At 26.1% G+C, this 67727-nt stretch overlaps 5 protein-coding genes across 5 annotated transcripts; 1 reads left to right on the forward strand and 4 right to left on the reverse strand.

Annotated features, from left to right (window-relative positions):
- Positions 1-20178: 20178 nt before the first annotated feature.
- LOC145836916 (inactive serine protease PAMR1-like) lies at positions 20179-26040 on the forward strand. The gene is made up of 9 exons (XM_082944688.1): positions 20179-20292; positions 21590-21747; positions 22383-22495; positions 23827-23927; positions 24190-24292; positions 24693-24832; positions 25027-25149; positions 25560-25733; positions 25901-26040. The coding sequence occupies exons 1-9, from the start codon at positions 20232-20234 to the stop codon at positions 26038-26040; spliced, it is 1113 nt and encodes a 370-aa protein (XP_082800814.1). The 5' UTR covers positions 20179-20231.
- Positions 26041-27626: 1586 nt separating this feature from the next.
- On the reverse strand, positions 27627-32281 carry LOC145836917 (amine sulfotransferase-like). Its single transcript, XM_082944689.1, has 8 exons — positions 32188-32281; positions 31496-31621; positions 30883-30993; positions 30450-30559; positions 29843-29984; positions 29288-29403; positions 28715-28880; positions 27627-27739 (listed from the first exon to the last, which is right to left on the reverse strand). Exons 1-8 carry the CDS (start codon positions 32279-32281, stop codon positions 27627-27629), a joined length of 978 nt encoding a protein of 325 aa, XP_082800815.1.
- Positions 32282-35025: 2744 nt separating this feature from the next.
- LOC145835973 (amine sulfotransferase-like) lies at positions 35026-38999 on the reverse strand. Its single transcript, XM_082943745.1, has 7 exons — positions 38759-38999; positions 38007-38117; positions 37416-37525; positions 36915-37056; positions 36286-36401; positions 35932-36097; positions 35026-35406 (listed from the first exon to the last, which is right to left on the reverse strand). Exons 1-7 carry the CDS (start codon positions 38973-38975, stop codon positions 35294-35296), a joined length of 975 nt encoding a protein of 324 aa, XP_082799871.1. The 5' UTR covers positions 38976-38999; the 3' UTR covers positions 35026-35293.
- Positions 39000-50479: 11480 nt separating this feature from the next.
- Positions 50480-54808, reverse strand: LOC145836918 (fatty acyl-CoA reductase 1-like). Its single transcript, XM_082944691.1, has 11 exons — positions 54800-54808; positions 54402-54599; positions 53952-54121; positions 53189-53428; positions 52787-52991; positions 52402-52558; positions 52094-52183; positions 51647-51815; positions 51196-51325; positions 50798-50922; positions 50480-50588 (listed from the first exon to the last, which is right to left on the reverse strand). The coding sequence occupies exons 1-11, from the start codon at positions 54806-54808 to the stop codon at positions 50480-50482; spliced, it is 1602 nt and encodes a 533-aa protein (XP_082800817.1).
- Positions 54809-57730: 2922 nt separating this feature from the next.
- On the reverse strand, positions 57731-63203 carry LOC145836037 (cytochrome P450 2U1-like). The gene is made up of 10 exons (XM_082943825.1): positions 62974-63203; positions 62420-62581; positions 61479-61595; positions 61093-61213; positions 60241-60478; positions 59770-59940; positions 59416-59602; positions 58944-59081; positions 58584-58676; positions 57731-58152 (listed from the first exon to the last, which is right to left on the reverse strand). The coding sequence occupies exons 1-10, from the start codon at positions 63179-63181 to the stop codon at positions 58052-58054; spliced, it is 1536 nt and encodes a 511-aa protein (XP_082799951.1). The 5' UTR covers positions 63182-63203; the 3' UTR covers positions 57731-58051.
- Positions 63204-67727: the final 4524 nt, after the last annotated feature.

Consider the following 67727-nt stretch of genomic DNA (forward strand, 5'->3'; position numbering starts at 1 on the left):
GTATAATCTAAAAAATATTTTTGTTTATATATATAAAGAAAAATAAAAGCTTATAAAAGTATGTACTACGTACTAACGAAAATTAGTTTACAAAAATATAAATTATTTCATAAGTAAAAATTTAGTAACTGTTGAATAATTGTTTAAAAGTTCTAACGACAGGAATTGAAAGTCTTGAATTTTAAAATAAGTTTTCACAAGTTTTCACAAGAAAGACTTATTAGTAACCATAAAACTGTCGTAAAATGTGTAAAATTACGTCAATAAAAGACGCATAAAATAAACTGCTAAATTCGCACGCATAAAAATATAAATGCGTTTCATTAAAGTATTTCAAAAAACCTAAACAAGTTTAATCGTTCATGTTACAACAAAATATCAAGTTAATGAAATTTAATAATTCAAAGGTGTTTTAAACTTTAGTGTTCTTAAATATTTTTTAGTGTATAAAAGAGTATAATAAAAAAGTTTTTTATATCAAACCATACAGATAACCACTGACTTTTAACAAATTTGTTAAGTGTTAATTTTTTCCTTTGAATTTTAAATATACATTTGTAAGTTACACTTAGAATTTAAAATCACATAATTGAAAGTTGTTAGTAAGTGATACATCAAAATTTTCATTAATAGCTAATTTTGAATTTTGAGTTATTTTTAGTGTAAATTATATGATACTTTTTTAATTTTAATTCTTTTGTATGTTTTAGAAAAAAACTTAAGTGTAAACAACAAAAGAAGCTTAAATAAATCTCCGGATTAAATACAACTGAAAGCCATTAGTTAAATTTATGAGCTTTTACTTATACTATTTATTTTGCAATAAAACTAATTGTTAAACAAATACAGTTGTTGGTTAAACGATTTTTTCTTGTTTCAACTCCTATAAAAGAGTAAATAAAGATGATTTTGGTTTTTTAAGTAAAAAACCGTAAAACTTGATTAATGTTGTTTTACGTACTTATCAATTACTGCTTACTTTTATATTAGTTATTAGTCACTGTGAAAATTAGCAAAATAATTTAGCTAAAAATTTTATTTTTATTTTTTCAAATATATTTGTAGCTTGTAAAAAAAATTGATAAAATGTCTCACTCACTGAAAGAATTCGCTGACAAGTGTCTTGAAGTTCACAACGACTTCAGAAGAACACACGGAGTTCCCGATCTCAAAATAAATTACCAACTGACTGCTGAAGCTAAAAAGTTTTTATTAAGTTTTTGTTTAGTTGATATTTAAGCTCTTAAGAGTCTTTTTAGCATCAAGCTTTTTAAATTAACATTGTTGAACTTGGTTTTAGTATTTCTTTCAAGTACAAAACTCATTAAATGTATTAAAACCGCGAAAAACCTTAAAATTAATTTGAGTTTATAATAGTTTCTTTGTTTAGTAATACTTTTAAATTAAAAGTCTTTTTACAAATTGATCAAATTATTTTACTTACTTTTTGTAATCATAAACAAAGAACTTTAGTTAAATAAAACTTTAATTAATAAAAAATGATTAAGATATATTTTTATTAAACCTTGTATATTTTAGATATGAACAGAACTAAATTATAAACTTTCACTTCAAAGTAGTTAACAAGAAAGTATTATTTAAAGCTCGACTTTTAAAAATTAGATTTTAATATAAAAGATGGAAGTCAAAATGAAACACGAACAAGTTTATTTTTGCAAAAATAGGCAGGTCATCTCGTTAAATTGTTTAACAAAGATTTTACTCAAATTTATAAACGTTTTTTAATTAGTTTATCCAAAATATTATCTCACAAAGTTGACCAAAGTTTGTTTTACAAAGTATTTTAATGAAAAACATTTTTTGCTAGTTTTTTGGCTTGTTTTGCCAAAATCTTTTGTGTTTTTTTCATGAGTTTTGTAATTAAAATTTTTATTAAACAAAAAAATTGGCGATTTAGATCTAGTTTATGCGCCAATTCATTATCATTATGTAACAAAATATTTTTTAACTCGTATAACCAATTGTAAACATCTATATGCAATTACTACGAAAACTAAGCTATACTCAATTATGCATTTATGTTATCTATTAAACTATCATTTAACAGATGGGCGGACCACCTTGCAAAGTCGGGTTTAATGCAGCACGCGTCAAGGGAGGTGAGAAACGGGGCGGGAGAAAATCTCTTCTGGACATCAAGCCAAATCACTGACCCCAGGCAACCTGTGCAGTCCTGGTAATTTACACTAAAATATAATAAATAAGAGTATATATGTATATATATAATTTTTATCTAAAAACATTTAGTTTGTAAGACATATGACAATCTGTGCAGTCCTGCTACGGTTAGTTAAACTGATATTTGTTTTATATAAAAATCTTTATATTTAACATTTAATATATTTATAGGTACGATATATCACAGATGTTCTTGTGCTAAAACTTTATTTCAACTAACGGCGTTTCACTGCTCTCAAATAAATTTAAGAACAGATCTACGGAGTCTATAAAATGTTAACATTTTATAGACTCCGTAGATCTGTTCTTAAATTTATTTGAGAGCAGTGAAACGCCGTTAGTTGAAATAAAGTTTTAGCACAAGAACATCTGTGATATACATTCCGATAAGCTTAGCTTATCAGGATCTCCAGGATTTAGCGCCTTATAACGTTACATCTTATAGGTACGATATATATATGTATACATATAAAATTTAAATGCACAAAATAAACTTTTGCTTGGGACAGCTGTTTCTGCGTTTAATACGCGTCTTCAGCCAAGTTTTATTCAATGAAAAGCAAACTTGTAAATACAGCAATAAAATTATACAAAATTAGGTATTACGTAATAATAGACAGTTGATTTTAGACAAATATATATATCGTATCTATAAATATATTAGTATTTAACCCGTGCAGTATTAGTTAAATATGTATATATAGGAAATATAGTGTAATTAGTTGAATTGATATTATTTTTTATAAAAAATATTTAAACTATAATAAATTTATAGGTACGATGAAATTGACGATTACGATTTTGGAGATCCCGGGCCGAGTAGGGGCGGTAAAGGTAAACTTATTTTTTGGTTTTCTTAAAATATGCGCAGGTGATTTTTTGAACTGTATTTTTCTTAACTATACGTTTTTGCAGTTATAGGTTATGTAGGTCACACATTTTAGTGTTGTTTTTATTCTAAAAGTTATATTTAGAAAAGACAAACATTGTCGTATTTGTAATTTCTATGTTTTTTAAAAGCTTATTGAACGGTATACCTTCTAAAGCTGCATTTATTATTATTTTACTTTAATTTTAAAAGTAGGTAAAAAATAAAGAAGCTCAAGAAAAAGATTCAAAACTTCTTTTTAAACATTTTGCTTTTTTGCGATAGTTGAACATTCGTTTAGCTTTTTTACGGTTATAAAGTTTTATTGGTATAAATGTTTAAAGAACATGTAAAAAAGGTTATGTTTGTTTTTCAAACTGTTACTAAAACATAAATTTTTATTATCTTAGTAATCTTTATATAAGTTTTAGCAAACTAAAGAAATATTTGAAATTTTTGTTTTACAATTTTTAGATATTTTTGTAAGCAACTTAAAACAATCGCTTTATTCCAGTCGTGGGCAGCTTCACGCAAAATGTGTGAAAATGAAAGTTTACACGAAAGATTAAAAAAATACCTTTTTTGTTGAGTTGACAAGCTTTATGGTTTTTTTAACAATTCGATTTTATTTAAACAATTTATTCGAGTCATAAATAACTTCACTCCAATTGAACAAAAATTAAAATAGATATTAACGAAAAAGCTGTAAACATATAAAGAAACATTTTTGCTAACTATTTGACTTAAGCAACTAAGCAGTGTGTTGTAAAATTATTACAATTAAAAACAAAGTACTAATTAAAGTCTAACAGTTTATTTTGGTGGTATAAATTTAATAAACACTTTAATAAACTTTTAAAACATTTTTCCATATTTGTTTCAGTTGTGGGCCATTTCACTCAAGTTGTGTGGAAATCGACTAAAGAGCTGGGCATCGCAGCATCACGTGACAAAAATGGGGCCACGTTTGTCGTTGCTAGGTAAGTTAATAATAAACAAAAAAATAAAATACGTATGTAAAACTAACATATAAATGTTTATATACAAACATTGTCTTTAGTACTTTTGTGAGATCTATGTTAGTTTATTTTTGTTGATGCTGAGTAAAAATTGATAGTAACATAAGATGAATTCCACGAAACATGCATGTTAAGTTTCATATTTGTTCAAAAAAATTTCAGATTTGTTTGCAACAACTGAGGATCTCCAATATGCAAGTATAGGAGTGAAACATTGTTTTGTTATTGTTAAACTGTTAAAATAAATATTGGATAAAAATATCCTTAAAGACATTTAAGTCGAGAATTTTAAATTGTTTAATATAAAACAAGTTACAATATTGTACAATAAGATTTATAAATGTGTCACTTTTGTGGTTACCAGGTAAGTTCATAATAGATCAAAAAAAAAATATGTGTACAACAAAAAAATATAAAATGTTTATATGATAAAAATATTCACTTTTTTGGTTGCTAGGTACATGCCCGCGGGCAACATAACCAACGAGGGCTACTTCAAGAAGAACGTGAAGAGACCAAGGAGAGATTCGAGCAGCTCGTCATCGTCTTCTGGCTCCTCGTCTTCTTCTGATGAAGGTTTGATAAATTAATAGAGCTTTACTCCAACCCTTAGTTAGAAGCCTTTTGAAAGTAATGGGCCAGTTTTTATAAGTAATGTTACAGGTCGCAGTTATTTGAAATAGCATCAGTAATTATTTTAAAAATACCATTGGTTATGTGTTCAAAAAATAGCGCTAAAAGTTAGTAACTACTAAATTCTTCTGGTAAAGGTTTAAAACATAAAGCGTTAAAATAAATTAATTAAAATACCTACTATGAAATATATATAGTTACACTTATAGAAAACAGATATTAAATTTTATAAAGGTTTACAAAACTCCTTAAATGTTTTTTTTTGTGAAGGAACCTTAGAAATGAGTAATCTAAACAAACTTAAAACTACTTCAGATAGAAATTTTTAGCAAATAACAACTAAAATTTTACCTTGGTAATATCATAAACAAACATAAATAAACTTGAAAACTTTTCAAAAGTGATAAAGAAATTGTTTTTAAAACTTACCTACGTAAAATGCTTTAAGAAATACTTTACAAATAAAATAAAACTTGAAATTTATTTTTTTTGCGATGTTCGTTCTTTCTTATAAACCTACACAACCTAACACTTTATAGAAAATGCTGTAATTTTTTTTTTGAAACCGTTTATTAGAATAAAGTAAATGTTTTAATCAAAATTCTTAGACCTTGACAGTAATGACATGTCTGCTGAAGAATTTTCAAAAGTATGTCTGGAAGCTCACAACAAGCATAGAAGAAAGCATGGTGTTCAAAGTCTTAAAATCAGTAAAAAACTATCAAGCGATGCTAAAAAGTTTGTTTATTTACAAAAATTATTAATTAAATAGTTTTAAATGTTTTGAAATGTTTTAAGTCAACAAAAAAATTACAAACTATGCAAAAAAGTTGTTTTTTACATCTATGTAAAAACAAAATTTTAGTTGTGTCCATAAGCCGTATAATAGAAATATATAGAAATAAATTATTTTACCAGCTTTCTTTTATTGTTGTTAAGACTTGCAAACTTATTTGTCTTTCATGACAGTTATGGTTTGAATTTGTAATCTAAAAAAAGTTTATGTAATCTACAAACAGGCAAAAAAGTCTTGTCTTAAGATGACAGTAGTAAATCTGACTTGAACTACTTTTCTATTTTTCTAATATATACATACATACATATTAGTCCTGGACAAGACGTTAAAAGGTATCCGTAGTGTGCGACTCGATAACCGGAAGGTTCTTCGTGCACCATGTCCTAAGACTAAACATTTTGAGCACCTTCTTTTTGTCGTTCAATAAGTTACGTACTACATCAACAGGTGGGCAGACTACCTGGCAAGCACGAAGAAGCTCGAATGCGCAAAGGGAGTGGGCGAGAACATTTACTGGAGCTCAGCAGGGGTCGACCCCAACAAGGCTGTCGACAAGTGGTACAACGAAGGAGCTGGGAAGTACAACTTTGATAAACCCGGATACAAGAATGAGATTGGTAGGATTTTTAAGTGATTTAATTGTTGTAAAATGTTCTAAAATAGACTGTCAATTTTTTAACGTTTGTCAATATTTTAATGGTTTTTTCTTTAATAAAATATTAAGCGCTATGAACACTACACAAGAACATAATAAATTAGTTTTCTAAAGCGTTTAATTAGTCCTTATTAAACTTAGCCTTTTTAACATGTGCACAGTAGTTTGTGAGCACTGAAAAAGTTACACTCTGATTGTAAACTTTTTTATTTTATTAGTTGGTATTTATGACCTTGACAAGTACTAAAATTTAAAAATTTATACAGACTTCATAACAGTAATAACAACAAATCTTGCATTAAAAAAGTACTAAATTAAAAATGATCTTAGTGTTATTTATTTATTTCAGGATACTTCAGCAAAATAAAAACCAAAAATTGAAAAATAATATTTTGACTTTAAAAAAGTATTCAAACCTATTTAGTGTGCATCATGCTTTTCTTTTATTTATTACCCACTTTTAAAACCCCATATCTAAGCTGTAATTTTGATATTGTAAACAACAATTTCGACATTTAATTAATGCCAGGTCACTTCAGTCAAATTGTGTGGAAGTCCACGGAAGAGATGGGAGTTGCAGTGTCGCGCGACAATAATGGAGCCTCTTACATGGTGATAAGGTAAATGTTTTCCATTGTTTATTACAGATACTTTATTAATTCAAACAGTAATTGAATTTATACAATTATCAATTTGTTAAATAACATATTTAAGTAAACATTAAACACTGACGTTAGTTGACAAAAAATATTTTGTTTTACGTCCCACATAGTTATCTGGTAAACAATTAATTAACAAAATGAAAGTAATCTTGTTCTTGAGTACACGCATCGAACTTGATAACTGCGTACAGAGCCGAAAATAGGAAGTGTGTACTTATAAGTACCAGTCAAAATTTTAAAAACAAAGTTTTCGGCTCAAAAGCGCGTACCTAAAAAAATCTAACTTAGCAGGAGTATTACTGCTGTTGGTGATTTTATTAGAGTAATTTGTGACAACGTTTTAAGCATTGAAAAGCGTGGGCAAAGACTCTTCTGTTTGTGTTATGAAACTCTTTATACTTTTTATTTAAAACAATATTTTAAAACACCTCATTTCTTAAGGTACCACCCGATGGGAAACGTGGTGAATCTTTTCGAGGAGAACGTGCTCAGACCTGTGGGGGGAGAAAGTGGTCGCAAAAAATCCCCAAAACAAAGAATGAAAATTGTCAGGTCGGAGAAAGCTGAGGACGTTGCCAAGCCCAAGCAGAGGTTTTCGTTTTTCAAATCTAAAAAAGAAGACAAACCCAAAGAGGTCAACGTTAAAAGTGACGTCAGAACAGTGAAGACAAAGGGAGGTGACAGAACAAGTGTGACGTCATACAAAAGCGACCCGAACAGCGGGAGAACTGTCACGACGAAGAAGACGGTCGTTACAGTGGACAAAGACGGGAACAGAACGGAAACAACCACTACTGTGGTCAGCTCAGGTGGCAGCCAAGGAAGTGGTATGGATGAGATGATTAACAAGTTCAACAGATTTAAGTGAAAATTTTTACGTTGATTTTTTAGAAATTTTTTTTACTGTATTGTATTTATATTATTATTATTATTGTGAGACTCAAAACTTTTGTAGCTTGTTAATGTGTTGAACACATTGAATAGTCAAGTAACTTCGGTTGTTGTTTGACAAACGATAAAATAAAACAAGATTTCTGAAAGTTTAAATCAACGAGATGTTTTTTTCTTGTTTGTTTTAAATCTAGTTTTTTTACGCAAATGGTTTTTTCTAGAAATTGAAATTTACGTTGATTGTTTATCTATATAACATATTAACTAGTCAAGTAAGCTTGTTCGATGTTAAAAATAAACAAAAGTTTAAAAAATTAAAGTTGGAAAAGCGAAAGCAAAAATGTAATAAACGTTTTTATCAGGTTTAAATAAAAGTTTTGTAACGTATTTTTCTGTTATTTTGAAACTAAACAACCCTGAAACCGATCTCTGTATTTTCGATTGTTATAAATAACGATATTACTGCAGTAGAACGCAAACAAATAAGTTTAGACTTTTTATTTTGAAACTGTGGGTTTTTTTTATTAAACCTCCTATTTTTTTTCTTTTCAAATAACATACCGGTTAGGCGAACAGCCTCGATGCACGTAAAATATAAAAAGAGACATTAAAACAAAAGATGAGAAAATTTTAGTAAAACGCCAAAAAGTATGACTCATCAAATTCTTTACGGCTTTGTATGAGAATTACGTAAGTAAGCAAATAAACGTATTTTGCGTAAAATATTTTCAAGTTTACATTGAAAATAATTAAATTGAAGTTGTTAGGGCGTTTTTGTTTTACTGTGCCTATAAAGTTGTAAAACTAAGATTTTTATCTTAAACATACATTACTATTATCCATATTTTAATCTATTTCATTTCTTTTAGCTTTTTGCGCGCAATATTAGCTTTTAGAAATTTTATAATACTTTGGTCACTTTTTGTATGCAAGTATATATGTGAAAGTTCAACATTCAAAATTCTTATTTCATTATTAATCATAAACATGTAAATTTTAGTAAGTACAATGTTCAAAAGCATTTTTTTTTACAAAATGTTTATATTTTGATTTTTTGTTTAAAGTAGTAAACTAAACGGCTTGTTCTGATTTTTTTTTTGCTTTGGTACCTTATATAATGAGCCACATTTGCATAACTTTTTTTTATGTTGTTATATTACTCGTCAGTTAAAATTTTTAATTAGTAAGTTGCTTTCAATTGTATATAAAAATTTTCTAACACACTTGCTTTCAACAAATTTTGTTTTGTTAGTCACTGAGCTTTAATTTAAAGTTTTTGTATGGTATTTATTTGAATAGTTTAGACGTAGAACAAAAATATACTTAAAACTTACTGTATGCTTGAGTTATACTTTTCACTTTTAACATCAAATGTTTTTACTTTTGATATTTAAGTTACAAGTTAACAAAAAGGTGGACATTTAATAGAATAAGCGTTCTTACAATAATAGAAAGTATTTTCTAAAGTGTCTACTAAAATTTAACAAACAACCTATTTATACGTAAACCTAACTAATAATTTCAATATTGATTATCTTTTGAAAAAAATTAATATTTTTATGTTAGATGATTTTATAAAGTATCTCTTTAAAAGAATTTAGTAAACAATGTGGGTTTAAAAAAAACTTACTAAACTTTGAAATATCGTTTAGTTATTGTATAAATATGATGAATACATCTTTAAAAGTTTTTTTCTTGACTAAATTACTAATGTCTCAATACTAGACAATATACTATGATAAATAAAATATATTTTAGGTAGAACTTATCTAAAGGTTGTTAAAATAATAGATATTTAATTAGTTTATACATAAATCACTAAGCTCAATTTTCATACTCTTAATAGCAAGTAATTAAGAAATCTATTAGAAACTTTTTTATAGTTCAAACTATTTTTTAAACCACTTTTTTTTACTAAAAAAACATAAAAACAAAAACATTGTATTAAAATAAAATCATATAAGCAAAAATTTTTGTAACGTACCAATACGTCTAAACATGCAGAAGGAGATATTTATTGAAAATATAACGAAATATATAAATTTAGTTAAATCTAGTAAAAACAGTTCTATAAACTTAGTTTTGTTTGAAAGAAAAAACTTAACTTTTGTTTATGAACAATATTTTTTTCTTTTTTAAAAAGAAGTTTTATGTTGTTAGGTGAAACATTTAACAAAAATAACTTTAAAGCAAAAGATATATACTACATGTATAATCTAAAGAAATACTGTTATATGTTCGAATACATGTTGTAATTTATTGGTTCTATAAGCCTAAAATTTACTTGTGTTTGCCTAAATGCTACCTTTTGTTTGTAAAATGTTGTTAAACTTTTTAGTGTCTCCAAAAATAAAAATTTAGCTTAACTAAGTTAAAACGCATTTACGCTTTAATTCTGCAAACACAATAAAAATTGGAATAGTAATGTATTAACTTTCACTATGAAATAGTTTCTTTTTTGCTTGATTGACTACATATTAAGGGTGGGTAACGTTTTTAGTCGGCGGGCCAGAAGTGGAGAAAATTTAATTATTGGCGGGCCGGAGCATTTCAACTTCTAAAATTACTCAACTTTTTCAAATCATTTCAACAAAGCAATAGTTCTTCTTGACATTTTTTTATTATTTCTCGCGTAAGTTCTGAATCTCCCGTAATTCGTACCTTTATTTTTGCGTTTTCCAGAAAATAAAGTGTAAGTTTCAAAGTTTGGTTTAGCAGGCCAGATTTAAATGCTCGTGAGCTGTAGTTTTACCTTTCGGTAGTCATTCCACTTAAGTTTTAAAATAATAGTGGTAGGAAGCAGTGGCGTAGCGTGGTGTTTTGGTCAGGGGGTGCGCAATTTTTTTTCTCAAAAAATCCCCTAAGTTGCAACGTTTGTAATTAGCTATAAAAAGATCTTTTTATAAGTAATATAATTGAAATAAACTCATTAAGTAAAATAAGTTCAAATAAGTTTATATGAAAGCTTCAATTACAAACTATAAGCCAGTTTTTATAGAATGAATGAATATCATTTAACATTTGAGATTTTTATTTTTAGTAAAAAGTTACCAATACAATTGTATGGACCGCAATTTATTCGGGGTCAATTTTCTGGGAAATTTACAAGATTATTAAAAATCTATCTTCTTCTTCATTTTTCAAGCAATCTTTTTAAATTTCAGAAAATGATCCTTACTTTACAAAAAAAAACGTAATTTATGAATTTTGATATATATAACAAATAAAAATTTTATAAAAAAACTTTAAAATTTATTTCAATTTTTCATAAACAATACATTGTTACTACAATTTTTTTTAATTCACAAGAAATGTTATTTTATTATTGTATAAAGATTAAACAGTTAAAGTTTGAAGAAGATTGCTTGAAAAATGTAGGAGGAGATAGATTTTAAACAAAATAGTCTTTCCCTTCCCATAGGGAACCTATAATGCGGCCCAACTTTGACTAGTCATATCTCAAAAAATAATTCGAATTTTTAATAACAATAAAAAGCACCTTACTGCTTAGAAAAAAATTTATAAAATAGATCAACTTCTAAAAAACATGGCTTACCCCTCCCCCCCCTTAATGCCTCTAAACATTTTCTCTGTGCATTTTCTAGATAATTTTCAATATTTGTTTTATATCAACAAATAGAATTGTATTAAACTCAAAATAACTCATACTTTTAGTTTGTTGCAGCTTTTAATATACTATCTCTATCTTTTATATAAAAATGTTAAATCTTCAGTATTAAATTTTTAATTTTTTTGTAGAAAAAATCTAAAGAGCTAGTTTTTTTTTTCACGAGCATAAAGTTAATTTTATAGACAAATTTATAAATTTTTCAAAAAACATAAAACTTTAATATAATTATTTTCCTTATCTTAAAAGCTATCTAAAATTTTTTTTTTTATCTTAGAGAACGCACCTTTGTCTTTAATTTAAGAAAAAAAAAATTGGTTTAGGATTTGAATTATTTCATGGGGTCCCTCCAAAATTAAAGGGTTTTTTTTTTCTTTTTTTCATTCAAATTGCATTATAACCAAAAATAAATTTTTTTTTAAATATTTTTTTTTGATTTCTCTTAGTTTGCATGTTATTTAAACTCTTAAATAGTTATTTTATAAATAATGTTAATATCTTTTACGATTTGGCCCCAAAACAAAATGATGTATATTACACTATCATTTGCCTTGGCCGTTTCCTAGATAAAAAATTGATAAAAGGAAAAAAACGACTAATAAGAATGTAAATTACAACAAATTTAAATAAACTATAATAATTTAATTAAAAAAATTTCATTTTAAAAAAATTTAAAAACAAATGAAGAAAATCTGAAATATAAACAAAAATTTCATACCACTTGAACTGCAGTACCACTTGAACAAAGTCTTGAGTAATAGCAATATCTGGTGTTGGTCTGCTATTTTTCAATTCAAGTTTTTGAACTTCAGATAATTTTCCTATATGACATATTTTTAGACTTGCAACATTCCATACAATACTACTTTGCATATTTTTTTTAAATAATAATCTAAAAATTAAGGAAAACAGATTTTTACTTTTTATCTAGTATTATAAAACAAATTTTTAAAAAACAACCAGCTTTGAAGATATCAGGATTGCCTTGCCACTCTTTGAGTCAAAAATACTGTCCTGAGTTAGTTTAAAAATATCATGTGTCATCCTAGGCATTTCAAATTATTTTAAAGATATTTTTTATTGTTTTTAAATTAATAGAAAATAGGCTCTTAAAAAAAAGCTTTTAAAACCATTAAATCTACCCTGAGTTAACAAAAAAACAAACATATCCTTAGTCAGCCTGAGCTTAAAAATACTTAATTTTTTAAAAAATTAAAAAAGTTATCCTGGTTTTAACTGAGTCATACTAAAGTTTTCCAAACTTCATAGAATCTTGAGTTATCCTGAGTGTGTGGAAAGATTTTACTAAATATTTCTGATACAAAACAAAAAGTTTAAAAGATAAATTATTGAAGGTCAACCTTTTCCATGCTTTTAAAAATTCACAAGAAATATAGCTTTTCATTTATCTTGAAATCAGTTTTTCTACGACCTTTAGGGAATAGCATTTTTTAAATACTACAAACAGTGGGTAGAAAGAATTTTATTTTAAATACTATTTAAACTTGATTTAAAATTAAATAAATTTAAAATTAATCAATTAAGTCTTTAAGACTTAATATTGATTGTAAAAAATCTGTTTTACAAGTTGCTATAATATTATTCATGAGGTGACTGAAGAAATTTTAAAATAACTAGCTACAAAAATTGTTAATTTTAAAACTTTATGGCTGATAGAATAGCAAAGTTTGATTTGTTTGTTATCTTAATAAAAATGAAACTACTTTTAATAAAAAATTTAAATTTAGGGTAATTTAAAGAATACTTTTTGTACAGTGAGATTAAAACTGCAATCACAGTATAAACTGTTTATTTATTATTTGTTTAATTTTTTTTTTTTTTTTTTATCTTTTAAATTATGTTGTTAATATTTTTTGTTCTTATTATCAATTTATTTTTATTTTATTCGCAGTTATTTATTGCTATTTTTACTACTATTTGTTTATTCTTGAATCATTATCACTATAAAACAGGTATAGCTTTATGGTTTGCTAACAAAATGTTAGCATTTGTCCTTGTAGAAAATTCTCTCATAAGGTTATATTACTGCGGTGCACTAACTGGTTGCGTACTGTTTGAGTGTAAATTCTTATGAAGTTAATGAAGTTATAAAATGTTTCCTTATGGAGTTTTGCATGAACATTGGTGCACATTTGAAATTACGCACCGAATCAGTATACTGGGTAATTTCCCTAACTTGTCACTAATTGGTATTTGAAATTTCGTTTTACTTTTCAAATACTAGAAAAACTTAGTTGAAAAACGGCAAATTAATCAGAAAAAATAAGCAATAAAGAATAAAGATATTACTTTTTTTTTTACTTCTTTTTTTTTTTATTTTTTTGGGTGGCACGCATGCGCCAGCGTCCCTCCCCACGCTACGCCCCTGGTAGGAAGGTCATTTTCACTCCGTGGGCCATACGTTGCTCAAACATAACATCATTACTTTTAAAGCTGAACGAAAAATCAGTACCTTTGTAAACTTTGAAAATGTTTGCAATACTTTCAAGAGAAGTTTTTTTTATACGAGCTAATTTATTTCCTTTAAGGACACACTGTTTTTTATTTATGTTTATAAGTTATAATTTGAACTCACATATTGTGTTGCAACATAAAGAATTTATGCATTTTTAAGAGCAAGTAGTACAATTCAGAGATTGGTATTATAAATATTAAAATTTTACTTCAAAGTAAAAAAAATCAATTTTTTATTTATTAAGACCTTTTTAAATTTTTAATAAAACTGATAACTATCTTTTTAAGTCGGACTTATGGTAAAAACTTTTAGCATGCGTAAAACTTATTTTTATTTAAAACCTTCACTTTTTAGTTTATTAAAAAGTTTATCTTTACTCCCAGTTTAGTTTTTATTTTTAATTTCTACATTTTTTTTTGCCAGACTATTTACATTACGATTTAAAATTTAACTAGTATGTAAAAAATCCATTGTAGCATTAGTTGAATTTCTTTCTGCCTGACTTGCAAAATAAATACTCATTAATTGTTTCACTACATATCGCTTATATTAAGAATTTTGTCTTACTATAGAATAGAAAATAGTTCAGTTTAATTTATATTTTTATGTGCTATTAAACTGTGTTAAAACGTTTTCTAACATTAAAATATTATCTAGCTGAATACTTTGTTTTGATATTTGTCTTAACAACAGAAATACCAGTTACTTGCTTATTACGTAGTTTTGAAAAAAATAATTTAATAACTTGTAGCATATGTTTTATCAAACTGTATGTTGAATTTGTTGACTTCCTATACCACAAGGTTAGTAATTTGTTTAATATATTAATTTGTATACTTAAAGCTTATCTAAAGAGCAGCAATTAAAGTTCTAAACAAAATCCAAGGAGATAAATACAAATGTATTAGTTAAAAGGTAGAGTTATTTTTAAATTTAATTGTAACTAAGATTTTATTAATCTCATTGTTTAAAAAGTGAGTAAAGCATTGTTTTATGAAAATTTCTCAAATTAATAAACTAATATTCTAATTTATTCAAAACATAATTTATTCTTTAACATTACTGTAACAGTTTTGGACTAAAAGCATAATATTACAGCAACAATTATAACTGATTAAACTAATGAGCTTTGTTTTACGATACTTTGCTTGAATAAGTTCAAAAACTAAACTTACGCATGTTATAAAAGTCTTAATTATACATAAAGTATTGTTGCTTATGGATAGCTTGCTTTGTGTTTTTATATCGAATAAAAATTTTAAACTAAAATATTTTTCACACCAATTCTTAAAGATTTTAAGCATTATATATTATTACCTAAGCTTGGGGTTAAAAAAATTCAGATGTGATTTTTTGGAACAAAATAAACTGTGTTGATACTTAAGGTTGTTATAGTATGAAAGCTTATAGTTCAAAGTTACAAGAATTTGTTTTTAGTTTGTAGCATTTAAGGAGGCTAGTTTTTAACTTGAATTAATTATCTATAAGTCTGAACTTCAAACCAGATACTTACTTTATTTTTACAGAAACTATAAAAAGATGTTTTTTCAATAAGTAAAACGATTTAATTATATACTTTTTAATAAGACTGGCTAAGTCTAATTTTAACAGAGATTGAAACTAGGTTTGTATTTTTAATTTCAAGCTAAAACGAACTGGCCTAAGTTTTAAAATATCCTGAATAATTCAATAAAATTTATGAAATTTATAGCAATCACTTATACATGTTTAATTTTACTGCTAAAGTTTTTGTTAACTTTAGTCTTTTATGACTTTTAATGTAAAATAGTATACATAGAATATTAAAGCTTAATTGTTTGTTTTCAAACTGCTTCAATTTTTATGGATATTAATGTAAAACAATATTACAGATGATTGGAAACTTCCACAACTGCATTCCCACAATAAATAAGTACGCGGCCTGGACTTACTGCATAGTCAATGTTCTTTTACCGGGAATTGGTATGAGTTATTTAGAATATACTTTTTAAACCTTGATAAAATTTTTAAAAAAAAATTTAGATCCGTGTTTTTTTTACACTTAATTGCAAAAATGTTTATAACAAATTTAAAAAAAAACTTGCTAATGATTATTAATTCAGAGCTTTTAAGAAGTTGAATAAAAAGTGGTTCTCTTAAAAATTAAAAGAATATTTAAGTTTTCTTTTTGTTTATATTGATGCCGAACTGCGTTTTTCATGTGACTATTTTTGTTTTGGTAGAACAACTTTATGACTAAAGAACAAATGTATACCTTTAAAGTATTTTTGCGTGGATCGCTACATTTTTTATTTAAAAGTTTACTTTTTATGCTTTTTGAATTAACTAAAAATGTTTATAAAACTATTCATTTTAGAACAAATTTTGAGTCCAAATTATATAAAAATCCTCAGGAAGCATTTAAATAAAACAGGTCTCTTTTTAAAATATATTTACAAAGTGTAACATTTAAACACAAATTTAAACACCAAGGTAAGGTACATTTAAACAAAATAAATAGTTATGTAAAATAAATTATCAAATACAAGTTTAAACCAAATAACTACACTACTTTTATTTTTAAGTACAACTTTTAATACAAACCTTAAGGAACATGGCTCACCGCGCTGTCTTGCTTCTGCCTGGCAAAAGAAATAAACAAAAGGTTTATGAGGTTCGTCATGAACGCTTTGATCGGATTCGCTCAAATTCTACTGACTCCCTTTATCATTGGCTGGGTGTGGAGCATCTATTACGGCATTCTATTGGTCGAGAAATCAAGTTAGTTAAAAGTTTTAAAAACACTTATCTTGTAAAATTTTGTTTTGTTGTACATTTTAATTTTATCCTTTATATTATTGGCCAGAAAATAAATCAGATTGGTCTTTGTTAAATGTTTTTATGCACTTTTATCAAATAAATAAATGAATAATTTTTAAAGTCTAACAAATGTGCTCTAAAATTTATACATAGTCTAGCATTTTAGTATCGACTGTTGATAAAAATGGCTTTTGGTAAAAAAAATAAGCTAGTCTGGTTAAAGTATTACAGAGATTGACAATAAATATAACCCTTAAACTTCGTATAAAGTTACTTATGCTTTTCATTGAGCTTTAAAAACACTATGGTTATACTTTATAAAAAAGAAACTTTAATTGAGAAATTTCAAACTTTTTTTTAAGTAATTTCACTTTTTCAAATCAAGCTAGCCTAGCTAACTACTTTTATATAACACTGTTATAATTTACACGAAGTAATAAATGTTTTAGTTTTAGCTCGATATAAAATTAAAGCTCACCGTTTTTATTTTGTGGTAAATAGCAGCAGTTTTAAAATTTACATACATTTTGCATATTTTTGTATAAGTTTAACTTGAAACTAAATTAAAACCTACATTTAAAAAAAGTTGGAGTCTTTAAAGTGTAAAAGTTATGCTTTTTGGTAGAAAAAATTGTAACAATTGTTTTTTAGTTGTATATAAAATATTTATATTGTACAAAATATTTTTTTAAATTTTGTATGAAGTCTTTTTATTGTATACTTTTTATAGTATATTCTAATTGTATACTAAATAAGTTATTAGATATAAAAATAGTAAACAATAAACAAAACAATAAAGTTAATTATATTTACTGTTTAATTTACAGGAGTTCCAGTAGTTGCAGTGGTTGTAAGTTTTGTTATTTTTTTAGTTATAAAGTTTCGTACAATTAAAAATTAATATTTTCAAATTATTTAGTTGAAGTTAGTTCTGCCTAATTGGTAGCTGTACATTGTATAAAAACGTATATCAGATATGACTTTTTTTTAGGTAGTTTAGTGCTTTACTTTATACTTTTATAGAGATAAGCAAAGATGTAGTCTGAATTAAGCTGAGCTTTTTTAAATGCAAAATTAGCCTAAACTTTTAGCTTACTTATTACAATTTTGTTGAAAAATAAACACAAATTTAAGACTTTTCAGATAGAAGTATTTTTGTGAAATTTTAATAAGCATTAGGTATTAGAACTTTTCTATCCCTTTTTTATGGAAGCTATTTAACTTGAAAATATTAAACAATCTACACTTTATCAATAAACTCAATGTTTCAATGTTCGATCTGATATAAAAACTTGTTGGGTATAAAAAATAGTCACTATTCAATACAGAACTTAAGATAGACTAGTAAAACAATTTAACATATTAAAAATTTGTTTTAGATTTACGTGTTACAACTTATTTATTTTCCAGGTTTTTTTATAAAATATTTCAAAACAAAACAAGAACATTTTTAAACTGATTCTCAAAAGTTCTAAATGTCGATAAAATAATAGTCACAGTTAAAGGTTGTTTTAAACAAGCATTTACAATAACTACATTTTGTTTTTGTATAGCTTCAAATTTTTAGATAAATGTACTTAAATGTATTATCTACATTACACCAAAACTTGAATCTTTTTAATATTTTCAGCACGAAAAATTTGTTGGAATACCGAAAAATGAAAACTTCGAGGCCGTATTGGAAGGCGGAAAGTCGATTAGAAAAACAATAACAGTAGTTGATGAAAGTAACGACAATAATGAGAATAATGAAGTTGAACAAGATAAATAAATACAATAAAGTACCTAAAAAATAACTGATGATGTGCTATTGTGTTGATTTTAATATAGTTTAAAAAATAAGATGCCCTTGTTTATATCAAAACTAGGTTTTCAAACTAAAATAAAAGTTAAACTGAATTTGAATACTTTATACCTCTAATACTTCGTTTTTGTTTTAAAACTTTGAACAAAAGTATTTATTTTTAAAAAATTAAATCTAGAGTATGATGCTTTAATATTTTGAACTTAGATTTTGTTAAATGAAATTCTCGTATAAACTTTATTTAGAAAGTTTTATACAGACGTAAAATTTTCCCACACTAAAACTGTTGTATAAAAATTACAACAACTATTTTGAAAAAACATATATAAGTTCAAATTCATTTTTCATAACAAATTGAAAAATAAAAAAAAATTTAATAAGTTTTAGCAGGATTTAAGTAGTCTATTTATTTTTGGAAAAGTTATTTAATATTTCTTTTGTTACACTTTTATCATTTAACAATAAGTTTTTTTATGAAAATTAAACTACCTTAATCACCTTGCTTAACATAAAGTCTTAAAAACTTTTTCTATTCACTAACTGTTGAAACTATTTGTTAAAATAAAAAAATAGCTACCTATTGATAACAACCATTAACAAAAGTGTTTGTTAACAAGTTTAATATCAATGTGTAGGTATTATATCTTATCTAAGTATATGTCTTTTTATATCCTTAACGAAATAGTCAAGTATAAGTATACGGATCACATGTTTTTAAAACACATGTCTAAAAATATTTTTATATTGCGATTGTTCATAGCAAAAAACATAATTGCTAAGTACTTAAAGCTACCCTATAACAAAACAGTTTGACGTGAAAATATTAAAAAACTGAATTGTTAGTTCATGGTCTAAACCTGCGTGTAATATAAGAAAAAGTGAAAAAAACAGTATAAGAGCACTAAATATTTTTTCAACTTGTTATTGTAAACTACAGGGCAAAATTTTCAAACAGACCCTTCAGCAAAACAAGTTACCGTGAGAAAATTTAAAACCATTTTTTGTTGATTTGTGGTCTAACGGGCGGGCTGAATTTTTAAAAGGTGAAAACAAGTTTAACTACACCACAAAACTCATGTGAATTACAACATGCCACCATTCATTGTTGTGCAATTTGCTCGAGTACCCTTGTGAAAGTGCTTGAATTTACAACTTTTCTTTTTCTTTTCTTCTAGTTGAGAGTTGAGTTAAAGTGTCATAGTGTTTTGCAATGTATTGAGGTTGTTAACATTAGTAAATAAAACAATTTAAAGTTAATTTATTGATAGCGGTTAAACAAAACGTATCGTATATTTTATGACAATATGTTTCAAATAATTTTAAGGCAAATTTATACTTAGTTAAACAATAGAAAAAGGCCTATTTATATTTGCTTACTTTGAAGTTATTTGTAAAATGTTAAGAATTTCATTGATTAAAATTTCGGATATTTTTAATAATAGACAATAGAAGTTAATAGAAGCAAAGAAACACTTATTTTATTTATCTAACAACTTGATGTGATATAATTTTTATACAATTTTTAACTTTTTTATTCAGACATAAAAAATTTAGTAGAAAATGTTTTCTTTCTTATATTTTTGTTGAATTAGTTTAAAGAAGAAAAAGACTCAACATTCGTATGAGTTATAACTTAGTCTTGCTAGTTTTTGTATATGTTAATATAATTGTAAAAGTATGATGTTTAATGATGTTTAAGTTATTTTTTGTATTTTTTGCAAAATAATTATATTATTTAGATATTTTAGGTAGTTATAAAAGTCATTTAACAAAATTGAAGTTTGTACGTAAAAACAAAAGCATGATGATGAGTTTTGGATTTAGTTACTTACACATCCAGTTTCTGCTGTTACTATACCAAGGTAAGTTTTAGAATTTTATTCTTGCGAAAAAATTATAACATCAATTTTTTCGGTTTCAGTATAGTCTTTTTTTTTTATTAAAAACGTTTGTCAGTTGAAGATTGTTTTAACATTAAAAGTTTATTAAGCTGTATGTTTTTATAACTTTGTACTTAATTCATAAACAAATTCAAACTTAAAAAACCACGATTTGTTTTTTGTTATAAAGTTTAGTAAATTATTTTAACCGGACAATTTTTTATCAAGTAATGTATACTACCGCTCTTGTAAGATTTAAGTCTTTAATTTTAGTAACGTTAAATTTAGAAACAAAACTATCTATAAAAAGATATACTTCTTACAAAATTACTTGTTAAAAACATTTGTTCCGACTAAATTTTTTGTCAAGTTTTAAAAGTTTATTCAAGTTAAGCTTCCAAAAATAAAGTTGATAACTAAGAAGAACAAATTAAACCTACACATCATAAACTATTTCTATTTTAATTTTTTAAACTGCTTCATATTTACTTAAACTCTTTTTGCTAATTTAGATTATTAAAAAACGAACTGAAAAGTGTTCAAAAGTTAAATACAGTAAAACACTACTTTACACTAAATGTTTTTAAAAAGATTTAGTCTTTCTATTTAAATTGTTAATATTTCTGTGCAAACTTTAACAAAAGTTACATTATGATTATACTGTTAACAAAATTTAATGCTTCATCCAATTTACTTTAAACAACCGTGATAAAGTCATTTTTAATAAATACACGTACAGTTCAATATTAGCAAGGTTAGCTTGTAAGCGATTCATTAATTTTTCAATCAGTAAACTTACAAAATTACAACTAAACATATTTGTAGTGGATATAAGTTATTATAAAGTAAGTTTAAAACAATTTATATTCTTAATTATTATGAAAATTTTAAAAACTATTTTTTATAACTACTGAAAAGTTAAAAAACAATGAAACTAAACCGCCCAGGATAAAAAAATGTTTTATAATTTAATATTGAATGATTTTGATCATAGTTTTATTTGGTACTAAACCTATTCTAACATTTTTCTAATTTTTAAGTAAATGCATATTGTTATTGTAATCTTATATTTAGATAAGGATAAAACAAAAAATTTTAGAAACGTCTTACTTTATAACTTAAGTATATTTTATAATATACTTTATATGTTTTTATTTAAAAAAAGCAAAACTAACTGAACTTTACAGTCACAGGAAAAGAACTTAATTGCTAACATAAAAACAAAAGTGTTTTCTAACTTTATATTAAAAAATTTAATTAATTTTTTTGTATCTCATAGGAGTTCACAGTCAGAGCTGTGGTGGGGAGCTGACAGAAAACTCGGCCCCCGTAACATCACCTGGTTACCCCACAAGCCAGCAGGACACAGATGCCAAGTACCCTGACAACGAAGAGTGCTACTGGTATGTCCCTGGCAACGAAAAAACATTCTTCAGGGTACTTTATTTTTATTTTTTCATAATTTTTTTACAATTGCAATTTTTATACATCAAATTATGTCTTAATTTTTATATACCAAATGCTTTATTTAGATTTTTTGTTAAAGATAATTTCTACAAGTTGATTTCTTAAACCTAGAAACAAGTAAAACCCAGTACACTCAAAATAAAGTGGTTTTCGATATCATTATAACTGCAACTTAAAGTTTTTCATCTGTATTGAGACATGTTTACTTCAAATCTTTATATTAAGTCATAGTATTAAAACAAATTCAAAGCCATTTTTTCAGCTTAGTATTTACCACAGGTTAAGTTTTTCGATTATCGGTTTTTGTTTTTCAAGAATATCTTATATAAACAAACATTTTAAGTCTCTTAATTTTTAAATAATCATGTCTATATAAAAGTTATTTGAATGTTGATTGATCATCTCATTTACTTTTTGGCTTTGTCGTTTTAAAAATCTTTTTGATATGATTTTTTTACACAGCCTTAAATTCGATTTTTATTTTAAAACTAAATTTAGTCTAATATTAGAAATGTTTAAATTTTTCTCTTTTTGTTTATTATGCTATATAGTTTTAGTGAAAACATTATAACTGAATAGTTTTTCAAATTTCATATCTATTAAAGGTGAAAATAATCGACATAGCAATAGAACTTGGGGAAAGAGGCAGCAATATTACATGTGATTACGATTACTTGGAAATTAAAATCGGCTCAAATAACCCAACTAAATATTGCGGGTAAGTACTGGAACATTAAAAAAAACTACTTTTTGTTGTCATTTTTTGCTTGAAAACTTTTGTGCTGTACATAAATAGTTTTTAACTTCAACATAATTAAGTTAAAGACTATTGAAACTTCAAAAAAATTACATTGAAAAGTTAATGTTTTTTTCAAACCAACGTTTTAAAGTTAATTTGAAACGCTATCACCATTTTAGTTTATATTATTTAGGAGTATTTTGCGCAACTACAAACGGCTTAAAATTTTTAACTTAAAGTTATTATTTTAATTAATTTTAGAAATTTAGCATTCAAGCTTTTAAAAAGTTTTTATTTAAAATTGTAAGTTTTTGAAACAATGCTTGTTATTTAAAAAAGTTTAGTTAAGTACTTTAACCTACTAATTTTAAGTTTGTGGTTTTAAACTTTAAATAGTTGTACTGCAAAAAGTTCTTTCTCATTACTTTACTTACTTTATTTAGTTTACAAAAGAAAACTATTCTGTTTTAAAGAAAGGATATAAGTAATTTAAATTGTTTAAATACGTTTATTTTGTGCTTTTAATAAAAGCTTTAAGGAACAAGTAAGTAATCTTTGTGATAAATAAAGTTAGCAATAAATTTAGTTGTTCAATTATTACATTTACCGCAAGTGAATTTTATTTTCTCATAAACGGCGTCAGCAATTGTAGCATAATAGCTATTGTTAGCCAAAGATTTTTGATAAGTCTAATGAGTTGTTGATATCAATTATTTCAAAAAAGTGTTAATATGCACAAAAACCGTAACATTTATGACAATAAATAACACAAAGGCTATGTATACTAGAAAAAAATGAAATTCAGAAATAAAGTACTGTTCTATAATTAAGTACATCACAAGTACAAAGCACTTTCTCAAAAATGCTGCTTAATAGCTTTTTGTTACCATGAAGTTTTTTGTTAACTTTATAAAATGGGCGGATAAGTTTAAATCCTACCAAGTACCACTTTAGCCATTGTTGCAAATTATCCTTGACAGCTGATTTATTTATGTTTACAAACTTCCCAAGACCCGGATACGAGAAAATTTTGAGTTGCTTGTATAATTAATCAAATGAAAAACATATAAAACAAGTCTTAACTAGCGTTCAAAGTACTTAAGTTTTTTCTTTGTGTTATGAAAAAAACGTTTTAAGATAATGTTTATAAATTTTCTTTTAACAAGTAATATTTAGTTTAGTAATTTTAATTATATTGAAGAAACAATTGTACTAGTAAAATTTTTCTTTTGTTCATATACATATAAAATTAAAAAAAAAACACTTTTTAAGTACATAAAATTAAAAATAAACTATTACAATAAAAACAGTGGAAGGCCACCTGAAGAAATAAGAGGTTTTGGAAAATTAGAAATTCGGTTTAAATCAGACGACAGCACAAATTATCGTGGTTTTAAGTTATTCTATTTGAGTTAGTTTGTGTTAAAATTTAGTTCAAAATCACCTAACTAAAAAAACGTTAAAGTAAGTTTACCTACATATTTTTAAAAACTTTAAACGTTCTTTGTTAAGACAAAGTAATGATACATTTTGTATACTTTTTATCAGTAACAGTATTAAAGTATTTAAGTTTCTCAAATTGTCCTTCATGAAGTTACTCTGTATATGAAAAAAAACAATTTGAAGTTTAAGTTGAACTTTTAAAAATTTTGAACCTATTTTTTTTACAATAGAAAAAGATAATCACGAGCCTTGTAAAGAGTATCCCTGTGAAGAAGAAAATTCAAGTTGTGAATTAAACGACATGTACAATCCTGTTTGCAATTGTTATGAGGGGTTTGTTTATTAGTTTATTGCAAACGCTGTAGTGACATTAAACATTATAAAGTTAAAATACAAATGACATTTTCAATCCAGTTTGTAAATTTTTCGAAAGGTAATTATACGATTATACTTAGATACATAGTCATATTTAATAGTAAATTGTTGTAACAAATTTATATGTACAACCTGGTTTGTAGTTGTTTTGAAGGATAATTGTTCTTTATTTTAGTATTTAGAAAAATCAAAAGATAGTTTTGAAAAATCCACAAATTTATTGCATATTACAAAAGTTCAAAACGTTTTCAGACTAAAATTCGTCTAAAGTAAACCTTCAATAATCTAAATAGTATATTTATATGAAAAACTATAATATAAATAAATATGTTAAATACTATTAAAAATCTCACTTTAGCTTTACCGGAAGATACTGTGAAGTAAATATAGATGAATGCACCTCTGAACCTTGTCTGAACAACGGAACATGTGTTGACGGGAGAAACATGTTCAGTTGTGATTGTACTTTTCTGTACGAAGGAAGAATTTGTGAAATTGGTTTGTTTATGTATTTTTTCTAAATGATAAGTGAAAATATTACAACCTGTTTAGGATGTTTTATTACTTTTCATTCAGTTTGTTTTGTAGTATACATAAAATATAATCTAGTATTTCATTAGGCCTTACACAAATTAAGCTTGACTAAAAAGCTATAGAAAATCTTTATTAAATATTAAATGTATAAAAAACAGAAAAAGATAATTTGTGCAGCCCTAATCCTTGCAAGAACAAGGGAAGATGCATGTATTCGGAAGAGATGACTTCTATTGAGTGCGAGTGTAAAGAGGGATACGCTGGTGAACTCTGTGAAGAATGTGAGTTTTTGTATGTTTATATGTGTAAACTTGATGTACATAAAACACTTGCACATTTTTTACCTCTGTATTTGAAAAATTGTTGCCAAAAACTTATAAGACATTAAAACTTAAAATGTCTTCAATTATAATAATAACTGTTTTCTAAACTTTAGTCAATGAAACTTATTTTTTTTTTGTTATGCAAGCTGTGTAGGTCAGTTGTTTATTTTTTATCTATAACACTTTGGTACAAGTATTTTTATTTAATAATATGTTTGTAATGTTATCAGTTGTTACTGATAAACTTTAAAAATTAAACATTTTGTAACGCGATACAATGTTTATTAGGAACAAAACATCATTTATAGAAAACTTAATTTCAAACTCAACAAAATAAAACTTTCCAAGATTTTTGAAAATTTTTTTAGTAACGGGATGCGGAGACCCGGGGGGAATCCCTGATATGAAACCGGGGAGGAGGTTCAACCCTGGCACGGTGCTGAGTTTCGGGTGCCCTAGCAACGACTACAACCTGGTCGGTAAGGAGAATGTGGTCTGCCTGCCCAATGGGGCGTGGACCGCAAATCCCCCCAAGTGCATTTGTTAGTTTCGTTTGTGTATCTAAGGTTTTTAATTTAGTTTTTTTTTAGTTGTAAAAGTATAATCTTATTTGATGGTATTTACAAAACAGATAAACTATAATTACTAAATAAATTTATATGTGTTAGTTTGAAAATCGATCTATTTTATATCAACTGCTTTCTACCAGTGAAGAGAAAAGAAAGAAAGCGTATAGAGGAAAAGAACTCGTTTAAAAACAAGAAATGGGCTCATTGTGTGTTGGTGTTTACTGGACTATTTCTCATTGTTTTTGGATTATTGTTTCTGTGGATACGATTAAAAAGGTAATAAAAGTAGAGCTTAGTAATAAAAAAATCATTAATTTGATTGAATGTGTACTCTATAAATGTTTTAAAATTATGATAAATATTTGTTTTTTATGCGACTTCATGCATTTACTATTAGTAAACAATTATGTTAAGATTTAATTGTAAACTTAAAAAATAAATTATATTATTCATTTACTACTAAGATTTCTGAATTTGTGAAAAATAAATTGTAGTTATTCTAGCTTGTAAATGTTTTAACATGACTTTTCATGATTAATTGACTTCTGTTATAAACATAAAAATAATCAAACAAAATGCTTTGGTGTTTTTAAAGTGCTTTATAAACGAAAACAAAACTTCCTAGCTTGTAAATTAAAAATGTTATTTATAACTTTTTATGTAAATCAACAACGCATATTTTGAATTTAATAGTTAGCTAAAGAAATAATAAAAAATATTAGTAGAATAATTTATAAACAGACCTTGGAGAAAACAAAATGGTACAATTTTTAAAAACTGCAAAACCTCTGTAAGTTCCATAAGTTAAAAAAATATATAATTACAATCCGTCCATCACTGTGTTATTTATTTTATTGCTCGATGTGTTTTTAGTAAAAATAAACTTGTAAAAAAATCTTGTGTTTTTGTTTAGAATAACTAAGTTTAAACTCTTTTTTTAATATAAAAGTACAAATCAAAGAGGATTAGCATTTGAAATAAACTTCAAAACCTGTTTTCTAATTTTATCTTAAGTTTAGAAACATTTGAAATGCCATTTCACCCTTTTTTATATATGTTTTTTTAAATACGTTTGTCATCTAAGAAAGCTTACTAAAACCATCAGTTTCAAATGACAAGTAAGAAAACTGTGGTGTTTAAAAGCTAGTTGTTTGGGTTAAATGACAATATAAATTTCGATTATTAAAACTCCGACAACACAAATTCTTTAAAAAATATTTAAAAGGTTATTTACATATGCAAGTTTTATTATTATTATTTATGTGAAGTATATATCGACTAAAACAGTGTTTTTAACTAAAGTTAGTTTGCTATCCACTGTGTGTATGCTAACAATTATTGAATGATACTTACTAGTAGTCTACCAGATACACAAACTAGGGTCCGTATCTTTTCTGTAGATAAGGATTTCTGCAAAAGCTATTTGGCTTTAAGATTGTAATCGGTATAGGCGGAAAGTTTATTAGTGCATCAAGTTTTTGATCGTTCAATTTTGAATTTTTTTTTACAGTTTTGATGTTTTTGTGATGTGGGAAAATTCAAAAAACTATTCAATTACGTCTTTTTATATCTGAACAAGATAAATAAAAACAGTTATACTTTAGTAATAGTTAAATATTTAAGAATATTAAGTATAACATAGATTATATTTTAAAGTTGTGTAAGACATATGAGTGTACCAAGCAGTGAGTAATAATTTATTTTGTTTTCATATTACGCGAGTTTGTAAAAATCAGAGTACCAAAAGTATTAATAATTAGAAGATCAATGAATTGATAAAATATTATTATATGTCTTTTTCAACAAGACATTTCAAATAGTTTTTTTTAATTCGACTTCAGTATTTTTCAGTTTTTTTTTTGACAACTAAATAGTATACTTGAATTTAATTTCGGTATTATTAAGTTTTTCTTTAACTAATTTGTCCCACTCTTCGGATTGACGAACTGTAAAATAATCTTTCCAGCCACCTACTCCACCTTTAATATAATTCAACAATAAGTTATATAAAATTTATTTAGTGTTTAGACGCCTGGTGTAAAATACGTTTTTAGCTTTTCAAAATAGCTCGAATTAACAAATACAAGTGATAAGAGTGTCTACTCCTTCAATTGTATAGAAATATTCGTTAGTTGTTAGAAAACCTGATGTTTAAAAATATTCACTACGTATTACGACATCTAGTGTAAATAGATTATTACAACATATTACGATGCTTAGTGTATAAAAGTTTTTACAACATATTACGACGCTTAGTGTATATAAATGTATATTTACTGTTTCTAAACCTGGTCTATAAAAGTATTTACTACGTATTACGACGCCTAGTGTATACAAATGTATACTTACTGTTTATTGTATATATTATACTAAATGTTACTACAGCTAGTGAATACAAGTATTAACCAGGTGTTAAATTTACTAGCGTGTAAAGTTATTTACTCTTTGTTACGACAGCTAGTGTATAAAAAGTTTTCATTTTTTACTTTTAGTAGAGACATTTTAAAGTGGTAACAGTTTTGTTGGTATTCTTTTGTTTTTATTTACGAAGTTTAAACAAATTTAAAACTTTTTATAACAAGAAAACCAGTAAAATTGTTTCGGATTTGGTTTGTTACACATTAGTATAAACAAAAGTTCACTAGCTGTGTCATTTAAATGGTTTTGAATGGTACTTGTTACACAAAAGTTTACCTAATTAAACACAATTCTACTTAACTTTAAAAAAAAATGTTACGCTAAAATTAAAAAATGACACATTACAAGTTATGCATTAAAAAGCTAAAAAAATATTATGTATGCAGAATTTTAGCTATTAATTAAGCGAAACGAATGAAAAATAAAAAACGTCTATCTATTTTAACACCAATAAATTAATTCTTCATAAAAAGTTTTCATTTAATGTTTACGTTATTTTTAATTACAGAAGAACATGTTTAAAGAATTATTTTAACCTTTGTTAATGAAGGCAGCAGCGTGTTTAGCTTGGAATCCCGATCTGGCCTGATAATTTTTCTTCATCGAATCGATGGTGCACTCTTTAGTGATTTCAGCAAGTTTTTCATCTGACAATGGTACTTCCAAGTACTTTGCTAGCTTCGTGATCTCGCTTGGAAAGTCCTGTTTTTATTACATAAAAGTCTGTTTTACTTGTTCTGGACAAGACTTTAATGTATCCGTGGTGTGCGACTTGATAACTTGGTTCTTCGTGCACCAGGTTTAGAATCAAATATTTTGAGCGTTTTTTTATCGTTCAATAAACTATAGTGTTTATACTGATGTAAAATTAAAGTGAAACAAGGTAAATACATAAAATGTTTATACACGTTGATGATTTGAAACTACCGGTTCAAGTTAGTTTTAACAAAATGTTAAACTATTCAGATATTTTGATAATTTAAATTTTAACCCACATTTAAAAAAAATAACAATTAGTCCCTAAGCACTACTTGTGTAGTTTTTATTTTGTTTTATCTGTACTTAGTATTGTCGGTAGCATTTGACATAAAAATTAAACAGCTTCATACCTTTTTTAAGTTTTCATAGTATAGGAAGTAGACACCCATATCTTCTTTTATTTTCAACCAGTTACGAACGTGGTCCAAGTACATTTTGTCAACATAACCGTCCATCGGGACTTTACCTTTAAATTACTTGTTATTTAATTTAAATTACTTTATACTACATTTTGTCCACATATCTGTTCTTTTAGACTTTACCTTTGTAATATAAAAAAAACGTATCTAGCTTGTTAAAATAAATTGGGGTTTCTTTGAGTTAAGGAATTCTCATATACATTTTTACTAAAAATCATTATGCCAAAATAAGATAAAGAAATCTTTAAAAAACTATAACTAGTGTTGTGTAAAAATGATATTTACAAAAAACTATAGCTAATAATGAAAAGTGTACTACGTTTTTTTTATATATTTTATATTTTCAAAAAAAATAAAAGAAAAACTATAATTCCGTATATTGATCGTAAAAAATCATAATGATATAATTCAAAAAAAAATGTATCGCTGACCATGTATATAAAAAAAATAAAGATAGATAACTAAATATTAATTTATCTAACAAACCATCCATGTATTCATTGTAGAAATGACTAAACCCGTTAGAAATGAGCGATTTCATTGGCTCAAATTGAAATGGGGGAAGTTTTTTGAAAAAATTGAACATTGACACCAACATGTCTTTGGGATTTCGAAGAACGTACACTATCTAAATGAGTATAAAAATATTTTAATTACTTCAAAAAAAAACTGTTGGAGTAAACATGAAATATAGTACTACAATATAGTAATCGAATCACATACACTTCTTAATGTATTTGTTTGGATGTAAAATAGTTAACTAAAGAAGATAAAGAAAAGAAAAAAAGATTATTTGTTAAAAATAATGAGATATGCACTACATACATACTATACAATGCTTATTTTTTATTCATGTAAATAATTAGTTCTGAGTAGGTTTGACAATTGAAGGCCAGCCAATCGTGAAAAATCAAGTATGAATATGGCAAGCATTTGAAATAGTTTAGTTTTTGCATATCAGCATATTGCGCTACTCCTAGTTACAAATTCATTTTTAACAATTTAATTGAAAAATTTGACTTAGGTATTTTTTATGATTAAACATATAACAGTTGACCCTGATATTATTTATAATTTAATTAAAAAACTCAACCTTGGTATTTTTCTTCTTCATCATCTCCAAGTTGAGATCGCTGGCGTAGAAATGAGTACCGAAGACTCTTCGTTTGAACGGGAGCTTGTCGAATATTTGAGTCTTCTTTGCTGTTTAAAAATGAAAAGAATGTTACTAGCTTTAGTTAAAATATTTTAACTTATGAAATCCAGTTCAAGCACAACTTTTTAATATATTTGAAAATAGCTCAGGCAATTTTATCAATCACTTTATTTGTGTATAAACTTCTACTAAAACAACTACTTATTAAAAATTAAACTATTTGTAATTAAACTAAAATAAACAAAAACTTATTTTTTATGTAATTTTTTTTTTGCATATACATAGAAAAGACTATTACCTTTTTAAAGAAAAAAAAGTAATATGAAAAACAACTTATATAATAAAAATAAATAAAAATAACAACACTCACGAAGTCCCATTTCCAGTATACTTATGGTCATTGGGAGCAGTTTCCATTTATTAAATTGGTCCAAGTCCTGAAATATCAGCCTGTTAACCACCTCCATGGTCCAGTTTGTACCTAAATTGAAATTGAATTGATATTGTTAAAAAAAATACTTTCTTGTACGTCTTATAACTACTTTTTATTTTGTTTGTTTAGTTTATTATTTGTCATACAACTATAAATATTAAAATTTAATTTTCACCTCTTTTTCAGTTAATTAATTAAATACATATCTAGTATTTTCAGCAGATTTTTTAGGTGATTTACTTTTTAGTTTTTACACGACTAAGTTAGTGTTTTAACTGCTTAATAATTTATCTTAATAAAGTATATAACAAAAGTTTAAAAAAGTAAAAAAAAAAGCTTTTTATCTTTAAGTAACACACACAAACCAAATACATGTTTTATAAAATTAATATCTTTATAGTACCAGTTTTAGTTAGTAAAGTTAAGTGAAGTTATACAACCAAAGTTTAATCTAGTATGCAGTAAATATTTTCATATCATAACAATGTTTTACATAAAAATCAGTTTAAATTGTAAGTTTAGTTCAAAGTATTAAATAATAAAATAGTACCAGTTTTAGGATACGAAGCTACCAACACTTCGTTGTCGTTGAACTGCCAGTTCTTGTTTATATGATTCACTGTCTCCAGATGTGTTGTATGTACCTTGGTGAGCATATCGTAACATGTTCCCGCTCCTGGTAGTAATAAGTTGTTAACAATTAATTGACTTTACTTATAATTTGATAAGCATGTAATAAGGTGTTAAAGCACCTAGCAAGATCTAACACTGGTTCTTTATTTAGCTTTAGATTAGAGTCGGATCCGACCCGCCAACAAAAATTTCTGGCCCCTGACATATCTTAAGTTTGAAAAAATCTTGTGTAAATAAAACAAATTTTAGCTCTTTGCTTACAAAAATCTTGAAATGTGCTTTTAAGTTGATTAGGATTACACGTTATTGCATATTAAGTGACCATTTAATATAAATTTTGCTGTTAATTTGTTTTTAAACTTTTATAGTACTACAACACTTTTTAACTACGTGGTCAGCTAGAACTTTTTTTTGTCTGGTCTGTGAAATACTTTACCTGGTGAATCGCGGACTATAAAAACCCTTACTTTACATTGTACTGATAAACCTTGGTTAGCTTACAATTTACTTATATATCAATCATTTATTTACCCGCATGAACTCATTTTTATACTAGTATCTAAAAAAGCATGTTGTAAAAGTAAATTCATTTGATAATTAATTACTTACCTGGCTTCATAAACTCTTTAGGCATCTCAGCTTCAATCACCTCCTTGAAGACAGGCATCAGTTCCATGGGCAGGATTTGCGACAAGCCCTCCATTATTATGTTTTATTCAAGACTTATAAATATCTGTCTACAAATATTTGCTGAGGTATTACGATTGAAAATTGTTGTTTTAAATATATTGTATATTAAAATGAAGAAAGTATGTTACCATAGCATAAGTGTAAAACATTTTGTAAAGATGTAACTCAACTATTATATTTTGTATTTTAGTTCTAAAAAAATTTTAAATAATAATAAAACATCTTGTATCAACATAAAGCTGTTTATAAACGAATATATAAGTACAGCGTTGAAAAATTCTTTTAAATATATTATATGTTGATAAAAATTAAGTATGTTTTTTAAGTAGTTGTTGAAGCACTCAAAACCTATTTAAATTAAAATAATCTGAAACAATTTTTTTTAATTTGAAAGCCAGTTCAACCCACTAAACATATAGCAATATGAATATGCTTTCAATTTCGTTAAAAATTAGTTATATTCGATAAAGCTAGTTTCGGTTTAATAAAAATTTTCTTTAGCTAAACTTTAAACAACTGATAAATTTAAAAATAAAACAAAAGAGAAGCATATAAAATGTACTAAATATAAAGTTAGTTATATTATAGTTATTGAACTATCAAAACAATTAAATTTAACATTTGTATAAGAACTTTATAGTACCACTTCCAAAGCTTATTTAAACCAAACTTCCTGGACAAGACTTTAAAATGTATCCGTGGTGTGCAACTCGATAACCGAAGGCTTTTTGTGCACCAGGTCTTTGGACCAAATTTTTTGAGCGTTTTTTTTGTTGTTAAATAAAGTATAAATAACTTTAAAGTTAAGCACTTACTTGTTAAAGGTTGAAGAAAAAGTTATTATTAGTATGGTATAGTTTGTTTTCGATTAGTTTATATCAGGAATTAGCAAACTGCGGACCGCAGACCAAATACGGCTCGCGAGATACTTTTAGCTCAAAATATACCTAGCTTAATTAAAAACATTTAAAGTTTTTGTGCTAAAACTTACAACTATTCAACACTAGTGCTCTATTATTGCTTTTTTTCACATTTTTGGTTTAAAGAGGTGTTTTTATGTTGATACATACTACTGAAAATGTTTTGAAGTACTGCGGCTCGTGAGCAAGATTTTCTAGGAAAATTGGCGCGCGACTTACAAAAGACTTAATAAAGACTATCGACTCCTAGTGTAACTATTGCTTATTTATATGGTTTTTTCTTGCCAACCTACTGTAAATAAACTATTTAGAAAATGTTGCTCTTCATAACGTTAAACATATTAAAAGTCTACTCGGGAGCTTTATAAACAAACAAGTTATATATCTCTAAAACAATTATTTCAAACATTGCTCTGAACTACCTTACACAAACTTTCACTTTTAAAGGTATTTCAGAAAACTAGAAGAATCTATAAAGTTTAATGAAAGAGTTATTTTTTTACTAGTAAAGAGATTTTGTTATTTTTAATTAAATGCTGCAAGTTTTATAAAACCACAATATATTTATTTAGATGTTATCAAAAATTTAAGTGTTTTGAAATTGAAAGCATATAGCTTAAATTAGTCGTAACTGCATAATCAATTATGTTTGTAACAATTATAAAGAAATGTTTTATATTAGTAAGTCAAGAAAACTTATTTATTTGAAACTAAGTTAATTTAAAACACTTTTTATGCAAAAAACAGTTTTGAGCTGCGGTATTGAGATTTAGTATTTAAACTGATTATTTTTAAGGCAATTAAAACTTTATCATTTATCAATTAAATATATACTCTTAATTTCATTAAAAGCAGCATACAAATTTTAGACTAACGTTCAAATATTATTTTTATGATAACAGTAAGTAAAACTCGTGAAAAATGATATTCATATGTAAATTTCTAAAAGTGTGGTCGAGAAAGTTTCAATTAAACTTTTTTAAAGGATTTTAGATTATCAGAGATTTTGAACACAAAATAAAAATATTGATTAACATTTATTGCGCGAAAATTCTAAATTATTCATAATTTGAATCAATTATAAAAGCAACAAGTTACCTAATACACTTTTTCTATATTTAAAGGTATGATTTAAATGATAGTTAAAACGCTATTTAATAAAATTTGTTTTACTTTATAAATTTTCACTTATGTTACTACTTGATTTCCAAAAATATTTTATGACTATGCATAAATGTATACGATTCATAAAAATCAAAAAAGTTTACTACGTTTTCAAAAAACCTGACGAAGTAAGATTTAGAAGTTAAACTGAATAAATATTATTAAATTAAATTGCATATTCTTTCATAGTTGTTAGTTTATTGCAGTTAAATAAAAAGTAATTTATACGATTTATATTCAGACTTTAAGTATTGATAGTACTAAAATACAAACAACTTTTAAAAACGCAAGTTTATTATTATCTCACCTTAGTGACTAGTCTAGCTTTACTTTTAGCTATTTTTACTTTAACGTATTCTAAAGACACGAAAATTTTACTAAGATAAATTTACAGTTATTTTATTTTTGAGCCGAAAATACAAAGTATAACACAACAAGTTTAAAATATTTATAATATGATATAAAAGCTAAAATGATAACACTAAAATATTTTTTATAGTATAACTCTAAAATTAGCTACAAAAACATAAGAGAGTAAATACTGTTCAAAAAAAAAAAAACTAAGTTTAAGTGTATGAAAGGGTAACATATATCTTTTTTTACAATTAAAATATACTTTAAGCTTAACATAATATACAAGTTTAACATAAGTTTTATCAGTTTATCTGGGCAAATATAATTGTAGTTGTATAATTAAAAGTTTAGTCCATTATTTTTGTGCTATAAATCAATTAACGAAAACAATTACTTTACGTACACAAAATAATCTTTTTAAATTATTTTAACTTCAAGTTAGAGGTTTTAAATTACAAATAAAAAACAGAAAAAACTACATTAAACGTGAAACGAATTGCAAACAAGACAAATTAAAAAACTTCGACAGATTGATAAAAACACGCAGCCAAGTAATCGAATCAAAACAAATTTTACAAATTGCTTTTTCAAATAGTGTACTTGAACTTAACTTCGGTATTACTAAGTTTTTCTTCGACTAATTTGTCCCACTCTTCAGATTGCCGGACTGTGAAATAATCTTTCCAGCCTCCAACTCCGCCTAGTGAATAAAAATATTTACCAAGTGTTATAAAACTGATTGTTTGATAACAAGTGTTTAAAAATAAAGTCTGTTTATGACAAAAAACTATCAATTAAACTTAATTATTTTAAATTAAATAAATATCAATATTGCTTTTGATAGAATTAGTAGAACAAATTTAATAGAAACAGTTATTATGCTATTCTATTATGTTTTATTTGCCTATACATTAGCTAATGAGCAAAATAAATATTTTAGGTGTGTTTTTTATTAGCGTCGATTATTAACAAATAGCATACACAATAAAGTATCTTCAAGCAACTTTTAAGCAGCAGTTGTTTTACATTTAATTCATTGAAACGTACAAGGAAATCAAAAAACTAATAAAGAAAGGTACGCATAAAGTTTAGTCACTATAAATTTGTTTCAGACCGTTATCAAGAAAAAGGTAAAAAAGAGGCCATATAACTGATGGACAGATACATGTAAAGATCTAACCATTATAAAGTCGGCTTAATAAAATAAATTACTTAATATAATTACCTTTGTTAATAAAGGCTGCAGCATGTTTCGCTTGAAATCCTGATCTGGCCTTATAATTCTTCTTCATTGAATCGATGGTGCACTCCTTAGTAATTTCAGCAAGTTTTTCATCACACAGCGGAACTTCTAAATATTCTGCCAACTTTCTGACTTGCCCTTGGAAGTCCTGTAAGAAAAATTTGGAAGTTTGTCAAAAAAATAACTAAAACATGCTTAAAATTTTAAGTTATCTAAAAATCTTTTAAAAAATTGTAGAAGTTTTATTCGAAACTTTTAAATTTAAAATTTATAAAAATTTACGTCGAATTACTATTTAAGTATAGGTATTTTTAATCAAATTTAAAAATTACAAACTTGTTTTAAGTCTTCATAGTAAATAAAGTAGACTCCCATTTTTTCCTTGATCTTCAACCAGTCAATGATGTGATCCAAATAAATTTTGTCCTTGTTACCGTCGATAGGTACCTCACCTGTTGGAATAAAACTTTTTGATATTAAAATTTTACATGAATAAAGGAGTTTAAAGCCTTGCATAGATTTATTTTGAAAAATTTTAACAATAACTATTTGTTTTTACTGCTTTTCAAATACGGTCAAAATAGTTTAAACTAGTTATAAGTTAATAAATCTAAACAAAATCTGTTTTAGAAAGTGCATTCTTTAATAAATCTATTTGAAACAAACCGGGATAGAAAAGGTATACTTTAATAAGTCTATATGAAACAAAATCGGTTTTAGAAAGGCATTCTTTAATAAATCTATATGAAACAAAATCGGTTTTAGAAAGGCATTCTATAATAAATCTGTACGAAACAAAATCTGTAATAGAAAAGTATTCTTTAATAAATTAGTTTAAGATATACAGTTATATTTGAATCAAGCAATTTATCATAGAAACGTTTAAATCCGTTTGTAACAAGAGACTTCAGATAAAACAATAGATATAAACAAAAAATAATTAATTAAAAAGTAATATAATTAACCATTCATGTGGGCATCGTAGAAATGTTTGAATCCGTTTGTTACAAGCGATTTCATTGGCTCAAACTGAAACGGGGGGAGTTTTTTGCAGAAGTTGAACATTGAGACCAAAACGTCTTTTGGGTTGCGAAGAACGTACACTATCTATTGAAATTTATCCTTTGCTTAAAAGTACTTTAATTTGCTGTAGCCAAAAAAAATGAATTATAAGAACAATGTTCAAAAATTTACTAAACATTTAAAAGCATGGAAAACATTTGTTTTTTTTTTGATACATTGGCAATAATTTCATTGATTTCAGTTTTGTGTAACTGTAGATACTCTACTACAACATAAAAAAAAAACAATAATTTTTTAATAATATTATATTTAATCAAAACTTATTTTACTTAAAAGACCTAATGTTATAATAGTTTCTAAAAATACGGAAAAGATTAAAACTTCATAAAAAATTCAGTAGTAACTAATTAATACAAAAACCATTATTATTAAAAAGTATTAACCTTTGTCTTTTTCTTCTTCATCATTTCGAGATTGAGAGCGCTTGCGTAGAAATGAGTTCCAAACACTCTTCGCTGAAACGGGAGCTTGTCGAATATTTTAGTTTTCTTTGCTGTAATGTAATTAGTACAAGTTTACTTTTTGACTGAAACTAATAAGAAGTTTTATAAATAGATACATTGCACGGGTATCTAGTAGCAATTTTACGTACAATACACAACGAGCACATAAAATGCTTACTTGGTATTTAAAGATTTTAAAATTAAATAAACTAATGAGAACCTGTCTCAAGAAAATTAGAGTAATTTTTAGATCTATTTTACAAATGAAGACAATTAACTACATTAAATTAACGAGACTCCATCAAAGATAAATAAGAGTATCTATATGACATACAGTACATAACAAGCACAAGTATGTTTAATAAATGTTAGAAGTTTATCAAAACAAACTGACGAGATCCCATCTCCTTATTAATTTATTAACTATCTTAAATTAACGGGACTACATTAAAAAATAGTAAGAGTCCTTATATGATACACAGTACATAACAAGCACAAGTATACTTAATGTTTGAAGTTTATTAAACTAACGAGATCCCATCTCCAGAACAGTAAGAGTCATCGGCATCAGTTTCCACTTGTTAAACTGATCCATGTCCTGGAAGATCAGTCTGTTTACGATCTCCAACATCCAGTTTGTTCCTTAAATTTAAATTATATTTGTATACATTTTTTAAAAGACTAACCTGTATGATTTCTAATATACAACCTTTTCTTAAACTATTTAAATTATGTATTTGTATCATTTTTAGAAGATCAATCTGTTACGATCTCTAACATCTAACTTGTACCTTTAATTTAAATATATATTTTGTTTTTATTTACATAAATTATAAATAAAGACCTAAAGGTCAATTTGTTAACTGTCTCTAACATCAAATTTGTTTCTTTAATAATAGTTATTTTATTATTAACACAACAAGACTTGTTTATTTCAAAACTTTATTTGAATAAAGTTAGAATATTATTATATTTTTATCTTATTTTTTATAAAAAAATAAATTTAATGTGATGAATCAAAGAACTAATATCGCACTTCAAATTATTAAAACGTTATTGTGTTTTTTGTTTGCAGTAAAACCAGTATTAGTCTTTAGAATTTCAAAAACAAACCGACATATAAACTACTTAATTGCAAATAATTTTAATAAGTCATACAGCAATTACTTAACTTTAATCAAATTTACCTTTTGTTTTGCACTTATGGTTAAAAAAATAAATTAATTTTACGCTTTAAAATTTCTAAAGAAAAATATTCCTGTAAAATTTATAATACAACCCACCTGTTTTCGGGTAGGAAGCAACCAGAACCTCGCCCTCGTTAAACTCGAAATTCTCGTTAATGTGCTCGAGCGTCGCCTTGTGGCTCTTTTGCACCGAATCGAACATTTCCCGCGAGTTCATGCCCGGTTTCATGAACTGGTCGGGGCTGTCCGATTTGAGAACCTCCATCAGCACCGGCATCATTTCCTGGGGGATTATTTTCGCAAGTCCTTCCATTGTGTGACGTCACAAGTTTTATAAATTGACTGAAAGACAATTTGTTTGTTAACATAACAGTTAGTAAAAACGTAAAAGTTTTCTAAAATGTTCTTTAAAAAAATATTTTTTTTTGTTTAAATCAGTATTTTGGAAGTTCTCCAACAATGTGACGTAAAAAGTAAGTTACAACTGGTATTATTTAAGGGTTATGTATTTTGAGGTTGTTTTTTAGTGTTTTTGCATGTATAACTAAACTTGTACGAAAAAGGCTATAAGGACTGTCCCTCCGCTGTTAAACTAGTTGTTATGCAGCATAGCTGGAAGAATAAGGTTTAATTCTTTCTTGGTTGGTTTTCTAGATGGTAATATTTTTAAAAGCTTTTTTTTTTTATTTTTAGACTTAGCTAACTTTTGATTAATTAACGAAGAAATTGTATTATTTAAAATAATGTGTAGAAGTTTTATAAGAAACAACTCAAAAAAAAAGTATGTTACTCAAATTAAAAAGTTTGACGTAGATCGTTTAGAAAAGTGCCGAAATAGACGAAAGAAAAGTGCCGTTTCATACAACTAAAGCTTTCTTAAAACTGGCTGGCAATCAAGTACTTTACTTCTTAAATTTTTTTAACAGGAGACTTCATATTCGTCGAAAAGGAGCAAAGATTGATTAGATGAGCTTCTAAAGTGCAAGAAAAGCTTAAAATTTTACTTTTCGAGTTAACACGCTGAAAGTTTTAGAAATAACTTCAAAAGCTGGAGGCTTAAAATCAGTTTTATTTACAAACTGCATTGTAGCACACAAAAAGGTAAATACTTCCGATTGTTTTTGTGTATAAACAATAGATGTAAATACTAAGCTTGTTTTGCTGTATGCATTAAGTAATTATTTCATTAAAAGACTATTTGAATAATACTTTTAAGGATATGAGATACCTGTTTTAAATCAAACATAAACTCTAAGTAGAATTGTTTGAAATCAACATTACCAGCTTAGCTAGAAAATCGATGCGGTTGATTTCTTGCTTAAAGCACAAAAAAACTTCATAAAACAAATATTGACTGAGCATTTGTCCACAGAGAAGGTCATTTGATATTAAGCAAAAATTAATTCTCAGCAGTTTAAAAACTTTCAGATATTTAACTTTCAAACAAATATCTTTATATCTTATACAAAACGTGCTTTGAAATATAACCTTTTTCTTTTTTAAGCACTTTTTTATCTAAAAGTACTTTATTTTACTCCGTTTTATTTTGAGATAATATTTCACCAAACGATCCTTTTCTATATCTATTAAAAAAAAATTCTTATCAAATGCTTTTGAAATTATAAAAGCATTTGCTGTACACACTTAAATTAAACTTAAAAAAATAAATAAGTAGTAACTCGTTTTTTTTTTACATATATCTTATAACAATTGAAATATATAATCATGTAATTGACAATAGTTCAGAAACAAAGAACTTTTAAAATTACAAAATTATTATACTTCATAATATTAAACTTCTAAACAAACAAAAGACTTTTTAGCAAAAAATTGAACATTCCTAAACTGTAGCTTTAAATTAATTTAGTCATTGTAAAAGAAATAAGCTACCTGTATTACTAGCAAACTTTATATATTTATTACGTGTTGTTATATAGTTTTAATGTGAAAAATAGATAAAACACCTATAACTTATTGTAGTTTTTATTTAATTATGATGGTTGTTACACTAAATAAAAAAATTTTATTGCAGAAATTTCTCAACTTATGTAAATAAATTATAAATTTGTTCAAAAAAATAGTTTAATGTATTTATTTTTTACCTTTCAAAAAGATTTTACATTTAGTTAATTCAACTAAGTTAAACAACCTTACTACTTTAATCTATAAACAAGTAAGCAAGCTAAAGCATTTGTGTACACCTAGAAAACATAAAACTGCATAAAGTATTAAAACTTTTAACTTAAATCTTTGTTCTTTAACAAAATAGTTACACTCATTTTTACAACTAAAGCTAACTCAAAACAGTATTAACGAATTAAACAAAAAATATATAAATACTACAACTTTCTACTCAAATATAAAACAGTAATACAGAAGCTCAATAGTATAGCTTTATTTTTGCTGGAATTCAATTTTCTTATCATGTACTTTTTCATTTCTCTCTTTTGTATAGTAAGTGCAAGTCATTCAAACATACGTGCGTTTTGTAAGTTTGACTTTTTCTTTGCACTTTGGTTATTTACAATTCCCATTGAAAATACGATAAGTACAATATTCTTTTAAAAAATGTGTTTCTTGAATAAAGCTTTGAAATCTTGCAGTTTTTAAGACAAACATTTGAAATTATGTGTGTAATTTATAGAACAATAAGTCATATATTATTACGCGGTCATAATATGTTACTCATACTAAAAAGAACTTATCTAGCTTACAATTAAAATATCCATAGTTTCAAGTGTTTTAAAATAAGTCATCTATTAACATATTTGAAAAATATAAGTTGTATATTTCAAAGCATATGCATTTACTGATTTATCTGCGAAACTTATCAAAAATAACTAATATACTTTCTATCATCAAAAATAATCTAACTTAGTTTGAAATTGTCTTTAAAACTTTTAAGCGTATAAATTGTCACTGTAAATAATAATTGGAATTAGCCTTGTTAACTAAATAAACAGTAAATTTATAAAACACAAACAAAACGACTTTTACTTTTTTTAAAATACTGATCCTATCAATCAGTTTCACATAGTGTGTTACTTCTTTTTTATAGCTAACTTTCTTGCCCTAATATAATATATTTAAAACTAAAAGAACAAAAATAGTAACTTTCATCAGCCAGCAGTTTTAGAGTAAAATTAAGTAATTGTTTATGCAACTACGAATAGGTTTTATAAGCTGAACAAACATAAATTATTAATATTGGCAATTTATCTTCAAATATGTTACAAGCTTGTCGCATAATAAATATTTACCTAAAGATAACGTTAAAGTTTAAAACTTAAATTTGAAGTTGAAATGTTTGTGTTTGTTTTAGTGACCGTAGGAAAGCATTTCATAAGACTTATGAAATGTTTAGTAAAATTATATTCTAAATAACCACTTCTTAAACTTATGCCATTTACTTTTGCTTATTCAATGTTAAAATTCTACTAAAGTGCTTAAATAAACATGTATACTTTACAAGATACTTTTAAGTTTGAAGGAAAAAAAAGTATAAACTGTTCAACAATTCTTAAAGATATTTGTTTTTCTTAATTCCAGTAAATTAAGTTTTGTTAATATAGCTTTTGTAAATGCTATGAGTTTAACGTTGTCAATTATATAATTCTAGTCATAAAGAATATCATTTAATCAAAAGAATGTTTCTACTTTAAAAAGACATATGTGTCCACGAAATTGTGGTCAAAATGAACTGAAAAAACACTATATATAAAAATAAAAAACAACGGCGGCCTTAAAATACTTTTTTAAATTATATTTTGCATATTATTGACGTTTGCTGACTTTTGAGTGAGTTATAGCAAAAGTTAGTCTTGTTTTTTCGTTTAGCTTAATTGTAACATTTTTTATATTTATAATTCAGAGAAAAATTGTGTTTAACTAAAACGTAAAAGTTCTTAAAAAACCTTTTCATAAAAAAGCTGTTTTAAACAACGAACGAAATAGTAGTAACGAGTTATAAAGACTAAAAGTTGGTAGCCTTTTATGAAAAAGAGGCTAGATTTACTGAAAGAGTTATTTGCGGGTTGTAGTATTTTTTTATATTGTACAATAAATATTTAATTATAAATATGTTAAGATATCAACTACATAAAATAGACAGCAAAGTTTACCATACAGCAAAAACAGAGAGCATATTTTTAAACTTCTATTATATCTTCATTACTATTTTTTTAGCAATCATGTCTTAACGTCTTTTTTTCTTGTCTTGCCGCTGTTTGCTAACTGTTGAAGCATTCTATCGTAACGTATATAATCTTATGAGTTCAAATGAACTCCTCTTATTGATATGGTAGAAAAAAAAATGATGATGTTGCAGTTAATAACATTTTTTTTTTTTGCTTTTAAAGATCATGAGTAAGTAGTGAAGTATTTGTCAATGGATCAAAAACTTATCAACTAAAAAATCAACTTCTTAAATAGGATATTAACATTTAAGTTTTTTGTATGCTATTTAGTTATAGTGTTAAATTTATTTATTAATAGTTTACCGAAATAAATTGCATACTTTTACGATGTAAACAAAAAACGTAGTAAAAATATTGACTATAATTAAATAAAAACCTATTTAATCCAGCTAGAGTAAAATTGCACACAATAAAGTATAATTTCTAAGAAAACAGTTCCACATAAACTATTTCTTTTATTTGAAACAATGTTATTCAATTTTAATAAAACTATTCAGTAGACTTAAAACATGTAAAGCTTTAAGTAAATTTTACGACTTACATGTATACTTACATTTAATTCTTTTGAAAGTTTTGTAAAAAAGTAAAACTTGCATAACTGATTTAATTTGTGAATGTAGAGCATTTAAAATTCGATATGAAACAAATTAAAAATACTTTGTTTTCATCTTTCCATGTACCTTGTAATGATAAGTAGGCTGATAAAAATAAAAGCCGTTCTCCATTTTAAACATTTGTAAAAGTTCGTGTATCAAGTAAATTGTACAAAATAATCTGAAATAAAACGGCAAGAAAGATAATATATCTACAAAAGTTGCTAGTGCTAACGGATTTACAAAAAGAATAAAGAATGCTTTTGACAAAAAGCAGCTGAAATTGAAACAATGAAACTTTGTTAGCTTTATAAAAACTTTTCTGAAACTGTACAATGTATTTATCTTAGCGAAAACATTAACTTCAGTAACTAGCCATAAATGAGTTGCTGAGTTTGAGAAAAAGCTAACGAAAAAATACAATGACCTGATTGAAGAAAATGATAATTTTGCGGTGTTGATGTTCGCTCTTAGATCAACAAGACGTACCTCGAAAGAGAAGTACTTGTAATTGAAGGAAATGTAAAAGAGCTGACAGGATTAAAGGTTGCTCTCGTGTCAACAAAAAGATACCTTAGATTAGAAGGATGCTTTTCCGAACCAATAAACAAGTGTTAAAAGAGGGTCCAACTAGAAAAGGTGATTATTATTGCATACACTTTTAAAATTGTTTTGTGTGTTCTGTGATATCTAAAATTATTTGTTTTAATATAAGGGTACAAAAATAAAATTGTCACCTGAAGTTTTTCAACAAGGGTTATACTACGCCGATCAAAGTTAGGACTTAAATTTCTGCTCGTAAGAAGTAAAATTTCTGAAGTAAATTTCGGTTGATATAAAAACTAACTTAGGTAACAAAAGGTCAAGTGAATGAACTCAAAAAAAAACATTTAGGGAGAATGAGTCCATAACCAAAAGATCACATAACTTAACACATCTGTTAAGTTTAAAAGCTAATAACATAGAAATTAATAATAAGATAACCATTGGATATTTAAATAGAAAAATGTGATAAACTAGTTGGGTTGGCATAGTTTAAATTCTGAAAAAATAAAACAAAGAGACAAAGAATGTTGTATTATCTAAAAGAAAAGACAATATGCTAGAAAAAACGTCTAGGGTTCACTAACAATAAGCAAAAACTAAAAACTTGTTTCATATCGTTGTCTATACCAAGTATGAGTTATGAGCATAAAAAGTTAAGAAAGTTTAACTCGAAATATAAGTTTTTTTCAAATGAAAAAGAGATAAAAATTGAAAAGATGGAACTAAACTTCAACCAAGCTGTTAGCAGAATAAAAACATTTTGTTGAAATGTAAAAACTTACACCAATGGTACGCTTTGAAAACAATAAAAATCATGAAGCTGATGCAAATAAGTGTAGCCAAAACATTGAAAACTTTAATTTAAAAATAAATTATAAACCATTTTAAGCTACATCAAATTCAAATTGTTCAACAAGCTATTAAGAATGTGACTTAATTAGTTTTATAAAGGCGCTTCTCAAATTGAAACTTATAAAGGCAGCAAAAAGATCCGGTTTGCTTGAAAGATAAACTTAGAATTTTGAAAAAAAAAGGCAAAACTGGAGCAAACGATCTAAAGTGAAAATAAAAGAAGACGGAAGAGTTAAAAATTAAAGTAGATTAGTCTTCGACTTCTGACAAAATATTTGACTATAGAGCTCAAACAGTCAAAAACAGATACTTATTAAGAAAAAGTTGTTCCACTTATATTAACACCAACTAAAACATGGAAAGAACAAAATATCAGTGTTTTTTTGTTACTTTTGGCTCTTACTGATGAAATTTCAAAGCATGAACTTGATAAAAGTTTAGTAGAAGTAAAAACTATATAACTTTTTCAAAGAAGAAAACTAATTGGAAGTCAAAAAATATGAAGATAACAACAATATATTTTGAAAGAATAAACTTCCTAAAAAAAGTGAATTTTGTTGAAAATACTGTAAATTAAAAAGTTTGCAACAAAGTTAAAAACTAACTGCTTTTCAAATGACGAGGATATTTGCAATAAGCAGTTCATTGTTAAAAGGCGTATCTCAGATGGTATCCTGGTTTTACTAGACAAGAAGTTAAAAGGTGTCTAAGTGGTGTGCGGCTTGATAACCGAATCAATTTTTCGTACACCACTTGATCCTTGTGTGCTTATTAATACTTTGTGCGCTTTTTTTTGCCATGCAGATAGGCATATCACAGCAGGTAGATGATAAATAATAATAAATTGAAAACTGGTTTCGCAACATCACTGCGTTAGATAAAATAACAAACAGAGCTTGTAATAAAATGTAGTATAAATTTTTGAAACAAAAAGGCAAGTAAGAAAAGTAAATATTCAAAAGTTGCTGACGTCAGCGGATTTGAAAATAAAAAAATGATGCTACTGAAGAGCTGAATGTTAAAGAGTTTGAAATGAAAGTTGGTTTGTTTTCAAAAAAAAAATGTTAGCTGTTGAGCTTGATTTTATGAGAGTCAAGAACGGATGTATTTATTTGATATAATAGATACTCACACCAAAGCTATTAAGATGAATCAACGCCGAGTGGTAAAAGAAACCGGCTTAAAAAATTAAAGAGTTTATGAAAGTGAATTTTACAAACCATTGAAGCTGCTTGAAAGTCAAGTTATTTAACTGAACTTTTGGACTGAAGTTTACGAAGAGAGATTCTTCAGTCCGGACAAAAGCACTGTTTGGATATTAGGAATTCTTCTTTATAGCATGGTGTTCGGAACTTACTGCTTTCTTTATTTGTAACTCTAAGAAGATTTTAAAAAGCGAAAACCGTGCTACGAACCAAAATCATCTCAAAAAATTCATGTACAGTGAAAATTGTGAAATAGAATGGCAAAAAAAAGATATTCAAGGCACGTAGCGTTTGAAAATGCATCTGAAAACTATGCTATCAAAAATAATTAAAATTAGCAAGAACCACAAAAAAGCATTAGTTGAAGCTCGAAATATTTTAAAGATTGAAAAGAAAGTAAGAGCTCACCAATGTAGAAATTTTTTTTCTTATCATACAATTTTTAAGTTTTCCCCGGTCAGTTCTAGTCAAAAGCGTTAAAACATTTTTGTAAAAATTCGTGTTGAAGCTATATTGTACCAAACCATCTGATACAAATTGACTAGAAGAAATATATCTCATAAAGATCCAAGAGTAAGCGGATTCAGCAAAAATTCAGACGCAGCAAAATGCGTCTAAAAAGGAGGAAATTAATGTTGAAGTAATCGGATACAGAAACATATGAACACCATTAAAATGAGCCAACGGTAGGAAATTGAAAAAACGAGCAAAAAATAAGAGATCTTTACGAAAGGAAGTTTACAAACCATTAAAACTACTTCAAAGTAACGTTGTTCAACAAAAACAATGGAAAAAGATGATTATATTTACATACACTTTTGAAATTGCACTTATGTTCTTGTGTGTTCTATAATGTCTAGGATTAACACTTTTTTTTTATAAAGGCATAAAAATAAAATCAACACAAAAACTTTTTGAAGAAGTATTGTATTACCCTGACAAAAGCACTGTCTGGAATCTAGGCATTTCGTTGTACAGTATGGAACTAACTGCTAATAACCCGGACAAAAGAACTCGGAAGAAGTAAAATTTCGAAAATAAATTCTGATTGAAACGAAAACTAACGGATTTTTGAAGAAGAACCAAGAAATTTCGAAGAATAGAAGAAAGAGACAAAGAATGTGGTCTTATTCAGAAATAAAAGTAAACGCTTATAATCATTTGAAACAAAATGGTAAAGAAGAAAAGCAAATATTCAAAAGTTGCTTGCGTTAGCGGATTGGCGAATAAAAATGCTACTGAAGAGCTGAATGTTACAAAGTTTGAAATGAAAGTGGATTTGTTTTCAATTCAAAAAAGAATTTGCTGTTTAGCTCAATTTGATGAGAGTCAAGCTTGGCTCAGTGTTATTGATATTTGAATAAATAATCTTACCAATGCTAACAAGGTTATCAACGGCAGGGTATTGGAAAATGAGAAAAAAAATAATGAGTTTTATGAAAGTGAATTTCATACACTATTGAAACTGCTTGAAAGTTGTCCAACTGAACTTTTGGACTGAAGTTTTCAAACAGAGATTCTTCAGTCCGTACAAAAGCACTGTTTGGACCTTAGGGATTTTTCTTTATTGCATGGTGTTCGGAACTAACTGTTTTATTTGTTTGTAACTCTAAGAAGATTTTAAAAAGTGAAAACCGTGCTCAAAATCACATCTAAAAACTCGAACACAATAAAAATTGTGAAATAGGATAGCAAAGAGAAAAAAAAAGAAATTCGTAGCGTTTGAAAATGCTTCTGAATTCTATGCTATCATAATTAATTAAAGTTTAGCAAGAACCGCAAAAATAATTAATTGAAGCTTGGAATGCTTTAAAGATTGAAAAGAAAATAAAAGTTCAGCTTAAAGACAACAGCATTAATGTGTAAGTACATGAACGGAAGTATTATAAAAGTTTAATGTAGAAGTTTAGTAAGCAAATAAAGTATTGCCAATTTCTTTATTAACTTTTGGGTTAATAACAAAGGTAAAAGAAATCCAAAAGTAGACAAGATTGTCCAAAGGGAAGATTTGAGGCAATTTTTCATATTGTTTTGTTATAAAAATTATTAAATGCATCAAAAGTTTTTTTGTTTTTACTGCTACGTTTTTTTTATAACGCAAAGAAGACTGATAAAAATAAAACAGTATACAAACCAAACCATTTCAGAAAATTCGTATAAATAAAATGTTGAATAAATTAAGCTAAAGTAGAACGACAAGGAAAAATAATAAGATCTTCAAAAGCTCCTATCGTTAGCATATTTACAAATAAATGCAAAACCGCTTCGGAAATGGAACAAATGAAACAAGAAATGAAATGCTAAAGAGAGAGTAATAAGCTCCAGAAAAGCAAAAATTTGATAAACTTTCGAATTAAAGTTCAAACAAGTTGATGAACTTTGTTAATTTTTTTAAAACAAATTAAGTATTAAAATGAAACTAAATGATGCTGTCAGCAGAATAATTTAAAAAAATATATATATTATAAAACTTAAGCAGTTTAATGCTGATCTTGAATTGAAGATCATTAAAAAAGATTACGAAGATGACCTGATACCCATAAAGAAGAGGCACATTTTAGTGCAAAGACTACAACTGATTCTGAAGAAGAACCATCAGTAAGTTAAAACAAAATTCAAAGTTATAAAGATACTTTGTATTGTCCTTGCAACTTTTTTACATGTTTAATTTGTGACCGATGATGATCTCTAGTAGAGTGAAACATTGTTTTGTTATTCAAATCTGATTCTACAAAATCTCAAAACATTTAGCTTAGAAATTTGTAAAACCTTTATTTTCTTCAGCAAAGTAAATTGCACAATTGGAACAACGATAATATTAAAACTCAAAGGATATTGCAAAAAATATCTAAAAAATGACTATTTTGTGACTAAGTTTATTATTTTTGTTTGTATTAACATTATAGTACACAATTTTCAAACAAACAAACCAAAACTATTCAAATGAAATATTTTCTATGCACAAAAGTTTTAAATGTAAAATGACGTAACAATTAAAATTAATCTTAAGCAAGTTAATCTAATTTGTTTAATTCTTAAACACAAAGCAATCTTTTTGAAACTGTTTTTAAAGCGTATTGTATTAAGAAGATGAAAAAAATTATTACCAATTTGCAAAACTTTAGACCTTTGAACAAGTTTAACTTTTAAATCTTTATAATAAAATTGACACTTTTTAAGTCACTATAGTTAATCTTAAGCTCTAAATAAACAAGCTAAATAATCAACTGACAAACATTTTTTTAAAAACTAAACCTTGTATTTTTTTTTATTATGTTGACAAATTTCGCGAACTATTGGAGATAGCTAAATCGTTGATACAATTATATGTGTTTTAAATCTACTTAAATCTAAACAAATAGAAAAATTAACTACTCATACAATACATACTTCTTTAACTTCTAATCAATACATTAAGTTAATCGTTTGCTAATAAAGATCCTAGCGAAACAAGTTTACTGGAATATATAAGAATAACAAATTTAAACAGTACTCTTTCTTTATTAAACTAACATATGTTAACTTGTTAATACACAGAAAAATGAGTTAGTTTAATAAAGAAAGAATACTGTTTAAATCTGCATAATTAAGTATGTATTTATATTTTTTTTTACTGAGACTTGATTATTTATTCAGCTTGTTTTAGAAAACAAAATGAACTTAAAGTTTACTTGAACGATTGCAAACGACTTTTTTGAAGTAAGATTAATAGCTAAGTGTTTATATTGATAAAAATAACTTTATAATTTATTATCATGCAAAAAATTTACGCTGATTATAGTATTTCATGATTACTGAAAATGCAGTTGTAAAAAACATAAAGCTTACGCAAATATAAATTTAAAAAAAGAAAAAAAAAGTTTGTAGTTATTTAGATTTCGTTCAACATTAAAACTAGAAGTTGTTATACAAATTTTCAATTAAAAAGAATAATCTAAAACAACATGAGTTTATGAAAAAATGTTTAGTAAAAGTAGCAATTTTTTATATACTACTATATACTTCACACATACTTCCCATGAGAATTTTAACTAATTTCTGTATTTACACGATAAATACCTACAAAAAATTGTATCAGTATATTTAAGTTAAAAACACTTATAAACATAAAATTACAAAGACTGCTGTTAAGATTTTAGGCAATTTAAGCTAAAAAACGTGTTTTGTTACTAAAACAAGATTGAAGAGTTTTTAAGAATTGAAATTTTTATAACTTACTTGTTACCTTTCAAAAAAATTCAAACATAAGTATTGAAACATTTACACTAAAAATATTTTTCAAAACTTTGTTCAATTTTTTTGATTCTGTTTTGATTGAACTAGCTATAAGTTGTTCATACTTATAAATAACATTCTAAGCATCAGTAAAAATAAAAGCACGTATATATTAATTAGCTAAAGTGTTTTCAATCTTTACAATTTATGCTACTTAGAAGTAATACTCCAGGTGCAATTTGTGAAATCGGCAGTTGAAAAATAAAACTCTATGGCAACTTTGGCGGGTATTGCTACTATTTGGAACATTGTGTTCATTCTGAAAAAAGTAAAAGTGTTATAAACGTTAAAAAAATATAAATTAGTAAAGATATATTTCGCTCAAATAGTTGTCAGCATTTCTTTCCAAATAAGTTTACAGTCATAAAGTGTAAATGGTTTCTTAATATGTTTTTATTCTTAAAGTTTACTAATTTAAAAAACTACTATTTATTTTTTTAGAATTAGTTTAAAGTTTAGAATACTTACCTAGCTTGTTTCTTTAAGTTTTGCTCATTGGTCGTTTTTTCGCGTAAGATAAACTTTTTCACCGCTTTGCAGTACAAACCAAAATATTCTTTCCAATTTATCACCGATGGATCGAAATTAAAAGTCTAAAATTGTAGGAAATTAGTTAAGGTTTTTAGATACAGCAAAAAAAATTTAAAAGGAGAGTTAAAAGTTTATTTAATAAGAAATGTCACTTACTTATGCCTGCATTTTGTTTAGTTTTCATAAAATTATTAAAAAAATATTGTAATCTCGTTTTTTTTCTGCATTTTAATAAAAACAAATAAACTAGATTTATTGGGGGTAAGTAAACTCTAATAAGTGTAAAAAACCTAATTTTAGATATATAAACGGCAAAATAAAACTTAAGTACTTACTTTCTTATCTTGATGATTCAAACTGTCCAGCAATTTTCTAGAAGATTTCCACTGATATTTAAAATCTACTTTGAAGAAAAATTCCATAACATCCATTCCAGCTTGTATTTTATTGTAAAATATTCTTGCCCTGCGTAAAAGTATAAACCAGTGTTTCAAGTTTTCAACATTAATCTTTATGCATAACAGTTCAAATATTTTTTACAAATAACTTTTATTTAAAGTTTGTTATAAGCTTACTTGATAGTACTTTACCCTAGTTAGTTATATAGTTTATCATGCTAAGCATTTTAATATTTTGTAAAGTATTTTTTTAAAGAACTATGTTAACTAAAATTTAATTATATTTTTTCGTTTCACATTAGTTCTATTTCATTTACACTTTAATGAAGTATAAGTTATAAAAATTATAACAAATGCATTTAAAAACAGTTTCAAATTAAACAAATACCTTGGTTTATGTCCGGTTAGTATTGAAATAATATCCAACAACGAAGCTGAAGTGTAATCGTATATGAATGATTTTACGCTGTATATCATTCTGTTGTATGTTATATCCCCTGATATGGGTAACAACTGATCGGCCGGTTCTTTTGTGTTCCAATGTATAACATAATCAACTGTTTGTAAGATTTTTAATTAGTCCTATTATCAGTGTTTTGTAAAACAAACAATTAGAAAAAAAACAAATACAGGAGGAGGTTTTTAAAATAAAAATTATTTGATAGTTATAAACTTCTTTAAGTAAAGTTGTAAACTATTTTTAAACCCCTTAAAAGCTAAGAAACTGTTTACAAAATAAATAAAGCATTATAAAACTTATTTTCACACTTGTTGTTCAAGTTTAACATTTAAAATTTTGTATAAATGAAATCTTAAATTCTTGTAAAATACTTACCGAGATTTTGCAACAGTAAAGGATTATTGCTAGAACTTGTTAGGTGGTAGACTGGTATCACATTTTTCTTATGCACATTTTTTGATTTTTCTGTTAAAAATACATGCTTTTAGTTTATGCTCACCTAAAATAGCTCAACTGCAAAATTTCTAAGTAAACTTTTGAGCTTTTAATTACTTAACTTACAGTTTAGTTGACTAATTAAAAGCTATTTCAATAAGCTGTAACTATAATCAATATATGAACGCTATTGTTATTATATGAATATTGAAAGAAAAACTAAATCAAAGTATAACCGAAAACCGTACCTTCAAACTTTTCACTTCTCGCTTCCTTTTGTGACGTCATACCATAATCCACGGCGGTCTTCATCGACGCAGCAATCGCCCCGTTTGCCACCAGATCGACCGGAATCAGTTCCGCGTTGATGTTACCATCAGCAATCACCGTCCTGCACAACCCCTTCTGCAAACCAGTGGATGTTTGGTTACTTAAAATGCTCACAATAAAACATTGACTTTACTGCTCTATAAAAACTAGGCGCAGCAAATTTTACGCTATCAAAAGTATAAAAACACAAAATATTACTTTATAAAGTTTATTTGTTACTCTGGTTATTTTAAAACCTTCGATATTTTTTTTTATTTAAATTCATCAAACAAATACAACTTATATGAAAAGTGTTTTACTCACTAAATGGGCGCATATAAAAGCCGTGGGGCCGTACACGTTGGTGATCCACCCTGGTTGGGGCTCGTTCATTGCCGGGGTTATCATTCCGGGTCGAACGATGCACGCCGGGATCCGGGGTCCGCCATGTACGGGAATTTGGGGTCCACCAATTTCTTCAAGTACAGCATCTTCTGCCCAAGCTTTTGTTAAAGTGTACGTGTTCGGTCTGATTACCAAGTAAACGGTGTTAAGTTTTGAGCTTGAAAAAGAAAGATAAATTTTGTATAAGTTTTGGGTTTTAAATAAACTAACAGCATAACATAAGGAACTGATAAGAGTCTGCCTTTAAAGAACGCTAAAAAATATTTAGCAAAACATATAAAATAAAAGCGTTATTTGATATAGTTTTGAAATTACCCAAACCTTTTATCGAGAATGTAGTCCAATATCTCGTCAACTTGCTCATCTCCCATCCACTTTAAAGTTGCTTCCATGTCTTTGTAGTTTATATTGGACGGGTAAACAATTTCCTCAACCTTTTTTTTGTGGCGGTCAGAATTCACGAACGCGGTTGAAACGTGAACGTACGATTTGAGATGGGGGCAGGTTTTCAGGATTTTGAGAATTCTGCGCGTGCATTGTACGTTCATCTCAAACGCCACCCTTGTATAAAGAAATGTTTAATTAATTTGTTTTCATTGAAAATTTATAAAGTTTCTATTAAGTAGTTTGAAGGTTTTCAGCATTTTAAATATTCTGCCGGTACATTACACTTTCATTTCAAACACCACCCTGAAAAAGTAAGGTATTTTTTTTGCTGTTTTAAATGTAGTTAAATAAAGGTTCAATTAGATAATTTTCATATTTTGATTGTTTTTTTTTTGCTTACTTAATCGTTTTACAATTATTTCATACGCAGCTACATATAAAAACTAAAGGAAATCTTAAATTAAGAAGTACATATTTCGGTTTTAGTGCCAACGCGTAAAAAATATTTTTAATTCAACGGCTTATTTTGCATTCATTTAAAACGCATATCTAAATAAAGGTCAGTTGAACGAAGTACAAATTATTTTCAAACTAGTTTTTAAAGAACAATAGTCTCTTGGCATTTGAAAGTCCAGGATTAGGCTCTGAAGAGTTTTCGTTGACAATATTTAAAAAGATATAATTTTAAAACAATTACCTTAGTCTTTCGTTAAACTTCAGAGTTGCAGCACAGTGGTAGAATATTTCAACTTCATTTTTTAATACGTTCAATCCTTCATCGCTAATACCAAGATCTTTAGCTTCCAAGTCGCAAGATACGCATGAAAGTTTGTTCATGAAATTCGTGTTTCTCAACCTTTCGAAGCACTAAAAGTTTCAAAAATTGACTAACGTAAACAATTTAAAACTAGTTTATGTAAATTAATAACAAAGAGGTTTTTAAATACAAACAAACTATTTAAGAAGGTTAATACGATAAACTAAAAAATACTTTTATAGCAAACAGTAACAATAATCAAAATTCACTGTTACAAAAAATAAACTTAAAAAGCGTAAGTAATAATTTGAAATAAACTATTTAAAAACCTAACTAAAAACTTTCTGTGAAAGAACATTAAAAACTGAAATTTTATTCAAAAACACAAACCACGTTACTTGCAAACGACTTGAGTCTTTCTTCCGGGCTCGCTCCCTTCTTGCATCTGATCAACAGAACGATCTTCTTCACATCCGGGCAACTGTGCAGGATCTTCTCTACAATGGCCCTCCCCAGAAACCCGGTTCCTCCCGTCAGGGCCACCGTCTTTCCCGCGTAGAAGTCCGCGATCAGCGGGTAATCGGTTGTCTGTTGTAGAATAAAAATCAAATAAAAATTTGTAAAGAAGCTATTTTTAAAGATGAATATGTATTTAATTGAACTTTTTTAAACTAATAAACAAATTTATCAGCTGTTTTTGAATAATACTCTTTGGCATTAACTGATTTTAAAGCAAATAACTAAATATTTTTTTTAAAGATCACTGTGCTTCTAGTTACTTAATTTACTTGATACATGCTTTCTACAAAGTTTTTTGTTTCTATAAAAGTGTGAAAATCGGTACTCTGTCGTTGAAAGTGAACTCTTATGAAAAAACAAGTTCGAATAAAAACCGACTTTATGGAGAAGATTTCAAAGACTTTTTTATTACTGTTTTTTTTCTATGTTTCTACGAAAGAGTAGGCGAAAATAATAGTAAAAAAGACTTTACGAAGTTAATGGATTTGCTACTTATTACCATTGCATTAGAAAATTGTCGTACGTATGCTATTTCTATAAGTTAAAAATTATTTATTTTTTATAAAACACTCAAAAAACCAGAATAAAAATAATTTTTCAAACAAGCATAACTTTGTTAATGTTTTATAAAGTCTATTATAATTAAACGATTTTTTAAAGAATAGTGAGTATAAGCCAATATAAGTTTTTTCTTAGAAAATCATTTATTTCTTTAAGGTTTAGTAAAATACAATCTGTAAGTTAAATATTTATTCATTGTCCTTTATAAAATGGTTTAACTTTTATAGAAAAGTAAAAGCAGGCTAACTTCGATTTGATCTTCCATAAAATTTATTTTTGTTGATGAAGTAGAATTTAGCTAATTTATGCTGTTTCTTTAATTAGCACTTCTGTATGCTAAAGTTCTGAATCTAATAAGGTTTAAATGTACATTAAACAGACAAAAAGAATTCGACACTAATAGTTTTGATTAAAAAACACTTTTTACTAAAACGTTTTCCTTGAAAATTTTCAAAACTCATAAAGTAATTGTTAAACAAAACTAATAACGATAATACAACTAAAACTTAGCCTACAAAAACTTTGAATTAGTCAAAAAAAAAAAAAAATTAACCATAAAAAAATTTAACAAAAAATTTAAGACTATATATTTATGCAATTATAAACTGTTAAGTGTTTAAAGTAATTTTCATGATCAGTTTTGATTACGTTTGTAATGAGTCATATTTTTCATTTACTATTTTGTTTATGGTAAAGCCGGTGTAACTTTATTTCTAATATTTACAAAAAAAACAAATTTTTATATAGAAATTTTTGTTCTCAGTTTAATAAATGTTTTTAATGTATTTTACAAAGCATAAGCATGTGTTTTAAACTTTATACACAAAGTGTAGTTTATAAAAATTTGTTTATAGGAATAGTCAAAACTCAATTGAAAATTTTTAGAATATTATACTACGTTTATATTGTTTCGTTTTTGATATGTTAATGACATTTAAACAAGTGTTTTCAAAGTATCCTTATAAAAAAATTTTTAACTTTAGATGTTAACAAATTAACATTATAATAAGATACTTTTAAAATTATCGGTGTTTAAGTACTTATTTAAGTTTTTTCTTTTTAATAAACCAAAAAACTACTTAACGTTAACACAAAATTTTTATGGGATTTTCTTTTTAATTTCTAATATCGAGTTTTGAGCCTTAAAAGAACTTAACAAAAACAGTTGATTTTTAGGTTTTGACGTTGAAAAATTTGCAACAATAATAAACAACTTTAAGTGTAAATTAAGTGACAACTAATTGAATACTGTTTACATGAAATTAAAACTTGATCTTTTTATGTTGGCTAAAATAAATAACTTAGGTTTTTTATACTTTTTTGTTTTTATACACTTGCAGACTTTCTAAATCGGATTTAAAAGTCAACAATTAAAAGTGTGTTAAGTTGTGATCTTAAACCTTTTTAGCGTAAAAAATTAGCAATAGAATATCTTTAGGAAAAAAAGATGTTTTTTTAAACTTAACACTAAAGTTCAAGTTAAAAACAACCTAAAAATAAACGTAACTACGTTGTTAAATGCCTATATTTTGCTCTTTTTGGATTAAAACTCAGTATACTCAATATGCTTACTTGGTTTAAGCTCAACAAAATCTTGTTATAAAACTATTAAAGAAACTACTTTCTGTCTCGTTCGTGAAAGGTACTTGACATAAAAGTCGTCTTTTTTTTTTGCAGCTCAGCTATTTTACAAGCCATATATAATTTTAAAATCTAGCCAAACTTATAAGACATAAAGCAATAAAAATAAGTTTCATGACTTTTTGTTTAGACTTAGTAACATTTAAAGAACTTTTAAGTTAAACTTGTTCCTAATATTTAGTAACATAATATAATTCTAATCCTTGGCAACTTATTGTGGTTTAATTTTTTTTTTTAATTATTTAGTATTAAAAGTGACTGAAAATCGAAAAATACAATAGCATGCTTTATACAGCTAAAGTTTAGTTCATTTTCACATGTTTTAATTGTTAGTAAGTTTGTATTAAATTGTTTAGAAATTTAACTTGTATTGAATTGTATATTAGTGTAAAATATCTTTATAAACTTTTAGACTATTTACGATCATTTTTTTTTTTTAATTCTTCGTAAAATAGATTATTTTGGCTTACCACTAAATATTACAATACTTGTGTTACTTTTTTCCATTTACATTACATTAAATTAGAAAGCTTTTACTGATATATATTTAAGCCAGTATAGCAATTTGATGACCAATATTCAGAATTCAAAATAAGGAAAACAAATATTTTTTGCTTCATATAATGACTTTATTTTTTTAGCTTATTTTAATATATATAATAAACCAAAATTTAATACACCTATGTTTTATTGACAATTTTTATACTCAGATGGATTGTTGCTAAGTTGCCCAAAGCATTTTAAAAATCAATACAAAAGAAAACAAATTGTTTATTTGTGTAAAAGTTACGCATCAAACATTTTAAAATAAATTTTATTTCAGCTTTTGTAACTCGAAACTATAATTCACAACTTTTTTTTTACCTTATAACTTATAAAAAACGTATAAAGACTTAGAAACAACAAATTTGTTTCTTAAAAATGAAAATTTGCTTATGATTGACTCTTTAGTCTTAGCACGACGCTTTAGTCTTAGCACAGTTAAAAAAATCATTGTCAAAACTTTTCATTTTAAAAAAAACTTTTAGTTTTTCTTATATTAAAATTAGATGTGTTTTAAAGTTTATGTTTAGACTAACATTTACAATAGTTTTAAACTTAAAAACATATGATTACTATAAAAAGGTTATGTTTACCAATTCAAAAGTTCTTTTTTTTTTGTTATATAAAATCAAAATAATTTTTAACAAAAACAAAATTTTGATAACGACCTAGTTAGGTAAAAAAAATTTAAACTAAAAAAAAAACAAAGAACTTTATAGCATAAACATCAAAGTATACTATATAAGAATTTAGTTTTAGATTTGAGAATATAGGTTTCAATCTCGGGGTTTTACCCTAATATGAAAGTCTTTACATTCCGCCATCATGCCGGGACAGTGAATTATTTCCGGTAGGAGATGCTCGGGAGTCGACTCTTCTGTAAATAGTTTTGTATTTTTACATTGAAGGATCTTTAAATTGTTTTTTTAATCATTTTTATGGTGTTTTCAGAAATTAAAAGTTTAGAATTGTAGAAGTAAAACACAAAACTGAGTTGTATCGTTAAAAAATTCTTACACCGAAGCTATAAATAATTTAAAATAATTTGAAAAAACTGTTATAAAAACTTCAAAGGCCGTTCATAAATCACGTTGAATGTTTGAAATTTGACTTAAAACTTGATGATTAATCATTTATAAAACATTTATTGAACCTGAGTAAATTCTTCTTAAATAAAATAAAAAGAAAACTTGAAAAAAGTTTAATGGTCATTAATCATAGTTTTAATACGTAGACTTTTGAAAACTTGACTTTAAACTTAATGATCAATCATTATGTGCATTTTTTAAAACATATATTCAATCTAACCTGGTTTTAAAACTTCAATTCTCTGTATAATTGTAGCTAATGTAAGAAACGTCTCCATTTTTGCCAGGTTTTTTCCAACACATGATCTTTTACCTTTATTTTATTATAAAATTACTCTAAACTCAACTTATAAAACTAATGTAATCTTAAAAGTAAAAAAAATGTCTAACTTTTGATAAAAGTATTTCTTTTCATTTTTAATCTATAAATGTTTTAAAAATTGCTTTGTGATAAGAAAAAACAGAGTTTTATTCTATACTTTAAAAACAACTTTTTTAAAGGTTTTACTGCTTTATTGTATCACCGTTTTTAAAATAGAATTCAAATTATATGTTTTATTAAAGGTTTTAAAAAACATACCAATTCCAAACGGGAAAAACTTCTGTGTCAGATCTTGGTTTATCTTGCCCTGCTCGTCTATCCATCTTGAAGGTTTAAACTTGAATGGTTCGGGAAATACCCTTTTGTCATGGTTGATTGAGTAGTTGTTGTAGATCACTGTAATTACATGACAATCTATATGATTTTAAACTATACCTTCTTAACATTTTATTAAAAGCATTGTAGTTATTTCTATACAAATGAATGGCTTATTATTTCCAAGTAGCGAAAAAACGTACATCCAAGTCAAGACATAAAAAAAAACTATACAATATAAAGTACTATACTGTCCTGGGCAAGACGTTAAACTGTATTCAAGTGGTGTACTTTTCGATAACCGAAAGGTTTTTTGTAAACCAAGTCTTAGGACCGATAATTTTTAGCGCTATTATTACTTCTTATAAATTGCTGTTTCTATTAGAATTACTAATACCTATTTTAAAAAACTGACCTTCTAAATTACGTGGAACATCAAAACCGTTAATTTTTGTGTCTATGTGTGTAGCGTGTGCCACTAGAGGCAGAATGCACCCCATTCTGTGTGACTCCTGGATGAATGCCTCCATTTTGACAAGTTTGCTACGGTCTGTGTTTTTCGCTTTTCTTGTTCCTATCACTTCCACTAATTCTTCATGCAACTGTTTATTTTATGTTATTTAACATAATGGTTTTTATAGAAACATCTTATATTTCATTATAAATAACAACGTTTTAATATCAAGTTAAGATGCTTCAATAATTGTTTTGTGAAATAAATTACATTCTCACTATTTATTATTTAAATTTAAAAAAATGTTAAACATACAAGTTTTTGTTGCTCCGGATACAAGCAAAGGAAACAGACGATCCAGTTGAGAAGGACCCCCGTGGAGTGAGCCCCGGCTATTATGACGTCTTGCAACACGTGGTTGAGAACTGACGTTTCCTTGGCAACCGAACCCTCCTCCCGCACCTTCCGTTCTTCCTCTTGCTCCTCCTAAAGTTTATTAATATAAAAAAGAAAGTTAAACTTTTATATTTTTGCTTCATCGTTTTAAATAATTAAAAGAATCAGACAATTTTTTTTTTCCTGAGGAAATAATGTTAAATAAAAACTTTAATTCTCACTTTTAAATCAAAACTAAAACATTCTAAAAACAGATCAACGACTTCTAACATTATTTTTGTTTTTTATTTCAAATAATTAAATAAGCATCCCTGTTTTTTCCAAATTGCTTTTATAATATACGCTGTATTTTCTAACTGTTACAAAACTGTATTTAAATTTTACAATTACCTTCAGCCATCCTCCGACGAAACATTTAACGTCTTTCTTCTCCACTCTTTCCTTGGCTATCTTCACCTCTTCCTCAATAAAGTCCTTCACATCGTCCAGCAGCTTGAGGAAGGGTTTGAGTGAGAAGCCGAAAATCCTCCTTAGTAATTTAGGGAGAATGTCGAACACTGAAGATTTGGCTAGCAGGTTCACCACGTTGACTATCATGGAGTTCAAGTAGAGACTTTTGGATGGTTTGCTGCAACAAACATTAGTTGTTTGTTGGCATTTTCAATTGCAAAAAAAAATTAACAACAACATAATATCTAAATTAATCACTGTTGGTAGAGACTTTTTAAAAGTTTGCTGTGAACAAACATAATTTATTTAATTGTTTGTTTAACTACAAGAAAATAACATTTGAGACAGTTATAATTAGTAGATAGTTTTAGACAGTTTGCTGTTGATTGTAAAAACAACTTTAAATTCCAAATGGCTTAATTGTGACGCAATAAAAAACTATTTTTTACTCTTCTTGTAAAAACATTGAACATTTTAATCTTATTGTTTTATTTTCAGAATTTATTTAGTTAATATAGAATATTTTAGATAGTTTGCTATTGAATTTTGATAAAATTGTTCTTATTCACAATAATAAGAGATGAAAAATCTGTTATGAACAATTTTTAGTTCGTCGTAAATACGAAAGAACATTTTAGACGGCTTACTATTAAAGTTTGTTGAAACAAATGATCTATGAAAAAATAACAAGGATTTATTTTTGTTATTACGTTTGAATTCTTTATGAGTAATCTTTTTAGTAAAATAAAACACCTGCTTTTTTAATTAGAAAAATAAGTTTAACAGACTAACTTATCACCGAAGAGAACAAATAATATTATATTTACTGGGGTCCGTCTCATACTGTTTCTGGGGCTGAAATTTTTCTTTCCATTTTCGGATAAACACAAAAGTTCATCTATTAGTCTGTCGACTGTTTTTTTGTATAAAGTAAGATTTAAAGTACTAATTAAACTATCTAAGTTATGTTACACTATGGATATAATACTTTATTTGTTTGATAAAAAACATAGTTATTTCATTAATCTACTTCAATAATAAAACCAAAACAGAGTGGTAATTTAATTAAATAAATAAGAAAACATAAAGTTTTATGTTTTCAGAAACATAAGTCCTTGTCAAAAATCTAAATTAAGTAGAAAAAAGTATTTAAAAACAATTTTTAATTTTTTACTAACCTTCTTCATGCATAGTCTCTTCTATGAAACTCTTTCCCATTCCCGAGTCTTTCAAAACTTTCATGGTTCTTGCTCTTGTGTTAACCCATTTTTTGGTGTACGGTAGAACCGATAATCCTTAAAAAGTTTGACCATTTTAATTGTAAGCTTTAATTCATTAGTCTGAAAAGATCATCTTAATTTTTGTTATTTTTTTATTTTTTCAAACTAAAATTTTACCATCAAGTAGATCAAGGTTTCCTAAACTGGTCCGGGTGGCCTCTTGGGGGCCTCAAGGGGCCATTTAAATTAAAAATATACACTAGATATTCTGGAGTTGATGATAAAGAGCAAAAAAAAAGGTCTTAGGTGTTTGAGAAATCTTTTAAAGCAACCATAGCTATTTAAATTTCTTTAAATGTGGCCCTTTGATTATAAGTTCGGTAAACCCTAAAGTAGATAGTATGAAAAAAAATTGGACACAAAAAATATTTAGTTGGCGAAATTGCAATGGATAATTTTTGAAAACTATTTGAGCATGCAGTAAAGCGTAATAACAACGATTAAGTGGTTAAACAAATTTCAAGCCGCTGTTTATAGCTAAACTTAAACTTGGTTTTTACTGAAAATTTAACCACTATACTACAACAAATTTCGCAGCATATTTTTTTGTATAAGATTTTTTTTACATTTTGCTCGTTTTAAGTTTTAAACAGTTGTAAAACGTTACTGATATCCTTTTATCTTTGCAAACCATTAAATCTTATTAAGAAAAACTTTCAAATTGTTTAGTTATCTATCCGAAACAGTGTTGATAATTGTTGGTAAGCTTAGAATTAAATAGAAGTTTATCTACTTCTTACTTTGACATTTTCAAATACTTCTTTATATAAAAAGTTTACCGATACCACTATGTAAATATATAAATATTAATTATATAACAAGTCTATTCTTTTACAAACCTTTGAAAGCTTTTATAAAACATTCCCTCCATTGGCACCTGCTATCGATGGCTGAGTCCTTTGTTGTCATGGCTGTTCTGACAGTTTGGTGGTCACCAAGTACCACAGACGTGTTCGATCCGATCGAAAACTTGTACACATTGCCAAACTCGCGAGTCCAATCTAGTTAAAAAGAGTTTTATTACAAGATGCTCCATCTTTTGTACTATTCGGCTGAAATAGCTATATATAAAAAATCAAATACGCACGTTACTGTTTGAAATCTCAAAATTTTTTTTAACTGTGTTATATTTTCATAATTCAATTTCAACTTTTTAAATTTTTTTCATTTACTTTTGTTAGCTGTTTTAAAAAGTTTAAAGTTTTAAAACCTCTTATTCTAAAATATATCATAAAGTAGTAAATATTTTCTTTAATTAGTTTATAAAAACTTCTACATAAATATTTAAGTGAAAACTTTCGTGTTATAAATCTCGTTTTTAAAATAGATTAAAATAATAGAATATAAAAAATATTTATAGTTTTTTGATGTTTTAAAACTTTTAAAAACTAACCGTCAAACACAAGATGAGCTTCTTTCTTTACCATTTTTGGAAATATTCCAAAAATTGGGTATCCTTTTGGACCTGGTGGTTGTTTGGACACCTCGGAACTTTTGCTACTTTCTTTTGACTTTAAAGTACGCAGCAAAAGAACCAATAAGAATGCAAGACAGCACGTTGCTGAGTTTTGTTTTAAAGTTTCCACAAAAAGTTCGAGCATTTTAAATCAACGTTTATATTACTGCTACTTCCTACAAAAATAACATTAACTTTTTTCATTTGCTTATCATGTATTTATTTGAGATGTATTCTTTAAATGTAATAACAAAAAAAAAAAAGCACATGCAAAAAAATTTAAAGTGAAAATTATTAAGAAAATTTTACTAATACAAAGAACTTAGCTACAAATAAGTATTATATTTATATAGCAAATATTTCTTTAAGTACTTTAAAGCTGTTTGCAGATGCTTAGCATATGATTAAAAAACAAACAACTTTTAATTGCAGACTACGGTCTGATTTCTTTTGCAAAACTCAAACATTTTAAAGTAATATCTATATATTTAAAAAAAAAATCTATCTAATAAGAAACAATGTAATTTTTTAAACTGAAAAAACTAAAGCCTCAAACACAGAGATGTTCAAACTGAGATAAACACATTGAAATACGTAATAGAGCGAGGTAAACACGGAATAAATTTCTGTGGACAGACCGCGAATGATATGAGGTTTTATATCTTTAGTCAACAAACAACATTTCATGGAGTTTAACTTGATATTAATCAACGTGTGGTGATAAATATAAAGAAAGGAATGTTTAAATCACAATATTCTAATTTTTTATCTTATTTTTGACCATTTATGTTCAAAAAACGTATAAATAACTAAGGTTTTATTAAATTTTGTTCTTACAAATTCAACGTAAAGCTTTTTGACTTAACTCATTTTGTCACTGTAAAACTGTTATTTTTACACTAGCTTTTAATAGCGGCTTTTTATGATAAATAAATACAGAATATCAACAGAAGTTATACATATAAATTAAAAAGAGCATTTTTTTAGCTAATCAATACAAGCTAAAGTTATGACAGATAGTTTACCAACTTAGTTACAAGTAACAAGTTTTTAGGTTTCCAAGAAAATTCTAATTAATAGCTATACAAACACGAGATATTTCACAAAGCTCAAACTAAATACTTATATATTATTTATTTTTACAGTTTATTGTCAACAAAAAAAAAATTCACTCATATATTGGCATATAGTAGATCATCAGTTGTTATAAACAAATCTGAATTGAAAAGCTAATTTAAACTAAAAACTGATAAATAAAAACATAGAAAACTTATAATAAAAACAAATTAAAAACAACTTTTTGTAATAAAACTTGTACAGCTTCATAAAAACCTGAAAAGCTTTATAAATGTTACAGCACACCTAACCTTAATATAATTCATTTTTTGCTAAAATATCAGACCCTTTTTTTGTATTGTTAGCAAACAACAATCAACCAAAAACTGTGAAAAAATACCTTTCATAAAAATTAGGCATTGTAAGTGTTATAATACACTTAACTTAAATGCATGTATGCAAATTGTTTGCAAAATTCCAGACTTAAACGCATACCTTAGGGATATGCATTAAAGTTGAAACCAGTTCAAATTAACAAAAGTGAAGTGCAAAACTGCAATACCAAAAGTTGCAGCAGTTTTTATTTTGGTCGGTTTCTTTGGCAAACAAATCTACTATGACGCAATAAAGAAAATTACATCTTTTGTTAAACATTAAACAAATTAATTTCTAAATTTTTAATGTTATACACACTGCACAGTTTTAGCAACTAAATCTATCTAACTACCTTCTGAATAGTTTTTCGATAGTCATTTTTTTTTTCAAGTTGCTAAATTCCAAATGAAATCTTCTTACATGTTGGTTTTACAATAAAGCACTCTATTCTTAAAAAAAATTACTTTTAAATATAAACATTCTTTTACGATTAAACGAACTCTGTACATACTGGTTACAACAACGTTTTTATTTTTAATCAAGCATAACTAAAATGAAATGAGTTATTTCATCACTAGTTTCTAAAATTCCAAACTTAAGCACCTTAGAGAAACGTAATTAAGTTCAACTAATTTCAAATTAGCTTAAGTAAAACATTTGAGCTGTAACGAAAGTTTTGAATATTCAAAATTAATTTACACTTTATTATTTTGTTCTTGGCTTTAAAATAAATCATTCTATTTTATTAGATAAGAGCATTTCAATGAAAATATTATTTTACGATCTAACGTATTTTAAATATAACGAACTGTGTATGTCATGGTTATAACACCAGCTTATTAACTATTTAAAATTAATTAAAAAGGTATAGGTAATTGATCGTTAATTTCAAATTCCAAACTTAGACACACGCATTTAAGAAACTAACCAAGTTCAAGCTAGTTTATATTAATTTGAGTAAAACACTAATGTAACGAAAGTTTTGAATATTTTAAATTTAGTTACACCTTTACTTTTGTTATTACATAGCAAGAAAACTATTTTGACACAATAAACAAAATACTTCGTTTGTTACTTTTTATAGTTTTTATTTTATTAAGTTTGCAAATTACAATTTAAACAGTTAGACTAATTAATGATGCATTATTATATATATTATTTGCTTAAAATATTGTAGATTTTTTAGCCTAGACCCTTTTTTTATAGGTTAAAAATTCGAAAAAAAAAATCATACTTTATATTGCTTTTATAAAAATAACTCGATTTATATTATTGTTAAAGTTTACTAAATAAGTTATTTTTAAGATTTAGTAAACTTTATATTGAATAAAGATGAACTCAACATTTTCCAATTTACTTTTAGATAACTAATAAAACATTTAAAAAATTAATTTAATAAGTTTAAATACAAACAAGCTGCTAACTGAATACTTTAAAAATATACATTAATTGACACAAAAACATCTAAAAATTAAATACTACAACAAATTATGATACAGTTTTAATCAAGGTGAAAGTTTATATGTTAAAAAATCGGAGAAAATATTTAAAATTGAGAAATTATACGTTTACGTACGTTTTACATGTAAGTCAAATACTTTTGGTTTTTTTTTCATTTTTATACGTGTTTGTTTTTAATAATCCACTTTTACATGTTGGGTTGAAAACAAATTTACGTTATACAAACTTTTACAAAGGCATATGTTTATATTTTTCAATAGAGTTTTTGAATCGTTTAATATTATTTTTCCCGGAAAACATTTGATGTTTTTTTTTACTGTTTTGTTTTTTCTACTGTTTATTATAAATTATTTAGCAAGTTTGCTTCTAATGTTGACAAAGTTGGTTAAACAAATTTTTTCAACTAACTAATTAACAAAGCTAATCTATGAAAACCAAATTTAATAACTAGTAATTTAATAGTTCAAAAATTTTATCAGCAATATTTTTTATACTATATGAATAGACAAAAAGATTATTATCTTAAAAACAATCGTAATTTTAGCAAAACATAATAAAACTATAAAATTTTAAATTTAGTCATGAAAAATTTTTACTAAAAAGTCTTTATTCAACTCTCTCGAAGAATACAATCCCATTTAGCAACTTATAACTCTAAATATAAAAAAAATTAAACAAATTTCTTTTTATACTATAAGAATCAACAAAAACTAATCTTATCTGAAAACAAACGTAACTTTATTAAAAAAACGTAAAAAATATATAAAACGGTATGTCATTCATAAATATGTTTACTAAATAACCCATCGAACCTTCTAACAACACAATCAAAGTTGAAAACTAATAAACTGAAAATGCGTTATGGGCTACTGAAAATGTAATGAAGCCGAACTGGAATTCTAATAGTTTCACCATATAAAAAAGCGGCTAATATTCAAAATAATAAACAGGTTAACGCATTATTGATTACCTGTTGTGAACATATATGACTTATATGAGCTGAAATATGTTTATAACAAACAATCTTTAATTCATTAATAAGGGTTTACTGAAATACTAAAGCTATTAAAATTCCAGAACAATGTAACACTCAAACCTTATTGCAACAGTTTACAGCTTAGATAAAGTTAAATACATTAAAAAACACTTATTAACTGACACATTGATTAGAATAAACTGACAGCTAAACAAAATTTGGTTGATGTATATGTATGTGCAAAAACAAAAATAAACTTATAATTTTCCTTTTTATGATCTGAAACTAAAAAATTAAGCTAAAAATTTATTAAAAAGTATCAAACAATAATAACAAAGAACTTAAGATCAAATCAGTGTAAAAGTTTTAGGCAGCTCAGAACAAATTAAAATGTATATAAACTAGAAAAAATGCTTTTAAACAGAACAAAATAAAATTAGCTAAAACAAATCTCCTTAGAAATATTTAGTGCAACGAAACAACATCTTTTTTTTTTCATTAAAAAAGGGAGAAAAAAATTTCACTTTTATGTTCCTTATTTACCTTAAATTCAAAGTTCTATCTACGACTAGTTAAAAAACTAGCTAAAATAAGATTTTAAAAACATACAAGTAAAACCAAACATTTTTTTAAAAGTTAGGAGAAACAATTTTTACTCATACTTTGTTTTATTTTCGTTAAGTCTTTTTTTTAGAATTAGTTAAAAAACTGACAAAAAAAAATATAAAAATGTACACGTAAGATAAAGTATCTTCAAAAGCATATATATAAAATGGGAGAACAGTTTTTATTCTTTTTTTTTGTGTTAAATCTTTTTTTTCTA

This window comes from Thalia democratica, chromosome 5 (genome assembly GCF_965202585.1).
Source record: "Thalia democratica chromosome 5, ktThaDemo2.hap1.1, whole genome shotgun sequence".
Taxonomy (NCBI): domain Eukaryota; kingdom Metazoa; phylum Chordata; class Thaliacea; order Salpida; family Salpidae; genus Thalia; species Thalia democratica.

Bases quoted from the DNA above. Each gene is read 5' to 3' on its own strand.
- LOC145836916 (XM_082944688.1), top strand. From the start codon at position 20,232: ATGATGATGAGTTTTGGATTTAGTTACTTACACATCCAGTTTCTGCTG. The intron at 24,293-24,692 runs GTTTGTTTATTA...ATCTCACTTTAG, and splicing joins GTTTGCAATTGTTATGAGGG to CTTTACCGGAAGATACTGTG. The intron at 25,734-25,900 runs GTTAGTTTCGTT...GCTTTCTACCAG, and splicing joins AAATCCCCCCAAGTGCATTT to TGAAGAGAAAAGAAAGAAAG.
- LOC145836917 (XM_082944689.1), bottom strand. From the start codon at position 32,281: ATGGAGGGCTTGTCGCAAATCCTGCCCATGGAACTGATGCCTGTCTTC. The intron at 29,985-30,449 runs GTTGAGTTTTTT...ATACTCATTTAG, and splicing joins TGAAGAAGAAAAATACCAAG to ATAGTGTACGTTCTTCGAAA. The intron at 28,881-29,287 runs GTATGAAGCTGT...TAATAAAAACAG, and splicing joins ACTATGAAAACTTAAAAAAG to GACTTTCCAAGCGAGATCAC.
- LOC145835973 (XM_082943745.1), bottom strand. From the start codon at position 38,975: ATGGAAGGACTTGCGAAAATAATCCCCCAGGAAATGATGCCGGTGCTG. The intron at 37,526-38,006 runs GTTAGTTTAATA...ATTACATTACAG, and splicing joins TGTTCTGGAGATGGGATCTC to CAAAGAAAACTAAAATATTC. The intron at 37,057-37,415 runs GTTAATACTTTT...AAATTTCAATAG, and splicing joins TGAAGAAGAAAAAGACAAAG to ATAGTGTACGTTCTTCGCAA.
- LOC145836918 (XM_082944691.1), bottom strand. The intron at 52,559-52,786 runs GTGAGTAAAACA...ACTGGTTTGCAG, and splicing joins CTTTTATATGCGCCCATTTA to AAGGGGTTGTGCAGGACGGT. The intron at 50,589-50,797 runs GTAAGTATTCTA...TACTTTTTTCAG, and splicing joins AACTTAAAGAAACAAGCTAG to AATGAACACAATGTTCCAAA.
- LOC145836037 (XM_082943825.1), bottom strand. From the start codon at position 63,181: ATGCTCGAACTTTTTGTGGAAACTTTAAAACAAAACTCAGCAACGTGC. The intron at 60,479-61,092 runs GTTAGTCTGTTA...TGTTTGTTGCAG, and splicing joins TTTGTTCTCTTCGGTGATAA to CAAACCATCCAAAAGTCTCT. The intron at 59,082-59,415 runs GTCAGTTTTTTA...ATGTAATTACAG, and splicing joins TGTTCCACGTAATTTAGAAG to TGATCTACAACAACTACTCA.